Source organism: Crocodylus siamensis, chromosome 3, assembly GCF_052110815.1.
Source record: "Crocodylus siamensis isolate JL-2025a chromosome 3, ASM5211081v1, whole genome shotgun sequence".
Taxonomy (NCBI): Eukaryota; Metazoa; Chordata; order Crocodylia; family Crocodylidae; genus Crocodylus; species Crocodylus siamensis.
The window spans coordinates 1,231,531-1,300,872 of record NC_143397.1 but is presented as its reverse complement, the minus strand read 5'-3'; the positions used below and the strand labels follow the sequence as shown (position 1 = coordinate 1,300,872).

General features: G+C 53.8%; 3 protein-coding genes and 1 long non-coding RNA gene across 6 annotated transcripts in view; 2 read left to right on the top strand and 2 right to left on the bottom strand.

Moving 5' to 3' along the window:
* The window catches only part of LOC149867886 (uncharacterized), a 17,838-nt gene extending 12,536 nt beyond the window's left edge, over positions 1-5,302 (bottom strand). For all 3 annotated transcript variants that reach the window (XM_090037488.1, XM_090037490.1, XM_090037489.1), the window contains exon 1: positions 5,144-5,302. In XM_090037488.1, coding sequence (XP_089893614.1) covers positions 5,144-5,255 — 112 coding nt within the window. In that variant the 5' untranslated portion in view covers positions 5,256-5,302. The remainder of the gene's footprint in view (positions 1-5,143) is intronic.
* Positions 5,303-11,884: 6,582 nt separating this feature from the next.
* Positions 11,885-16,554, bottom strand: LOC149867885 (uncharacterized). Its single transcript, XR_016440929.1, has 3 exons — positions 16,448-16,554; positions 13,024-13,070; positions 11,885-12,761 (listed from the first exon to the last, which is right to left on the bottom strand). It is a non-coding gene; the product is annotated as an uncharacterized LOC149867885 (long non-coding RNA).
* A 22,796-nt stretch (positions 16,555-39,350) lies between these two features.
* Positions 39,351-45,096, top strand: LOC149867884 (uncharacterized). Its single transcript, XM_090037487.1, has 7 exons — positions 39,351-39,489; positions 40,673-40,762; positions 41,036-41,125; positions 41,370-41,726; positions 42,181-42,329; positions 42,793-42,884; positions 44,210-45,096. Exons 1-7 carry the CDS (start codon positions 39,405-39,407, stop codon positions 44,409-44,411), a joined length of 1,065 nt encoding a protein of 354 aa, XP_089893613.1. The 5' UTR covers positions 39,351-39,404; the 3' UTR covers positions 44,412-45,096.
* A 3,973-nt stretch (positions 45,097-49,069) lies between these two features.
* On the top strand, positions 49,070-54,360 carry LOC149867883 (B-cell differentiation antigen CD72-like). Its single transcript, XM_090037484.1, has 8 exons — positions 49,070-49,180; positions 49,253-49,342; positions 50,132-50,221; positions 50,492-50,646; positions 50,719-50,911; positions 51,329-51,477; positions 51,929-52,011; positions 53,441-54,360. The coding sequence occupies exons 1-8, from the start codon at positions 49,096-49,098 to the stop codon at positions 53,559-53,561; spliced, it is 966 nt and encodes a 321-aa protein (XP_089893610.1). The 5' UTR covers positions 49,070-49,095; the 3' UTR covers positions 53,562-54,360.
* The last annotated feature ends 14,982 nt before the right edge of the window (positions 54,361-69,342 follow it).

Here is a 69,342-nt window from a genome sequence, read left to right as displayed (position 1 = left end):
TGGCCAGTTTATAGACAGCCACCAGATCCCCCCTCAGGCTTCTCTTGTGGAGGCTGAACAGGTTCAGGTCCCGTCGCCTCTCCTCGTAGGGCCTGCCCTGCTGCCCCTGGTCATGCGAGTGGCCTCCTCTGGACCCTCTCCATGTTGTCCACATCCCTCTTGAAGTGCAATGCCCAGAACTGGACGCAGTACTCCAGCTGCGGCCTGACCAGTGCCGCATAGAGGGGGAGGATCACCTCCCTGGACCTGCTCGAGATGCATCTGTGGATGCATGACGAGGTGTGGTTAGCTTTCCTGACCATGTCCTCACATTGGCGGCCCATGTTCATCTTGGCATCAGTGAGGACTCCAAGATCCTTTTCCGCCTCTGCACTGACGAGAAGGGAGTTCCCCAGCCTGTAGGTAGGGTGCTGGTTCTTCCCCCCCAGGTGTCAGTATTGAAATCCATCCTATTCTCATCTGCCCACCCCTGTAACATGTCCAGATCTAGTTGTAGCCTGTCCCTCTCTTCTAGCATGCCCACTTCTTCCCACATTTTGGTGTCATCCGTGAATTTGAACAGGGTGCTTTTCACCCCCTTGTCCAAGTCGCTGATGAAGATGTTGAACAGTGCGGGCCTGAGGACCAAGCCCTGGGGGACCCACATCCCTCCAGGTTGAAAATGACCTGTCCACCACCACTCTCTGGGTGCGGCCCTCCAACCAATTTGTTACCCATCTGACTGTGTAGGCATCGACACCACAGTCGTCTAATTTTTTAATGAGAATGGGTTGAGAAACAGTGTCAAAACCCTTCCTGAAGTCCAGAAAGACTACATCCACCACGACACCCGTGTCCAAGGATTTTGTTACCTGTCCACCACCACTCTCTGGATGCGACCCTTAAGCCAATTTGCCAGCCACATGACTGTGTAACTGTCTATGGCACAGTTGTTCAATTTGTTTATAAGAATAGGCTGGGATCCCATGTCAAAAGCCTCGTTAAAGTCCAAGTAGATGACATCTACCTTGACTCCTGCATCTAAGCATTTAGTGACCTGGTCACAGAAAGAAACACGCTTAGTCAGGCAGGCTCTACCTGCTATGTACCCGTGCTGGCTGCCCTTCAACATTATATTACCTGCTGGACTCCTACAAACATGGTCCTTGATAATTTTTTCACGGGTTTTCCCAAGGGGAGAGGTGAGACTCACCGGCCTATTATTACCCAAATCCTCCTTCCTTCCTGTCATGGAAAAGTCTTAAGTGTATGCTGACAACACAGAAGAGGTGAACCTGACACGCGCGGTTTGACTCTGTGAGTGGACAGTGCCAAGGCTCACGCAGCGCGTGCCCCCTGTGTGACCTGCGGGCCTGTCAGTCATTGCTGACCTACTTTCCCCACAGACGCACGCTCAGCCTGTGTCAGCTTCTGACTGGGAGCATGCTCAGTCAGAACCTGACATGAGGTAATCTGACCAGAAATTTCTCTGTGGAGAGCGTTCTGATTGGCCACTACATTCAGATAAAAGACTGGAGACCCCCTCCCCGGTGAGGGTTGTTGGTGGAGTGTGTGGGTGTCTGGAGGTAGTAGTGTTCGTCGGTGTGAGAGTCTTGGAGAGACCGCGCTCGGTCTGCAAGCAGAGGCTGCCTAGGCAGGGACTGTGAGGCAGATTGGGAGGCTGGGATCCGATCCCCTCGGTTCTTCCATACTTCACACAGCGAGCTACTCCTTCGTTTCCTCGGACTGATTCCTTTCGTTACTGGACTGTTTACGGCTTTCACCTTGACTTCGGTTCCGGATCATCCTTGTTGCTACAACTTCGACTTCGGCTTCCTTGTTTGACCGGCTTTTCGACTTCGGCTTCTACCTTCGACCATCCGTTTGTCCGTTTGACTGGCATCACGACCCCGTTCTTCCCGACGAGTTACAGTTTTGTTTCGTCCGTTTACTCCCGTTTATGAGCTGTTGACCAGCCCTGGGACTAACAACGGGCGGCCGCTCATTGTGAACCTCGTGGGCCAACAGACCCCTTTGCTGTTAATTGGTTGTGTTTCTGCAACTGTAACTGAAGAAAGCAGCTCTTGTGCCTCTGCTTCAACGCGTGAGTAAATAAATCATTCTTAGATAAAACCATACGCTTGGGGGCCTCAGACTCCGCAGCCGCTAGTCCCACCTGTTCACGTTCCGATCGCCACCCCGGCCCACCGTGACCTTGGGGCCCGATTCATTCGGCTCGGTGATCCCCAACACTTCCCTTCTTGAAATAGGGACCACATTGGCCTTTTTCCAGTCCTCTGGGACCTCATCTGAGCACCAGGAATGCTCAAACGGTCATGTCAGTGGCTTTGCTATGACACTGGCCAATTCTTTCAGCACCTTTGAGTGAATAGAGCTCATCTGGTACTGCATAAGCACATCCAACCCCTGCAAGTGTCTCTTTACTAGGTCGGGGCTGACAGTTGTTGGGCTGGTGTTCCTCCTGCTTTTGTCAGTAATGCATTCGAGAGATTTGTCTAGATCCGAGTTCAAGAATACAGTGGCAAAAAACTCATTGAAGATCTCAGCTTTGTCCCCCGCCCCTGTCTGTTACCAACTGCCCTAGTCTATACTGTGGGGGTCCTATGCTGCCCTGTGCCTTCCTTATGTTCCAAATATACCTGAAGAAGGACTTTGTTGTTGTCCTTAATTTTTGTCACCAACTTAAGTTCTACACCTGTGTCCCATATCAACCCCTCTGCATTCTCTGTACACAGACCTCAGCAGTGCAGCTCACGGGGATCGTGTCCCACTTGGCATGCTCAGACTGCTCCACTCACTGCATCAGGAATGAGCCCTCCTGAAACTTATTGTGGAGACAGGTCACCTGCCCCGCTCGCCCACTTCAAACTTCATCTGTGAGGAGGCAGCTGAGACAGATGGGGCCCAGTTCCCAGCTCTTGTACAAACCCCCGGAAGGAAAGGGGGAAGATCCCCTCTGAGCAACACAGCTACCTAAGGACACCTGCCACCCCCAGGCTGAGTAACCTACCCCATGGGTTACAACAGCCCTTCTAAACGGACCAAGCTCCTCATCCCTTAGGGCAGAGGATGGACATCAACTTCATCCTTCATCCCTTCATGACAGGGTAGAAGCTGCCAGTGCTAAGATCCTTCTCAAAAGGCAGAAGGCTTCAGGGGAAGTAGAGCTGGCTCATGGCAGCTACCCTACAACTGGGGCTAGAGAGGCAGCCTGGGTCTACGCAGGCACCCAGAGGCTTCAGGGAATGAAGTTGGTGCTGCCTCCAGGGAAATATGAACTTTCATTTCTACCTAGGATAACTTTTACAATCTTTTCTCCTGTGCCTGAAGAAGGGTGCTTGTGCCTGAAAGCTTGCAATAAAGGATTTTTTTTTTTTTTGCAAAAATCTAGTTGGTGTAATAAAATATATCACTTCTACCATGAGTTCTGATTCTTTTTGCCTCTAGACCAATACAGCTACAACCTTCCTAAGTAGGGACCAGTTCAGCCACCTCCCTGCTGGGCCCCCCTCGGGCCCCGAGAGAGACACGCCTGGGCCAAGGGTTAGCGAGGAGTTAGTTAGGGTACTTCTGGAGAAGCTGGACGTGTTCAAGTCCGCTGGTCCGGACGATCTTCACCCTAGGGTTCTACAGGAACTGGCTGAGGTCATTGCGGGACCCCTGGCACGGCTCTATGAGCACTCGTGGTGCTCTGGCGAGGTGCCGGAGGACTGGAAGAGGGCCAATGTGGTCCCTATCTTCAAAAAGGGAAAAAAAGAGGACCCGGGAAATTACAGGCCAGTTAGTCTGACCTCAATCCCGGGTAAGCTCTTTGAAAAAATTATCCTGGCACACATCCAGGAGGGCCTTGCGGGGGAATGCATGCTCAGGGGCAACCAACATGGGTTTATCAGTGGCAGGTCTTGTCAGACCAACCTGGTGGCCTTTTACGATCAGGTCACCAAATCATTAGACGCAGGGGTTGCTAGATACCTTGCGCTTGCCCTGGCATACACCAACAAGGCATTCCTTGGGCAGCAGTTCCACATCAGCTGCTGCCTGGTCTTGCCCAACAATCAGCTTGAATTGTAGACAGAGCTTTAGCATGCCCCACAGAGAACAGGAATCCTTTTGCAAGAATGTGAAGTGAAAGAGGAACAGGCTGAACAGGGGTGGGAATGGGGACTGTGCTAGACAAGCAGGGCATGGTAGAGCAGCTGGGCTGGCAGGGCCCTCCTGAAGTCGCCTCCCATCCAGCCCCAGGTCTAGGCAGGATCTGTCCCATCCAGACACATCTGCTTCTAGCCCAATGCAGCAGCACAGCTGCACAGTGCCAGGATCCACTGACCAGAGACACCAAAAGCCCAAAACCTGCCCCAGGGGAGCCCCAGGGGAGCTGGGGAAGATGCCTGTCAGGGCCATGCTGCTGCAAGGGCTGTTTCCTTGGGTGTTTTCTTGGCACTGCAGAAAGCCAAGGAAAGGGCGAAGAACATCCATCTGCAGGCACCCTCCAGGATACCCAGGGTTGCTGAGGGCAAGTCATGGCCACTGCAACCCTAAGTCTGGGCCCCACAGGGCAGTGACTGTTCTGTCCCCCCATGCCCAGGAGAGCTGGATCATCACCTTTCCCGCAGGACTTGGAGAAGGGGCTGGCTCCTGCCTGGGAAGATTTAGGAACACAGGAGCCTGATACTCGGAGTATACTTGAGCTGGATGGTTCTCAAAGCCATGAGCTGCCATGGGACTGCCAGCACAGGGAGTCAGTAGCCCCTGGACACAGAGGCTTTGGCTCTTGGCTCAGCTGAGGGCAGGTGCAGCACAGGGCTGTTGGCTCAGCTGTACTCACTGCTGTCAGCAGGTAGCTGGGATGGGCCACTGGGCCATCCACAGGTGGGGTGAGGCTCAGGTGTGGAAGCTCATGGAGCTTGTCTTAGGTGTGCTTGTGCATCTTGGTCCCCAGAAACACACATGGCCCTGGTATTCCTGTGGCTGCATGAGGAAGCCCAGCCCCCTGCCTTCTCTTGGCTCTCTGTCTGGAGCCTAAGTCCCCCAGGCTCTGGCATGGATTAGAGTGCAGCCCCCTCCTGGGACCACTGCACCCAGCCAGACTGGTGGGCAGAGCCCAGCAGCCACTTCCCAGGGGAGCAACAAACCCGAGTCCTACCTGGACTCCTGTCTCCTTCCTGACTGCTGGGACTGGATTGTGCTGGTTCCCATGCACACATGAGGGGTGGAAGAGCCAGGAGCATGGCCAGAGCTGGTGCCTGCAGGGCCATGTCACCGCAAAGTCCCAGGACTGACTTCAGCCTTGCACTGCCTCTGAGCCCTTGTAATCATTTCTGCAGTACTCAGCAGAAATGAACACAGGAAGGATCTAAATATATATAATCACTGTATGTGGTGCAAGAGGCTTCCTTATTGGAGATGGAAACCCCTGGCTGTGTCAGAGCCACTCTTGTTTCCTTCTCGGGTGCTGTGTCACAGGGGCAGAGGGAGTCCAGTCTCCTTGTATGGGGGGGCCCAGTGTTGGCCACAGCCACAAGGGTACAAACTCCATGAGGGTTTAGATACTGAATCCAAGCATAGTTTCATTTTATAGTTAGGAAAAAGCCATGGTCAGAGAGCTGGGGAAGAACTGGGCTCAGGCAGGCTGGCTGGCACTCCTACCGTCAGCATTTAAAGAGCCAGAGCTCTCAGGAAAGGGAGAAGTCATGCAGAAGGCAGAGTGCAAGTCATTGACCACCCAATTGTTCCAAGCAATCGTCATGCCTGGGAGGGGGCTAGAGACCCTGCCAGTCTACCCAGAAACCAGTGATGCATTTCAAATTGGTTGGCTGGAAGCTAACAACTGCTGGCCTTCATTGGACCAGGTAAGTGAGGTCATAAGGGCTATGTAAGTTAAAGACTGCCCAGAAGGAGGAGCAGCAGCCCTGATGAGGACTTTCAGAGAAGCTGGACCATCTGAAACTCTTTCTCTTGAAACTCATGGTCAATGAACTGCTTGCCTCCAGAGGGAAGCTCTATCAGCCTGGAGGCTGGAACCATGGGGGCAGGGGCTAGAGCTGGGGGGGCTGGAGCCTGGGGGGCTGGAGCCTGGGGGATGGGGTTTGGAGGGCTGGAGCCTGGAGGGGATGGGGCCTAGGCCTGGAGCCTTCCTGCCCTGAGTGAGGCTCCGCTGGGGGCTGGAGGCTGGTGCGGGCTCTGAGGGCTCCCGGAAACTGCTCCATTCCCCTGCATTGCCTCGGGGAGTGAGGAGGCATGTGGCATCAGGGCCAAGGAGCAGAGCACTTCCCGGTGCCCATGGATCAGTTCCCTGGGGCCACTGGAGCCCGTGCCAGCCCCTGCCCCAGCCTCCATCCCTGCTTTGCCTCACCTCAGGGAGGAGCTGCTGCTTACCCCGAGTGAGGCTCCTCTGGCTCCAAGGAACTGCTCTGTGGGCTCTGCCGGCTCCGGGAAATGCTGCACTGCGTTCTCACTCCCCTAGGCAATGTGGGGGAGTGGAGCAGCTCCCCAGAGCCGGTGGAGCCTGTGGCTAAACTTTACTCGTGTGTGCCCATGTGTGCGCACACCTTAGAGGGAACCTTGTTTGTGAGTAAGCTACTTGAGATCTAACTAGATATATAGCTTGCAGTAACTCACATGTGTGATCAAAGGCATTTCTCTGATATTGCTCTACCCTGTACCTTATTCCAAACCTACTCCTTGTAATCAGTAAAGTTCTCCTCTGTACCTAGCATGGGAGACTTATTGGGAGTGTGTCTAGATTATGTCTGGGGGTCCCCTTGGTCCCGCTGACTAAGGGAGGCCACTATTTGTGCTTCAGACTAAGGGATGCACCCCAAGTTCTTGCAGTGGGTCGAGGCCCCTCTCAGACTACAAGGTCTGTGTTTCCCAGGGGGACAGGGCCAAGAACAGTCCAGACCCTGGGTGGTTGTAGCATTACCTCCAGGGTTGCGGATGTTCTCCAGGAAGGGGGTTGGCCAGATGTGAGGTGTCCCGACAGAGGCACTCAGAGCCTGGATGGTGGTTTGGCACAGTGAGGTGGGTGGCTCAGTGTCAAAGCAGCCCCTACTTCCCCATCAAACTGACCGTGAACTGAGCAAGTGCTTACCAGCACAAATGAGAATAACATTGAAACCATCATACTTAGCCTTAAGGACATCACTATGACATCTGTATGCAAACCACCATCTAGTATTTTCCAGTGGAACAATGTGCCAGTAGCACATGCAAGTACAGCCTTGTGATCAGTGACTTTAACTCCCAGAACAGAGCATGGGGATATGACAACAACAATGGCATCCTAGCTGAACAGTGGGCAGAGACCAGTATTCTGATGCTAGTACATGGTGCTGAACAATGCAAATCATTTAATAGCTTCATGAGCAGTGAAATCAGCCAGATGTTCAAGCAGGCAGTACTGGAGCCCATACCTCACACTGAACGTCACTCTAGAAGTATCAAAATAGGGTCCCCAGTAATGGTGCAAAACACTCCCTTCTGTAGACATTTCAATCTGAAGAAAGCCAATTAGGCATCCTTCACAGAGGAAATGGAGTAATCAGTCAGGGATATTACACTGACCCATGAGAATTATAACAATTTTGTGAGGGTTGTGAAGAGAAGTGCACATTACTTCGGCCCAATGGGCTGCTGCACAAGATATATCCCAGGTATGTTGAGCTCAACATCAGATCTGTACACTCTCTCTAAGAAAGATTACCACCTTGACCCCTTCTCAGAATCCACCATTGCACTGGGTGAAAACCTAATAGATACCATAGGAGTAAAGAGATGCAATGCCTGGAAAGGGGTGATTAAGGACACCAATCTGGCACATAACAGTAAGAAAGCTTTGGTGACTATAAGAAAACTAGGAGGTGACAACATTATACCTCTGGCCATAGACAGTTGAAAATCAGGGCTAATGAGGTTTGGCCCCCCAAACATGAGGCAGCAGTGGCAGTGCAGAGGGTCACAGGGCAGCCCAGACACAGGCTCCAGATGGCTGCAGCAGGGAACACGTACAGACACAGACACTTAGTCTCTGCCTGCACAAAGCCAGGAGCACGGCCCACCACAGCAGGCAAGTCTTTGAAGGGTCAGGAGCGTGGTGTGGGAGGTTTGGGGGGACAGATCAAAGTCCCCACAGTAAGGGAGGGAGTGGGGCAGAGGCAGAGTAAGGGGCTGGGGTGAATGGGCCTCTGGGGTGGGTCATGGGATGGTCAGAGCCTAGGTGGCTTGTCCATGAGCACGGGGTGGAGGCCCCAGCTGCTGTGTGTATCCTGGGAGAGGCACATGTCCCCCGGATTTCTGCATGGGGAGGAGGCAGGCTGCTGCTGTGGGCTGGGTTCTGCACCCTGCTGCCTTTGCGTTGGGATCTGCAAAATGCCATGTGCCTGCTGTCGCTGGGCAGGCAGGGAACAGCTCATCCCTGTAGCCATGGGCACATGGTATTGTGTGGCTCCTGGGACAGTGGAAGTAGGGCAGAGAGCCCAGTTCACAGTGGCAGCTTCTTTCAGACATTGTGCCCAAAAACTTGCGAAGTACATTTTTCCAACTTTTTGTTTGGTCTAATAAAAGATATCACATCCACCCAAAGAACCTTGCCTGTCTTTCAGACAGCAGAAGTCAAACATAAGGAGGAAAATGAGAAAGGGCAGATAGTCCAGGCAATCAAGTCTCAGACTGTAATGAGACAAAGCCAGAAAGAAGTGGAGGAGAAATGTGCTAGAGGCACAGAAGGTGACAGGAAACATTCCTGAAGCCCACGGGAAGACAAAGCCCTGCCAGGGAGACAGTTGGGCCTGTGGATGGTCAGGGTGTCCAAGGGGTATAAAAAGATGACAGAGCATGTTCCAGGAACTCAAAGGCATCCTCTGCATGGGTCTTTGCTGCAGGAGATACCAGGGAGATTCTATCCCCAGGCCCACTCCTCTCTAGGAACAGGTCAGTGGATCTGACCCCAAATGAGGCTTCAGTAGACGAGGTCATAGAGGAGACTGAGAAACTCATGTCACCTTTCTGCCAGATGGCAGCAAGCAGGGCCACTTTCACCTGAGGGCTCTACATAAATTGATTACCGTACCTCAAGCCCCCACTCACAACATAGTTTCATAGTTTCTAGGGTCAGAAGGGACCTGAGCAGATCATCTAGTCCGACCCCCTGCCATGGCAGGAAAGAGTACTGGGGTCAAATGACCCCAGCAAGGTGTTCATCCAACCTCCTCTTAAAGCCCCCCAGGGTAGGAGGCAGCACGACTTCTCTTGGAAACTGGTCCCAGACCCTAGCCGCCCTGACCGTGAAGTCGCGCCTCCTGATGTCTAGCCTGAATCTCCCCTCCGCCAGCTTGTGACCGTTATTCCTGGTCACTCCTGGCGGTGCTCGGGGGAACAGGGACTCCCCCAATGCCTGCTGGTCCCCCCGACCAGTTTGTAATGGGCCCCTAGATCCCCCCTCAGCCTTCTTTTGTGGAGGCTGAACAGGTTCAGGTCCCGTCGCCTCTCCTCGTAGGGCCTGCCCTGCTGACCCCGATCATGTGAGTGGCCTCCTCTGGACCTCTCCGTGTTGTCCACATCCCTCCTGAAGTGCGGCACCCAGAACTGGACGCAGTACTCCAGCTGCGGCCTGACCAGTGCTGCATAGAGGGGGAGGGTCACCTCCCTGGACCTGCTCGAGATGCGTCTGCGGATGCACGACAGGGTGCGGTTGGCCTTCCTGACCGCGTCCCCACACTGCCGGCCCATGTTCATCTTGGAGTCAGTGATGACTCCAAGATCCTTTTCTGCCTCTGTACTGACAAGAAGGGAGTTCCCCAGCCTGTAGTTATGGTGCTGGTTCTTCCTCCCCAGGTGCAGCACCTTGCACTTGTCAGTGTTGAATCCCATCCTGTTCTCATCGGCCCACCCTTGTAACCTGTCCAGGTCCGATTGCAGCCTATTCCTCCTGTCTAGTGTGCCCACGTCCCCCTACATCTTAGTGTCATCAGCAAATTTGAACAGGGTGCTTTTTACCCCCTTGTCCAAGTCGCTGATGAAGATGTTGAACAGTGTGGGCCCAAGGACCAAGCCCTGGGGGCCCCCACTGCCCACGTCCCTCCAGGTCGAACATAACCCGTCCACCACTGCTCTCTGGGTGCGGCCCTCCAGCCAGTTGGTGACACATCTGACTGTGTGGGTGTCGACACCACAGCCCCCCAGTTTCTTAATTAGAACAGGGTGAGTCTACATGGGAAAATCATTTCTCTCTTGGTGTTCCAATGGGAACATTTTTCCCTGCTCTCAAGCAGCTTCAACTCTAACAGGGTCAGAGCACCATCAGGGCTGATCATATCACCCAAAAGGAAAGGGTGAAGCATGGGGGGCAGGGAGCCACACAAAAGGCATGCCAATAAAGTCACCCCTAAGCCCTAAGGGAACCACTGATTACCACCTTCAGGAGTACACCTAATGTGAACAACAAGTTGCGGTGGGTGGACAGACCCAGGTATGATGCAGCCCAACATGACAGGCCGTGCCTATCAGCAAGTATGGTAGGTGTGAACCTTTCAAAGCCATCAACAGACTCTTTAAAAACCCTTTACTTAACCAGTGGGAGTGATCATCCTGGACTGTGAGGGATATCAGCCAAGAGAAAGGGAGGTGGGCTGACAGAGAGCATTATAAGCATTTTAGTAATCAATCAGAAGTCCACCCTACACCCAACTGCTACCAGTTCAGTACAGGCCATATGTTTAAAGCTCTCACTCACTCCAATGCTGGTGGGGCAGTCTAGCCAGCAGAGGCCATGCAGCTCCTAAACCAAGGTAGCCCTTATCTCACCACTGCTGGGGCACTGCTGCACCATGACTCCTCTTATGGTGGCAGAGGGAACCCTGCTCTCATAGGTGCAGGCTCAACTCTCTGAGGATCTGGCAAACAGGATTCTGCCTGAACTGCAAATACCCTATGGACTTCAGCCCTTTTACACCCAGGGATAACAGGTTCCAGCTGAACCCACTAAAGGGATTTGCACCTCACCAATGCGCATTCCTTTCTGGGTGGAGGTTGAGATGCAATGCCACCCCCAGACAACTCCAGTCTGGGGCCTCTTCACCCACCCAGACCATGGTGAGAGGACTCAGGAGGCCGCACCTAGGGAAGAGAACCTGGAATCTGCATAGGAAACAAGCTAAGTCCCCTAGAAGCTTTCTTTTGTATTTTACTTTCTACTTGGAGTCTGGTCCCAAGGGATGCAGTGAGCCCCATATGAGACACTCCTTTGAGATGGGACTGGTGCTTGTATTGTATGGTTCACATTTTCCCCCAGCGTGCTGGGTTGTGACTGTAGGGGAGGCAGAGACCATGGAAAGGAGGTGACTGAGGACACCCCAAACTTGATATTCGACTGAGTGGATGGAGTAGAGCAGGTTCTGTGGCTGAATGAGACTGAGGTTGCCCAGACTGGAAGGGAGGAGGTGGCAGGGGAAAAAAAATAGTGCAGGGTTGGAGGACTCTGGGCATGCAGGGTGGCAGGCCAATAGGGGGCACTCCTGCATTGAGCTGCCCACCTCCCTGCACCCGACCACCTTCCAGGCTCTGAATGGCTCCCTAGGGGCGCCCGATGCTCGGCCGACCCCTCTCCTGGAGCACACCCGCTAGCCTGGGGGTAACATCGCCCCCACCACCCTGAGAAGGGACTGTCTCGGCCCTGTGTCCTCGGGTAAACACAGGCCTAATAGTCTGAGGGGTACTCGACCCAGTACAGGCACTTGGGGCACTTCCCCAAGTCAAGGGGGCAAAAAGTAAAGTCTCCCTTAGTCTGCAGACCTAAGGGGTCTCTTAGGCATAATTTAGACCCACCCCTCAGTAAGTCTCCCACACCAGTCAAAAAGGAAAACTTTATTGATTACAAGGGGTAGGGTAAACTAGGGTACAGGACTGAGCAATATCTTAGAAATCCTAAAGAGCAAACAGTGTGGCTGAGGTAGCCTTTTGATCACGCATCTGTGTTACTGCCAGCTAGATATCTAATCTGATCGAGTAGCTTACTCACACGCATCTTCCAGAGGTCTCCAGTTTCCCCTCGGGAGTCTGGGGGTGAGAGAGAGAGCTAGGTCCTGATAGCAAGGCTTCTCTGTCTCCCCTGCTTGGCTGCTGCTTCACCTCATGGCCGAAGAGAGAGAGCCTCCTTCCCCCCCCCCCCCCGCCACTAACCTATATAGCCCCTGTGACCTCATGCACCTGGTCCAATGGAAGCCAGCCCTGGTTGGCTCTCAGCCAACCAATTTGAAATACATCACCTGTTACCAGGGAGATTTCAGCTCCCCAGGTAGATGCCCCTCACCCAGGTGGCTGATGCCAGTCCCGTGGGCAGAGGGAGCAGGTTCCCCTCCCCCAGGACTGCAGCCAGCTCAGGTCACCTGAAGAGACAGGCTGAGGTGTGACTCCTCTGTGCTGGCCCCTCTAATCACATAGTCACAGGGCAGAGATTTTGGGGAGAAACCAAGGTGACTTTTTGCCACATGAAGCACAAATGGGACCCACTTTGCTGCACCCCCAAGTCCCACAACTGGTCCATATGTGTATGTTAATCCCCCGATGCCTGGGGATCTCAGGAGCTGTCCCTGCAGCTCAGGCACCTTGGCTTGCAGAGGGAACAGGGTTAATTTGCACAGCCAGCTCGGCCATGACTCAGGCCTGCAGGGAGGAGTCTGGGATGCCCCTCCTGGCAACTCCTGGCACTGCTGGCAGAGGGGTCTGCATCTGGCTGTAGATGTCCAATGAGCCCTGGGGCTGCAGCTCTGTGGTGGCAGAAGAAGGAAAGCGTCATTGTCCCAGCAGAGTCATTGTCCTGGGTTGGGCTCCACAGGGTGCTCAGCCCATCCTGCTTCCCCCCAGAAATAGGATGCTTGTGTGGCATGGGGTCCTGGAGAAACCAGGATCCACCCTGTTCTTGGGACCCCACCTCACTTCTCTCACATGGCCCCCAAGATCACAGCCCTCAAAAGCTGGCACCAGCCAGCGTTACATGCATGCTGGGGCGTGGGAACACCGGGCTCCTACCTTCATAGTGCTCCTGCCCTGTGCTGCTTCTTGCAACCTGGCACCGCCTGGAAGAGAAAAGAGAGCCCTGAACTTGGGCAAGAGGCCACAGAGAAAGCTAGTGCTCAACTGCACCTCTGAGCCACACCCTGGGCCTAGCACAGCTCCCAAAAGGGACTGCGACAGGGGCATGGTGGCTGTATGTCCCCACAGGGTCTGTGCTTTGGTCACCTGAGAGACACCTTACATGGGATGACCCCCTGATCCAGCACAACAGAGGCCAAGGGTGTCAGGTAGGCACAGCCCCAGCTCAAGCTCAGCCCAAATAAGCCTAGGAGACAAGGTGCCAGCCTGTAAGAGAGAACCAACGGCTCTTGTTATTTTAAGGATGAAGCAGCAGCACAGAGAGCATCAGGTGGGGAAAACAGATTATTTTGAGCTTCCAGGGAACAGGTCTTGGAGGAATTACCTGATGCCAGCCCTTAACACAGGGCAGTCCAGGTGAGGGAGATCCCCTGCCCTCCATCAATGCTGACCTTGTGAAGGAACAGCTTGAGAAGCTGGATACCTTCAAGTCAGCTGGCCCTGACAATCTACACCCCAGGATACTCAAGGAGCTGGCGAGTGTCATAGCCCAGCCCCTGGCACGGGTCTTTGAAAACTCCTGGCGCTCTGGTGTAGTGCCTGAAGACTGGAAGAAGGCCAATGTGGTGCTGATCTTCCAGAAAGGGAGGAAAGTGGATGCAGCTAACTACAGGCACATCAGCCTGACTTCTAATATGGGGAAGCTCTTAGAAAAGTTTATTAAAGGAGCCATCCTTAACGGACTGGCCAATGCCAACATCCTAAGGGATAGCCAGCATGGGTTTGTTGCGGGTAGGTCTTGCTTGACCAATCTCATTTCCTTCTACGACCAGGTGACCTATCACCTGGACAAGGGAGAAGAGATGGATGTCATATATCTTGACTTCAAAAAAGCCTTCGATCTGGTATCCCATGATCACTTCTTGACAAAACTGGCCAATTGTGGCCTTGGGTCCACCACAATCGGCTGGCTGGGAAATTGGCTCCATGGTTGGACCCAGAGGGTAGTAATTGATGGAAGTCACTCATCATGATGTCCTGTGACCAGTGGGGTCCCTCAAGGCTCTGTCCTGGGACCCATACTGTTCAACATCTTCATTAACGATGTGGACATTGGAGTCAGGAGTGGACTGGCCAAGTTCGCCGATGACACCAAACTTTGGGGCAAAGCATCCACGCCAGAAGACAGGCAGGTGATCCAGGCTGACCTGGACAGGCTCAGCAAATGGACGGACAAGATCCTGATGATGTTTAATACTGAAAAATGCAAGGTTCTCCACCTTGGGAAGAAAAACCTGCAGCATCCTTATAGGCTTGGCAGTGTTACAGTGCCTAGCACTATGGAAGAAAGAGACTTGGGGCTCGTCATTGACCACAAGATGAACATGAGCCTGCAATGCGATGCTGCAGCTAGTAAAGAGACCAAAACACTGGCTTGCATCCATAGATGCTTCTCAAGCAAATCCCGGGATGTCATTCTCCCCTTGTCCTTGGCCTTTGCGAGGCCGCGGCTGGAGAACTGCATCCAGGTTTGGGCTCCACAATTCAAAAAGGATGTGGAGAAGCTTGAGAGAGTCCAGAGGAGAGCCATGTGCATGATCAGAGGTCAGGAAAACAGATCTTACGATGACAGGCTGAGAGCCATGGGGCTCTTCAGCCTGGAAAAGCGTAGGCTCAGGGGTGATCTGCTGGCCACCTATAAGTTTATCGGGGTGACCACCAGGATCTGGGGGAACGTCTGTTCACCACAGCGCCCCAGGGGATGACGAGGTCAAATGGTTATAAACTACTACAAGACCGTTTCAGGCTGGACATAAGGAAGTATTTCTTTCCTGTCCGAGCCCCCAAGGCCTGGAACAGCCTGCCAGCAGAGGTGGTTCAAGCACCTACATTGAACACCTTCAAGAGCAAATTGGATGCTTATCTTGCTGGGATCCTATGACTGACTTCCAGCTGACTTCCTGCCCTTCAGGTGGGGGGCTGGACTCAATGATCTTTTGAGGTCCCTTCCAGCCCAAATGTCTATGAAGTCTATGAAACACAGAACTGGATGTACTACTGCAGCACATAGGCTAGAGCCCTGCACAGATAGGAACACAGCAGAGATCAGCAGCAGGGAGTCACCCTATGGCTGAGCCAAGAAGGTGGAATAGGAAACACATGTTGCCACCCAGGGAGGTACCTACCTTACTGGGGCAGGGCCTGAGAGATGTATGAACACAGGCCCTGAGCCCAGAGGGGCAGTGTGGCACTCAAGGCTGCTGGGACAAGAGCTGCAGGGCAATGGGAATGCAGGTGCTCTGCTAGCTGGCACTGGGACTGTCATGAAGGAAGGCCAACAGAGTGCAGGTGCCCACAGGGGAATAGCCCTGGCGCCAAGGGGAGTCTTTGTCATGCAGGCAGTTAGCTGTGGTTTGTGTTTGGACTCAGAAGGGGTTTAATTTGTGTTTGCTAAAAGAATTACTCCTGCATTACAGCATCAACTGGTGGCTTGAGAGTGATTGAATGGGGAGTGCAGACCATGGTGGAGTCCCTGAGTAGTGCCTGGGGGTTTAATCCATGGCATAGCACCACAGGCTTGCCAGTGTTTACAGCTCATCTAGGGGCCTTGATTTAGGGCATAGCATAGGCCCCGTCTGGAGGCATGGAGGAGCTGTGCTTGGGCAAGAGCGGGGCAAGGGCCAGAGGCAGGGCCAGGGGATCTGGGCAAGAAAATTCCAGAAAAAAGGGCCAATGGGCCTGGGAGGCAAAACAGGCTCTGCAAGTATATTGCCTAGCACAAGGCAAAGGGAAAGCCAGATTAGGCAGTCAGGACCAGAACCCAGGGCCTAGGATATGGGAACCCCAGAGAAAAAAGTGGCTGCAGCTGGGAAGGCCAAGATCCTGACAAGGTTATAGAGGCCTGAGGTGGCCTGCTACTGGATTGGGGCCAAGTGCTCTCTGAAGTCATTGACTGGTAAGAGCTGTGAGGCATGGGCATGGCTGTAAGGGATTTTGGGGGCTATGATTAGCCCTTAAGGCTACAGGTGCCTTGGCAGAACTAGCTGGCATCTAAAGCTCACTGAAGGACCTATTAGGCAGACTTCCCTCTAATCAAGCAATGACACTGAGGCACAACAGTTCCTGTTACTGAGTTCAAGGGGGGGCAGCTAGGGCTGGAGCTGGGTAAGAGTTGTGTGGCCACCAGGGGTATTGTAGTCCCCTTGGAGCCATAACCTGACTACACCATGCCCTTTCTGCACATGCATGGGGCAGGGAGCAGCCCCACAGGGAGCTGTCTGGACCACATCCAACCTTCCCCTGCCCCTGCCCCAACCATTGGGTCTGGATAGAGCAAGCCTCATATGCACCCGTGACTGACCTGGACAGCACAACCCACATCACAAGGGCCCCAGCAGACAGCAGCAGTCCCACGGCTACAGCCATGGCCGCGTACCATGGCATAATCCCTGCCTGCCTGGACTCCGGCTTTCCTGCAAGACAGAAACGGATGCTGTTGTCTGCCAGAGAGAGAGGAACAGGGAAAAGTCCTGGTCAGACACAGGTCACTTTCCCTTCCAAACTCCACTCCCTACCACCATGTGACACAGCAGATGGGCAAGATGGACCTGGGGTCTGACCCAGGACACAGCAGCTTTTCTGTCCTTATGATGCATCAAGTTGGCAGGGCCTGATGAAATTCACCCTGGAGAACATGGAGGTGAACCATCTTATGGGCCTGCTTGGGACAGACCAAGTCCAGAGGCCTGGGGAAGGGCAAGCACAGAGGTTGGCTGGAAGAATCACTCCCTGCTCTTAAACAGGTCCATTAATCTGGTTCTCTGACTTCAGGAGCATCACGCAATTCATCTCTGGAAGATGAAAGGCTGAATAACACAACCCCATGCTCTGGATTGCACTGAAGTGTGGGGTCGTTCCACAGCTGGATTTGGCACACGAGGTCGGGCTGGTTCACAGGATTGGGCCTCAGGCAGATGCAGTGTACAGGGTCCAACTGGCATGTGGCAGACAGAAGGCCTGGCTGTTGGGTGTTGGTGAGGGATGTGCCCTGGCCTGGCCGGGAGAGGTCTGAGACTGTGGGATGATTGCCAAGGAGTGCTGAGAGCCCTTGGCCTGAGGCAGCTCTACCAGGGGTGGAGCACTGCATGGGGACTGGTCCTGCATGGATCCCCGTCCAGCCAAAGGGACAGGGGTATCAGGGGCTCCCCAGCCCCCCGTGAAGACTGGTTGCACCTAGCCACATGGGGAAGTCATAGGGACCCTGAGCCCCTGCAGGAGCCTAGCCTTGGACCTAGTGTTGATCCAGGAACATCTCAGAGGAACGGCAGATGCAAGATTTGGCTATAGGGTGGCATGGAGGAATCAACCTCTGCCTGCTTGTCTCACTGCTGTAGAGCTACAGCCCCCACCCCGCCTATCTGGCTGTTGGATGCTCCTGGTCTCCGTGGTAACAGGGATACAAATTCCTGAGGGAGGAGGAGGAACTTGCTTGTCCTCTGTCCTGTGTAACCCTAACCTCTCACCTGAGGGTACTGGCGTTTTTTAAATTGACCAACCAGCATCAGCCGTGCTCTGAGAATAATAGTTCATGGCTGGTCCAAGGGATGAAGTCAGAAAGGTTATTTAAGTGTCCCTCCATCTTGGGGGAGGGAGGAGAGACATCTTGAAACTCATTGACACACAATGAATGGCCAGCCTCCAAAGGAGGCTCAATCAGCCTCTAGATGTTACTTGTGAGTAACTTACCTGGAACTTATCTAGAAATATAGCTTACTGTAATGTAGAAGCATAACAACAGGCTACCAAACAATACATTTTGTTCTGGGCTGTTCTGTGTACTTTTCTAACCTGTACCCTTCCCCCAACCTACCCTCTTTAACCAATAAAGCATACTCCAACAGGAAAATCCTTAGTGCAAGGGAAAAAAAATGTGTGGCATGAAACACCTGCCACTTTAAAAAAAGAACACTGCTGTAAAAGCAGCCTCTGCAAAGTGCAAGGAGGAGAAATTTTTAAATAAGTGCCAATCTAGCTATAAACCAAGCAAAGCCAGCCACAAGTGTATGAACTTAAAAATAAAGTGACCAAAAGGGGTGAGCCCCTCTCTTTTTGTTCTTGTATACGGGATGAAGTCATCACTAAAGAAGTTTGCTAAGTACAAGAAGAAATCAAGCTTAACTGTGTTATGTATAATAATTGTGTTTTATTAAATCTGTAACATGCTATTACTATAAGTAATTGTGATGTCAACTATGTTAAACTATAAAATGTAAAGCAAAACTTCTTGATAAGCTATGAAATACCTGAATAGTAGCTACTAAAATGATACATCATGCAGAGCATCACCTCCATGACCTCGTGGAGTTCAGTCATGCCAAACATCAAGAAGGCAACTGAATTTTTTGTTTTATTGTCATCATTTGTTTCCTTTTGCCCTCTTGTATTTGTTTGTGTTAAAATTAATGTATTTCAGTTTGTAGAGTAGAAATAGTAATATAATGTGGTTTTATTAATTCCCTAAATTTATGCAAAGATTAGGAACACAAGGTAAAATGATAGAATCCTAAGAAAAACCAAGGCCTTCCTATGCAAACAGTATACCTCATTTCCATAGTAAGTTAAAAAGAAAAGTCCCAACCCTTCACATTTATCCAGACTTTTACAGAATGGAAAGGCACTAGTAGTACTACAGTAACACCAAGCACCCAGCAAATCAGTTCAGCTGCATATTCATGCCAATGACAAAGCACAAAAAAACCCTATGGTGCCATCATCCCAGTTCCTGGCTGAGTCCCAGGCTGGAAAATAAGCAACCTAAGCACTCTCTCACTCATTGCCAACGATGGGCAAAAGGTCAGTCCTCTGTCCAAGCAACACAAAAACACCATCTACCTTGCCAGGCCCAAGGGGTGTATTGTGTAGAAAGAGTGATATTTTCTGGAGAATTGGCTGGGTTTCTCTTTTGCTGCCTATACTAATTCTGTGAGGGTGTGTTAGGGTAACAATAATTTGGAGTATTGAGGAGCACTGAATCTGCAGCTGAAACAAAGCTTGAACCTGTGTCTCAGCAGAGCTGCTAGTCACAAGGCAAGATGATATATTAAGACTAACTTTGCAAAGGCTTAGGCAAGCAGTTTCTTTAACAATGGAATAGTGTGCAGGATACATGATTCCTTGTATCAGAAGAACAAGATGCAGCCCACCAGCTATCGTCAGGAGATAAGACAGAAGCCAGATCCTGGAGATGGTCTGAAATCAGCAAAGAACAAGAAAGAACCAGCAAGTGACTGAGAGTACATGAGTTCATGGCCTTACGCACGCGCTCTTAGCAGAGAGGCATGTAAATGAATGAAATGCATAGGCAATCATATGCTAATGAAGTTAACAGTAAACAAAGGAGGAGCTTGAAATAGGAGAAATGGGTGGAACAGGAGGAGGGATGAAGGCAGAAGAATGTTAATGAGTATGAACCAAGGTGTATAAAATGTGAAAAGAACTGTTGTTCAGGGCGTCTCCCCCATTTGTTGGTTTTTGGGACCTTTGTCTGAAGCTGTCTCCATTCTGAATAAAGCTGTTGTGAGCAATGTGTGCTGGTGTTTGCTCCCTGTCTGCTCTGGCTAATGAGAACCAGGATCCATGGGCAATTGGACCATTGTCTTCCTAGCTGTTAGGCGCTGCATGGAGTCAGGGTCTAACATAAATAAGCCCAGATCACCAGTCTTTATTCATAAATCATGCCTCCCACTTCCCTCTTCATTTTTGTCACCCTCTGCTAGACTCTTTCCAATTTTACCACATCCTTTTGGTAATGGGGGCTCCGAAACTGAACACAGTACTCCAGATGTGGCCTCACCAGTGCTAAACAGAGGGGAAGAACCACTGCCCTTGACCTACTTGCAACTCTCCTGCCAATGCAGACCAGGATGCTATCAGCCTTCTTTGCAACAAGGGCACACTGCTGGCTCATATTCAGCTTCTTGTCCACTGTTACTCCTAGGCCATTTTCTGAAGAGCTTCTGCCCAGCCAGTCAGCCACCAGCCTGTATGGTGCATGCGACTGTTCTCTCCTTACTGCAGGACTTTGCACTTGTCCTTGTTGAACCTCATGAGATTCCTTTTGGTTCAATCCTCCAATTTGTCAAGGCCTCTCTGAATCCTAGCCCTGCCCTCCTGCATATCTACTACTCCCACCAGCTTGGTGTCATCTGCAGACTTGCTGAGGGTGCACTCTATGCCATCTTCTAGGTTGTTGATGAAGGCATTGAAAAAAGCGGCCCCAGAATTGACCCCTGAGGCATTCCACTTGATACCGGTTGCCAATTAGACATTGAGCTATTCATTATTATTCTCTGAGCCTTATGCTTCAGCCAGTTTTCTATCCACATTCCAGTCCATCCATCCAGCCCATACTTCCTTCCTCAGCTTGCCTGAGAAATCCTGTGGGAGACTGTATCAAAAGCCTTGCTAAAATCAAAGTATGCCACATTCATCAGTCTTCTCACATACACAGAGCCAGTCATCTCATCATAGAAGGCAATCAGACTGGTCAGGCATGACTTTCCCATGATGAATCCATGCTGACTGCTCCTAATCACTGCCTTCTCTTCCCAGTGTTTAGAAATGGATTCCTTGAGGATCTGCTCCATGATTTTTCCAGGGACTGGGGTGAGGCTGATGGGTCGTGTCGCAGTGCACTCAGGTGCCCTGCGCCTGAGAGCGGAGACTGCTCTGGAGAGACCCCTAGTGGCAGGAAGGGGGAGGCTCAGCTGCCAGTCACCAGGGCTGCACAGGTGCTGGTTGCTGGGGCAACTGGTAAAACCAGCTGACAGGAAGGGGCAGGGCTTATCTCTTCTTAAGCCCAGGTAGGAGGCCAGAAGGGCAGTCCCTCTCCAGCAGTTGTGGGAGTAGGGACTTGGCTCGGACAGACAGAGTGGAGGACTCTGGCAGTGAGAGCATCCCCCGGTTGCTGCTGGGGTAGGGGAGCCCTCCTTCCCACCCTCCCCTGCTCCCTCACTCTCTAGTAGGGAGGAGATTTTGTTTGACTGGATGGTCTACTTTTTATGTTGTAGCCCAGGGGCTTTATGTTTTCAGTTTACTGTTTTGACCGGAGGACCAGGTGAAGCTGTTAAGGGTTGGAGGAGGCCTTATAGGGACTCCCCAGTAGCGTGGGGTTTCCTGGCGCCGGAGAGGGTGCAGCATTTGCGGGCTGCAGTGGCCCTAGCCCCAGAGCGAGAGAGGGGGCAATGAGGAGCCCCAGAGTGAGAGAGAAGGGCCAGAACACAACAGGGACGAGGTCAAACCACGTCAACTCCATCTGCGAGGCTTGGGCTGTGGTGTAGGGGAGGAAAAGGAGCCGCAGGTAGTGCCCCCTGTCACCGGGGTGCGGAAAAATGGGCAGCCTCCCACTGATTACAACCATCTTCTAATCAAGTAAGATCAAGGCATGGCAGATGAGTAAGCAAGCAGTTGGCCCATTACAGAAGGGCACAGCCACCCCGGAAAAGCTCCGATAGTGATACTCCTGTTACAGGTCTATAATTCCTTGGATCCTCCTTTTTCCCTTTCTTAAATATGGGGACTATGTTTGCCCTTTTCTAATCATTTGGTACCTCTCCTGCTTGCCATGAGTTTTCAGTGATAATGGCCAATGGCTCTGCAATCATCTAGCTCAATGGACTTGTACACATCCAGCCTTACTAAGTAGTCCCTAACCTGTTCTTTCACCACTGAGGGCTGCTCACCTTCTCTCCAAACTCTGCTGCCTGGTGCAGTAGTCTGGGAGCTCTGTTGCCAGTGAAGACAGAGGCACAAAAGGCATTGAGCACTTCAGCCTTTTCTGCATCCTGTCACAAGGTTGCTGTGGCAGGCCAGTAGGAGGTGCTCCTGCACTAAGCCACCCACCTGACTGCACCAGACCAGAAACCATGCTTCAGGTGTCTCCCCTGGGGCACCTACATCCGGCCAACCCCTTCCTGGAGCACACCTGCAAGCCTGGGGTAACCACTGCCATGAACCAGGGTCTGGCCTTTGCTAGGACTCTATGCCATCTGAGATGACCCTGTAGACCTTGGGGTTGCTTAACCCACTGTGGTATACTTTAGGGTGCTTCTCTTCAACTGAAGCATTCATAAATAGCCTCCCTTAGCCAGCCAAGCAAAAGGGAGCTGAAAAGCTTTGCCTCATCCTTCTCAAGCAGGCACAGCAAGACTTGCTATAATGGATAACTTTATTGATTGGAGAAGGTAGGCATGGGGAGGGGTATAGATCAGAGAAGTATCAAAAGAAAAACTTTGAGCAAACAGAAACAGCTTGGTAGCCTTTTGATAAGCTTCTATATCACTTCATCCTAAGTTACTAGCTAAAATCCAAGTAACATACATATATATCTAGAGTCTGACCAAGCTCTCTATGGAGGCTCCATTGCTTGTTTGCTGTGTCTCAAAACATGTTGGCCCCCCTTCCTCATCGAGGGAGACTCTTTAATACCTGTCATGACCTCATGACTAAGTTTCCAACAGAAGCAGACCCATTGACCGGTGCTTCCAAAAGACAATCAGCCTTACAGGTAAGATGACTAGTCATAGTATCATACTACTTAGCGTTGGAAAGGACCTAAACAGATCATCAGGTCTGACCCCCTGCTCCGGGCAGTAAGAGGTTCTGGGATGATACCACCCCTGTGGCAGGCCAGTAGGGGGCGCTCCTGCATTCAGCCACCCACTTCCCTGTGCCCGACCTCCTTCCCAGCTCCAAGTGCCTCCCTGGGGGCGCCTTGCGTCTGGCTGACCCCCTTCCTGGAGCACACTTGCTAGCCTGGGGGAAACGTAAGATGCCACCACCCCGAGAGGGGACTCTCTCGGCCCTGTGTCCTTGGGGAAACACAGGCCTTATAGTCCTATGGGTACTCGACCCAGTACAGGCACTTGGAGCACTTCCCCAAGTCGGGGGCCAAAAAGGAAAGTCTCCCTTAGTCCGCAGACCTAAGGGGCCTCTTAGGCATAATTTAGACCCACCCATCAATAGGTTTCCTATGCCGGTCACAAAGGAGAATGTTATTGATTACAGGGGTAGGGTGAAACTAGGGTACAAGATAGAGCAATATCATAGCATTCCCATAGAGCATAACCATCTGGCTGAGGTAGTCTTTTGATCATGCATCTGAGTTACTGCCAGCTAGTTATCTAACCAGATCTCAAGTAGCTTACTCACAAGCATCATCCCCAGGCTTTTGGAGATTCCCTCTGGAGGCAGGCCGTTCCTTGCTCATGAGTTATGGGGGAGAGAGCCTGTTTCAGACGGTAAAGCTCCTCTCTAAGTCTGAGTCCCCTGAATGGCTGCTGCCCCCTCCTCCTGGGCAGTCTCAACTCATATAGCCCCTGTGACTTCATTCACCTGGTCCAGTGGAGGCCAGCACCTGTTGGCTGTCAGCCAACCAATTTGAAATACATCACTAGTTGCTGGGCAGACTCTAGCCCACCAGGTAGAAGCCCCTCACCCAGGTAGCTGATACCAGTCACATAAGCAAAGGGAGCAGGTTTCCCCCCTCCCTCAGAAATGTAGCCAAGTCAGGTTACCTAAAAAGATAGGGTAGAGGTATATTTCCTCTGCTGGGCCCATCCTAATCAAATTGTCACAGGGCAGAGATTTTGGGGAGAAACAAAGGTGGCTTTCTGCCACAACCGCAGCCAAATATCTTTCCAGCCTCCTCTTGAAACATCTGTCCAGCCTCCTCTAGTCATATGACCTGCATTGGCAGGAACCTGAGACACTGGAGGAGCAGTAAATCTGTCTCTGGAGCCTGAGGCACTGGAAGAACATACATACAGGCTCAGTGGTGACAGCTTGACAAGCACCAGGACCGAAAGGGACCTAGGGGTAATGATTGACCACTGCATGAATATGAGCCATCAGTGTGAGGTAGTGGTCAGCAGGGCAAACAACACACTGGCACACATCAACTGATGCATGTCATGTAAATCTAAGGAAGTGATACTCCTGCTGTACTCAGCACCGGTAAGACCACAATTGGAGTACTGCATCCACTTCTGCACTTCAATAAGGATGTGGAAAAACTTGAGAGGGCACAGAAAAGAGCCACCCATATGATCAGGGACTTGGAAGGCAAACCATATGAGGAAAGGCTGAGGGACCTGGACCTCTTTAGCTTAAAGAAGAGAAGGTTGAGAGGGGACTTGATAGCATCTTACCACTATATCAAAGGAGTGAATCAGGAGCTCAGTGAACAACTGTTCACTAAGGCACCCCTGGGGAAGACCAGGACCAATGGGTACAAACTCCTGGAAGGCTGCTTTAGGCTCAATACTAGGAAAAATTTCTTCACAGTCAGGGTGTCTAAACTGTGGAATAAACTCTCTCCAGAGGTGGTGCAGTCACCTACCCTGGAAGTTTTCAAGAGAAGACTGGACAGTCACTGCACTGGGGTCACCTAAACCCAGTTGTCTTCCTGCCTGTACCTCAGATGGCCGAGACCCCACCCCTTGAATGGTAAGGGTCTTCCCTGGGATTATATCTGCAGGTGAAACAAGGTTGGCATGGATTAATGTCACTCAATGGATTAATGTTCCCCAATAAGGGTTTGCCCATTTACTGTTATTTTGGTCTGGTGCGGGGCCATCACATCCTCTGGGTTTGTGATCCTGTAGCAACAGGCACGCCCCTCAGAGGGGCTTGGGTCTTCCCCTTCACTGCTTACAGCTGTTGCATGTCTGATGGGTTTGAGTCTGCTGCTTAACTTTGGGCAGTTGGGCTTGATGTGGCCCAGCTCCCCACAGTTACAGCACCCCCTCTTTTCTGAATTGGGTGGTTTGCTCGAATCAGGGGCCTCCTTACACTCAGCCTGGGACGGTCCCTTTTCCCTTTTTGGACCTGGCCTGAGCTTCCCCCCTCTTTGGACCCCTGAAAAGGATGGAGCTAGCGGAGAAGACAGCACTGCGTGAGGCGGAGGCCCAACAGGCAGAGGTCAAGCACAAGCACAAACTAGAGGTACTCAGTCTGCAGCCCAATGGGGTAGATATGGGGCTTCCACTAGTGCCCAGGAGACTCCCCAAACTGAACTCCCCAGCCTTTTCTCACTACCAAGTCGGAGACAATCCTGACATATTCCTCAGCAACTTCAAAAGGCAAGCCCAACGGTGGAAGGTGCCCAAGAAGGAGTTCATGATGCACATGGCTGCTCTGGTAGAAGGCGACATGCTGCTGCTCTGCTACCTTGACCTGCAGAGTAGAGAGGCTCACCATGTGTGGCTCAGGCATTCATGGCTAAAGCAGAGACAACATTTCTGGCAGCTTTGGGCACTGCTGGCAGGAGTGTCTGGCAACAGATGTCCAATCAGTCCTGGGGCTAAAGCTCTGTGGTGGGGGGAAGCAGGAAAGCATCACTGTCCTGACCTGGGTTCCACAGGGTCATTGGCCCATCCTGCCTCCCCCCGCAGCCAACATCTCCTTAATGACCCCCTCAGACCACAGCCCCTGGGAGCCAGGGGGTTGTGTGTATGGGGGGGACATCAGGCTCCTACCTGCCTATTGCTGCTCACTGAGGCCTGGCTCCAGCTGCAAGTTATGGGAATGGGAGCACGATTTTTAGATGCCATTTGCAGGGCATGGGGCACAGTGTAGGGATGGTATGGAACCATGTATTAGTCCCTTGGCAGTACAGCAATAAATGGGCAACCTCCTGCCTACAAACAACAACTTGATTCCAACAAAAGCTTGACAGGTGAGAGGACTGCCCAAGATAGGTAGGTGAGCTGATGATGAGACTGGCCTGCGGATGGCCTCCTGTCACAGTCCACAACTGAGCTGCAGCTCTCCTGGCATGGTGGAAACTCCTGTCTGATGCCCTGACCTAGAACCTGTGAGTGGTATCAGTTGTGGATGCTGGCAGGAGCTTCTGCTGCACTGGGCACGCAGGATCCTCTCTCTGTTTCTCTCCCCCTCCTGCTCTTCCTCCCTCTGGGACCTATCCAAAGCACACACACACAGCTCAGCACTATGGGGGCAGCTAAAGGGTTTGTGGCTGCACCCTGCCCTTACCCCAGGGAAACATTGGCTGTGGGGGGAGCAGGAGTTGGGAGCTCATACAACTCCTTCCTGGTAACAATGGCAGTAGAGGAACTGCCTTGCCTCTGTCTTTACCCCTGCCCCTGGGAAAGGTGCAGGCACATGGGACAGGCACCAGGTTGTGGCATCCCCAAACTCTGCTGCTCTCCCTCCTCCAGCTCTGCACCCAACCCACAGTGTCCACCCACAGCTTGTGATTCACCCCCCACCACTTACCTGTCTCCCGTCTTGACCAGCTCTGTGTAGAGGACAATGCTGTTGGAGGCTTTGGCAGCCCCATAGCTTGTGGAGATGGTGACATTATAGAGAGTGAAGGGCTGCAGTGCACTGCAGGTAAGTGATACCTTCCAGCCTCTGCTGGCTGCTGCCCTCTGGCCTCTAGCAGGGGTTGGCCTGGGGTCCAGCAGGAAGGCACTTGGCCCATATGCTCCATGTGCCCAGGCAGAACTTGGTGGATGTGCAAGCCCAGCTGAGCCTAATGCTGGTGGGTGAAATCACTAGTGTCCCAGGGATGATCTGGGGGAGGCCTGTGGAACAAATATCACACAAGGGTTATTTACCCACCCTCCCAATATCAGAGCTCTTTGGGTGCAGCAGTTAGACTGGCCCAGATGCCTGTTGGGGGTGGCGAGTGAGAGATAAGGATCATTGATGACAGCCCCTGGGGACAAGACACAGAGGACAGACAACAACTGACCCTCTGGGGTGGTTCTCATCTGAACACACTCAGTCTACAGTTTCATAGCTTCATAGTTAGTAGGGTCGGAAGGGACCTGAGCAGATCATCAAGTCCAATCCCCTGCCATGGCAGGAAAGAGTACTGGGGTCAAACAACCCCAGCAAGGAGATTGTCTAGCCTTGTCTTAATGACCCCCAAGGTAGGAGCCAGCACCAGTGCAGGAGCAGCTCTTCCCTCACCCACCTGGACATGTAACATTAGATTTAATTTGCTTCTGTCTGATCCAGCCATCCTGAAATGCGTCATGGAGTGGGGTCCCGGGGTGGCCGTGATCTCCCCTAGCACCCCCTACTGTGCCAAGTTTACTTCAAGCATCCTCAAATCTCGCCCACCATGTCTTGATCTTAAATATTAAAGGAAGGCTGCCTTTCATCCTCTTGGACACTGGTTTCTCCTGCTGTCACTTGTCTTGTTCTTATAATGGGGGTTTCCATGCACCCTGGCCTTATGGGCAATGTGTGGCTCCAACCACCCCTGTACCACGCCCCAAGCCTCACTGATGTACTAGACATTGTGTGGTCTGTTTTGCTCTCTGCACCCTCTCTGGTGCTCGGGCTCTCTGCAGCCCCTTGCCTCTCACCCTGCGCCCCACAGGCACTCTAGCTTGTCTCGCAACTGTGCACCACAGGTGCGCTGGCTCTCCGCCATCTCGTCTCACAACTGCGCCCTCTGGCACTCGTCAGTTGCTGCCCCCTTTGTTCTGGGGCTTCCACAGCCTTGGGGCTCAGGTGGCCGTAGCTATGCCTGGCCCCAACTCTTCTCCTTGGGGGTCTTGAACCCCTGCAGGGCTCAAGCAGGCTCAGCCTTACCTGGCCTCCTATTCTCCACTCCCCTTCTTGGGGCTGGGGCCAGTGCACCCTGAATGCTAGGCCCTCTCTGGCACCAGGGTCCCCACACTACCATGGAGCCCCTATGAGGCCTCCTCCAACTCCTAATAGCCTCACCCAAACCACTAGTGGTAAACAGTAAATAGAAAGCTCAAGCCCCTAGGCTACAACATAAAAGTCAAGCTGCTTGGTTATAACATTAGTCCCACCACATCAGGGGTGCTTTATCCTTCCCCCAGTCTCAAAGCAGTACCTGCAATTTGGCAAAGCTCCTTCCTCTATGGCTGCTGGCAGGGACCTGGGTGACTAGCCTCAGCCTGGGTTTAAATGGGAGCCAGGCCCCGCCCCTTCCAGTCAGCTGACTCTCAGTGGTTACCCTGGCAACCTGCAGCTGGGCTCCTTATTTGCTTCTCCACAAGTAGCAGGCACCTCAGTGCCCTGCTACAAAATGTGCAGATATTCTTTTGTTTTTGGCTTTCACAGTAGATCACTGAGTGTGATGGTGCCACCCCCCAGCAGCTGAGCACCACCTTCTCTTTCCGGCCATAAGACTGCTGGCCTGGCACACACTGGAGTCTCAGGTCCCACTTTGGCCTGTGGCATTTCTCTGCAGAGAGACCAGGCCCAGGAACTGGAGAGGGACATACCCTTATCTGGACTAGCCAGGAGGGGTCTGGAGCTGTGGCATAATTGCCAAGGAGCCCTGGAAGGAAAGGAAGTTCCCATCTGAGAAACACAGCCCCTAACAAGGATTCCCTCCCCTCTGTGGGCCATGCCAGCTGCACCCACTTCCCTGGGAGAGGTGGGTCACCCCTGAATGGGGCCTGTGGTAGAATGCAGGGGGCATTTCTGGTACCGGTAAGACCTCAGCTCACCCACTTGTTTTTTGGGCCAACCTCCCACCACACCTTGATGGAAAACTGATTCAGGAGTTACCCAGGTGGGAGGCTGCCCATACAGGCCCCTGATGTCTAGGGGTGGCATCTGTTCCACAGCTCCATACCTTCCCCAACACCGAGGACCATGTCTCGCATATGGCATCCCAGGCAGCTAAGCTCACCTGGAACCTCACACTTCCACTGCAAACCTGCAGCATCCTTGTAGGCTCGGCAGTGCTACGCTGGCTAGCACTACAGAAGAAAGGGACTTGGGGGCCATCACTGACCACAAGATGAACATGAGCCTGCAATGCAATGCTGCAGCTAGTAAAATGACCAAAATGCTGGCTTGCATCCAGAGGTGCTTCTCAAGCAAATCCTGGGACGTCATTCTCCCCTTGTACTCGGCCTTGGCGAGGCCGCAGCTGGAGTACTGCGTCCAGTTTTGGGCTCCACAATTCAAAAAGGATGCAGAGAAGCTTGAGAGAGTCCAGAGAGGAGCCACGTGCATGATCAGAGGTCAGGAAAGTAGACCTTACGATGACAGGCTGAGAGCCATGGGGCTCTTTAGCCTGGAAAAGCGCAGGCTCAGGGGTGATCTGATGGCCACCTATAAGTTTATCAGGGGTGACCACCAGGATCTGGGGGAACGTTTGTTCACCAGAGCGCCCCAAGGGATGACGAGGTCAAACTGTCATAAACTCCTGCAAGACCGTTTCAGGCTGGACATAAGGAAGAATTTCTTTACTGTCCAAGCCCCCAGTGTCTGGAACAGCCTGCCATAGGAGGTGGTTCAAGCACCTACACTGAACACCTTCAAGAGCAAATTGGATAGTTATCTTGTTGGGATCCTATGACCTCCTTTGGGCAGGAGGCTGGACTCAATGATCTTCTGAGGTTCCTTCCAGCCCAAATGTCTATGAAATCTATGAAACAGCAAGCCTCAGGCCTCTCAAAGATCTCATAGGTATGGACTTTCCCTAGCCAGGACTGTGGGTGTGGGTGTGGGTGGGTGGTGGCTGGAGGTTATAAGGTGCCTCCTACCTGCCTTTCAACAGGGAGGTTTTCAGTCCTGGCATTTCTTGGTTTTTTGCGGGGTTTTTTGTAAAGGAAAGGTGTGGATGGAGTGCACTCATTCTGTTTGAACATGAAGCTCGGGGAACCCCAGCAGTAGGAGGTTTACCTTGAGGAACACCAGCTGCTCCACTAAACCAGGACCCAAGGAGGTGTGGTGGGGTGTCACAACATCCCCAGCAATGCTGAACACCCTCTCACTTGGAACACTGGTCGGTGGACAGAACAGGTGTTTCCAGCCAATCGTGGCCAGATCCTGCCACATCTGGCTGTGGGTTGCCCAATAGGCCAAGGGGTAGGGGTCCAGTGGCTCCATCTCCTTGGTCAGATAGGTAGCCACCAAAGCCTTGGCACTACCTGTCACAGGCTGAGGTCTGGTGCCTCTGGATCCCAGCACTGAAGCCATGCCCTTGGCCCACATTGGCAGTGACTGGCATGGAGGAGACTGGCTGGTGCTGGGAGTTCTGGCACAGAAAAGTGGATCGCCCTCTTCTACATCCCCTCACCTCTGCCCTTCTGCCTCCCTGACTCTGTTCACCAGCACCTTCATCCAGTGATCAAGGGTTTTGATGCTATACATGCTCCCTTTCACCCTTGGGTTGCATATGCCTGCCAACACATGGACTGTATTGGACTGCGACAGATCCAGCTGTTTTTTGATGCCCTACTTTAGCCACTTCACCAGTGCCTGCATGTCTGGTGAAAGCAGCTTGCCCCAGCCAGAAACGATGATCCCCTGGAACTTTTCCATTTCTTTCTCAAGCTCCTTGACTATGGGGACCACCTGGCTAAGGAGGGCATTGCCAACACTGAGGGTCTCGGTGACCTTGAGGAATGGCTTGAGGACCACCAAGACCTGGGAGGTGGTATCCCACTCTGTTTTGTTAAGCTGGCCACTGATACCAATCTCCCTGAGCAAGGCCATCTAATGAATGGCCTTCTGTGGCTCCACCAGCCTTCCCAGCATCAGGTATGTGGAGTTCCAATGAGTCTCCACATCCTGCATGATTTTGTGCTGTGGGATGCTCAGCTCTGCCTGTTTGTCCAGCAGCATCTTTCCCCTCTTGATGCTTTTGTGAAAGTAGCCCTCCATCTTTGTGCATTTTGAAATCAGCTGGGTGGTAGTGATGGCTCCATAACCAGCAGCCCTGTCCCCCTCCACAGCATCTCTGACTATGAAGTGGAACTTTTGTGCCACACAGTGGATGCCAACAAAATTGGCATCATACATTTCCTTGACCATATTGATCCTGTCGGTGACTGTGAATTTACAGGTGAGCTTGCCCTGCCCACCGAGCCAGCCCTGCATCATATAGTTGATGGCCCCCATGATCTCTCCTGATGTGTGGGACTCATCCATCACCTCTGCTTGAAGGAGAGCCCACCAATGGCCTGACTGAGTGCACCAGTGCCCTGTGAGGAAGAGGTAGAAATAATCTTCACCCTGGCTGCTCCAGATATTGGAGGTGAAATGCAAGGTTACCTGCATCCCTGCCTTGTGCAGCTTCTTCCTCAAGTACTCCCTCCATGCCTCATACAGGCAGGGTGTGGCAGGAAGCCACCTTTTTTTCTCCCCAGAACATCTGTCCTGTGACAACGTGATTAGGATGGGCCCAGCAGAGGAGACACACCTTTACCCTATCTCTTTAGGTAACCTAAGCTGGAGACATTCCTGAGGGAGAGGGGAAACCTGCTCCCTCTGCCTACAGGACTGGTATCAGCTACCTGGGTGAGGGGCATCTACCTGGTGGGCTAGAGTCTGCCTGGCAACTGGTGATGTATTTCAAATTGGTTGGCCGACAGCCAACCGGGGCTGGCCTCCATTGGACCAGGTGAACAAGGTCACATGGGCTATACAAGTTAAGACTGCTCAGGAGGAGGGGGCAGCAGCCATGCGGGGGACTCAGACTTAGAGAGGAGCTTTACCATCTGAAACTGGCTCTCTCCCCCATAACTCATGAGCTAGGAACGGCCTGCCTCCAGCGGGAATCTCCAACAGCCTGGGGATGATGCTTGTGAGTAAGCTACTTGAGATCTGGTTAGATATCTAGCTGGCAGCAACTCAGATGCGTGATCAAAAGCCTACTTCAGCCAGACTATTTTGTTCGATGGGATTTCTAGGATATCGCTCTATCTTATACCCTACCTTCACCCTACCCCTGTAATCAATAAAGTTCTCCTTTGTGACCGGTGTGGAAGACTTATTGAGGGTGGGTCTAAATTATCCATAAGAAGCCTCTTAGGTCTGCAGACTAAGGGAGACTTTCCTTTTTGGTCCCAAGTGCCTGTACTGGGTTGTATACCCATAGGACTTTAGGCCTGTGTTTCTCCGAGGACACAGGGCCAAGAGAGTCCCTTCACAGGGTGGTGGCAGCTACGTTACCCCCAGGCTAGTGAGTGTGCTCCAGGAAGGGGGTTGGCCGGACGCGAGGCGCTCCAAGGAGGCGCTCGGAGCCTGGAAGGTGGTCGGGCACAGGGAGGTGGGTGGCTCAACACAGGAGTGCCCCCTACTGGCCTGCCACAGCCTAAACACCGAGCAGCTGTGAGGCAGAGCCAGGAGCACACTGCCCAACTCCTGAGGTAGGCCACTGCACAGCTGAGAGGGAAATAGCCATTGCTGGAAAGAGAGCAGTTGAGAGATGGGCTGATGGCAGCCCAATGAGGGGCTTTTATCTCTCCTGAAGAGAGCATGGCTTCCTGTATCTCCACACCTCTCAGGCCTGGTGCCTGTGCCCTGCTGACTCTGGCATGGCTGTGGAGTGCAACCCTCTCCTGGGATAGCCATGCCCAGACCAGGGAGGAAAAGCCCAGCACCTAACCTCAGTTGGATCCAAAACCTACCAGACGGTACTGGTTTCTGTGCACATAGGAGGCTGGGAAGAGCCAAGAGTAGGGGATGGCTCTTCCCATTCAGGGTCATGTCACTGCAAAGTCCCAGGGCAGTCTGCAGCCTCACGCTGTCTCTGAACAGCCTTCCGATGACTTCTGCATGAGTTCAGCATAAGCAAGAGCTGAGAAGAGACAGGAAATGGTCAGAGTCACAGTGGTGGCATGTAAAGGGAGGGGTTTCTTCATTGGCCAAGGAAACCAAGGTTGTTAATCCACAAAGAATTTCTCACTGGCACTTGTAAACTGTGAGCTGACAACAGAACTCTTGTCTGACACACGTGTTACTCTTCTGCCAGGGCCTGGCTAGGGCTGAGTTTAAATTAAGGGGTTTAACACCAGCTCTGAACAGTCTCACTTGCCTGCAGCAATGGTTTTACTCACCCCACAACCTCGTAGGCCTTACTGCACTCCACACTGCATCCCAGTTCCTCCATCCTGGCATGGACCACACCTGCCACCTCTCCCCCTTCTAGCTGCACCACCTTCCTTTCTGTAACTTTGAGGCAAGCAGCTCTTAGAGGCAAGAGGTGGTCGAATGGACAGAGCAGGAACACAAGGCTGGGGAGGGGAGAGAGCTAGGATGAGCCACAAAGCCCTGGCAGGAGCTCCTTGCAGGTGGTGAGCCGCGGCTCAGACACCAGGGGGTGCCAGTCTCCTTCATCCATCCGTCAAGCTCATAGATTTTTTACTGACAGCTCCATTTTATTTATAGACAAGCACCTTTCATCCCATCTCTCATAGACGGTTCATCAGCTAATGGTCACTTGGCAGCTCCAGGAAGGGGGTCAGCCAGACATGAGGCACCCCAGGAAGGCACTTGGAGCCTGGAAGATGGTTGGGTGTAGTGAGGTGGGTGGCTTAGTGCAGAAGCACCCTCTACTGGCCCGCCACTCGATCCACTCCTTATCTTTAATCTTAGTGCTCTGCACCTTAAGGGCTTATGACGCGACTCCCATGTGCCCCTTACACCACAGCCATGCTTCGCAGATGTCACTGCACCATCACTCCCTCAGTCTGCCCCTATTCTCCGCCTGAAAACCTCTAGCCATGGCCCGCTGATTCTGGTCTGGCTCAGCCTCAGCTCTTAGTCATAAGCATAACCCACAAGATGTACCAGCCGTTTTTTCACTGCAAATTGTTCTAGATTTTACATTGCTAAGTTTTTGTTTTGGTTTCAGGACAATTATGGATTATTTTTGCTTGTTCATGTGTAACAAGGCAGGGCCCTGTTGCTAGGAGTGAGGGGAGTCTGAGCAGCCCCACACCCTGGAAGCAGCTCCTCATGCCCACCTGAGGGCATGGAAGGACTCACCAAAGGCTGGAGAACCAGGTCCCGGGATTCAGTGAGTCTCCCAGCAAGGGAGCTGACACAGGTGTGGTGAATGAGGAAGAATCAGCCAAGTAGGTCAGCACCGGTAAGGTGACCCAGAACTCCCTTCTCATCAGAGCAGAGGCAGAAAAGGATCTTGGAGTCATCATTGATGCCAAGATGAACATGGGCTGGCAGTGTGGGGACGCGGTCAGGAAGGCCAACCGCACCTTGTCATGCATCCACAGATGCATCTCGAGCAGGTCCAGGGAGGTGATCCTCCCCCTCTGTGCGGCACTGGTCAGGCCACAGCTGGAGTACTGCGTCCAGGTCTGGGCGCTGCACTTCAGGAGGGACGTGGACAGCATGGAGAGGGTCCAGAGGAGGCCACTCGCATGGTCAGGGGGCAGCAGGGCAGGCCCTACGAGGAGAGGCGACGGGACCTGAACCTGTTCAGCCTCCACAAGAGAAGGCTGAGGGGGATCTAGTGGCCTGTTACAAACTAGTCAGGGGAGACCAGCAGGCACTGGGGGGTCCCTGTTCCCCCGAGCACTGCCAGGAGTGACCAGGAATACCGGTCACAAGCTGGCAGAGGGTAGGTTTAGGTTAGGTATCAGCAGGCGCTACTTCACGGTCAGGGTGGCTAAGGTCTGGGACCAACTTCCAGGAGAAGTGGTGCTGGCTTCTACCTTGGGGGTCTTTAAAAGGAAGTTGGATGAACACCTTGCTTTCCTGCCACGACAGGGGGTCAAAATTGGTGATCTGCTAAGGTCCCTTTTGACCCTACCAACTATGAAGCCTAGCAGTTTCTGGCCAGGGTTTAAGGCCTGGCACGGTTTTGAGCCAGGGTGAGACATGGCACGTTTGAGGCCAGAGTAAGGAGCCTGGCAAGTTTTATTATTTGATCCAGCCATTGGTGCAAAATTGCCTGACTGTCTTTTTGTGGTGTCTAGTCCAGGTCCTGCACAGAAAGGCCTGGCCCTTCTTTGATTTATCTTGCAGTTTTCTGCCCCAGCAGAGCTGAGATTGGGACTAGGGATTTTGGGGTGTGCTATACTGACAGGACCTATAGTTAACTGTTCAAAGCCACTGCATGGAAGTAGGAATCGGGGCCCTACAGCTTCACAGGGAGCAACAAGGGGCCCCTTGCACCACAGAAAGATCTACACGCTCAAGCAGCTCATGCAGTGAACCCGAGGACCAGCTCATAGAACTGTCTGGTGTAGGGCCCCTCTCCAGCCCATTACTGGAGGGTGCAAGGGTATCCAGGTGCAGGCCCCCAGGCCTACCCTTTGGGGAAGCCCCCCCAAAGTCCCAGACTGCCTGAGCATAGAGGAAGCTTCCCAAAAAGGGTGCAACCTATAGACTATTCCATGTAGCTGGCAGTGTTTTAAACTCCATTTGCTGTTTTCCGTTGTTTTCTGTAATGAGCCTGTCTTGTGTTCACACTGCTTGTGGGGATGGGGTTTCTTTATGTGGGACCCCTCAGCCAAATCCAGTGACCCCAGATTTCTGGGTAGTGGTTCAAGCCACACTGGAAACTTATTGGGTACCTGAAATTTGAACCTAGCTCTTGTGGCTGCCAAGCAGTGCCCAGCAGAAGGGCTACATAAGTATCCCTGGGCCCCTGGCCCTGGTCTCTGCCCCTCCTGGGCTTCTGGGTTCCTTGCCCCAGACTCTGTCCCTCCTGGGCAGCGATCTTGCTTTGGTGTCCAAAGCCCACTCCATGCCATGGGCCCATAGCCCCCAGTAGGCTTAGGACACCTGCATGCCCTCAGGCACTAGTGGGACCTCCACCAGCCCCTAATAGTCACAAACCCCTGGTATAAGCCACAATGCAATCAGAAAGCCCCTGGCTGCAGCTGAACTCCCCTTGCCCCCACCCCAAGATTCAGCATAACAGAAGCTCCCTGGAGGGAGCACCCAGCTCCATCCCCAGGCTGGGTACCACTTCCCTGTGGGCTGTAGGCATCCTGGCTGCGGAGCAAAGACCATCTCCAGGCAGGCTCCTTCCAGCTCCAGAGCTCTTAGTCCTTCAGCTGGCAAGGTCAGGCTGACCCCCTGCTCTGAGGCCCAGCCTTCATGTACCTCCTAAGCCCTGCCCATGCCTCACCTGGCTCTGCAGGTGTTCCCCTCCTGGGCCTGATGACCCTCCTGCTCTGGAGTTTCCTTTTAAAGTGACAGGAGCCTCCTGTTACAACAGCCTCTTTGCAATGCATAGCCCAGACCTGCAAACAGGATCCAGGTGAGACAGACCAGCACCGAGCAGAGTCACGGTCACCTCCTGTGTCTTGCACCTCATGCTCCTACTGATGCAGCCCAAATTGCATTGACCTGCTTGCAGAGATATCACTGTTTCAAGCCTTCCCTATTCTTCCTGGCTGTACCCAGGCCTCCTTGGAGAGGTCAGGCTGGGAGCCCGGCTGTGCAGCCCACGCTCAGCCAGTCGATCGCTCAGAGCAGCTCTGCAGGGGCAGCCCGGGCTTCCCTGCGTCGCCCTTCCAGGCCGGTCCAGCAAGGCCAGCACAAGCCTCTCTGCACTCTTCACACCCTCCTCATACCGGGTTCACTCCATCCCACCCCCCCACCTTCCTGCCACCCCACCCCACTCCCCTGTCCACCCCTTTCTCTTCTTTTCATGCAGCAAATCCCTGCCCAAGTCAAAGGGCAGCTCCCCCCGAACCTCCTTGCCCAGCTCCTTCAGCCTCTCCTCCTGACTTGCCTTCCAACCCCCTGAGCATCCTTGTCACCCACCTCTGGCCCCTCTCTAATGTCTCCACATCCATTTTAAAACATGGATCCCTGCACTGAGCTCTGTCCATTCTCCCCGACACCAGTTCCCTTATTCTTCTGTGAGAAAGAGGAAGGAATCAGTGCTCAAACTTGGGTTTTGGGCCTCCTGAGAGATAAGGCTGCAGCGTTTTGATCACTGCACGCTCCTTCTTGATGGCTAAACAGGCCGTCTCACGACTGTGGAGCATGCTGGGATCCTGCTGGGCATGGCTTTCTGGGTCCTACCCTGCAAAGGCAGGACGTACTCGCTGCCTGGGGCAGGAGCAGCGCTGGGGCCCGGGCCCTGCTCGGTGCGACTGGTTTGTAGAGCAGCTGGGCTGTGGGGGCTTCAGGGTGTTAGAAATATTATTAAAAATGCATTATCAATAAGTCTTGTTAAAACAGCGCAGCTGTCAGCCCTCCCTGGTGAGAAAACTGGGAGAGCTACTGAGAGCTCTTTGTATTAAGGTATCACTCCCTCTTTGTTTTGCAAAGTTACTATCTCTTTGTTACAGTAAAGCATATACTCCTCAGCTGTTCTCATGCAGATAAGAGTAAATTGCAGTTCTAGCCTTGAAGCAAGGAAAATTCAGACTTTTGTAACCTCAGGTACTGTCTGCCCATGCATAATGAATTAATACATATAAGCCTATCCGCCCCGCATACTTAAGTAGTTAATTATAATACACATGCGACGCATGATTTGACGTATTCACATACATGTTTGTATGAATCGGAAATGAGTTGTAAAAGTTCCTCCTTCTGCACACGTGGTCAGGAGAGAGGGGATAAAGCCAGCTGGGCAGTTTCCCTCAGGGGCAGCAGAGTGTTTGATCTTTTGTCTCTCTCTCTGACCCTATTTGCAAATATATACCTTTTGTGTTGCTAATAGAGTGTGTCTGTGGCTGAAGGTTTTTTTTCGCCTCCCGAGAAACGAACCGCGATTTTTACATCAAGGGGGTCACATCTAATCCGGTGCCTGCTGTGGGCAGCATCAGCCCCTTCTGGACCATCCCAGGCAAGGGTCTGCCATGCCTGCTCTCAAAAGCACCCAAAACTTGATGACAGGGGTCATTCCCCTGTTGTATCAGGCCCCAAATGCCCCCCAAGCACCCACCTGGGTGCCTGGTGCAACCCTCCACGGAGCCCTTCGTAAGGCTCAGGCATTGGCTGCTGTGCAGGGTCCCTCTTCTGCTCCCTGCCCCTGTGCTGACACAGCACAGTGCGGGTACCAGCCTGGGGGCCTTCGTTAAGGCCGGGCACGGTGCCCCCCCAGTCAACCTGGCCAGGCTCTCTGCAACCCAGGCTTGTGGCCCCTCTGTCAGCCTCCTGGTTCTAACTGTCCACACGCCTGCGCTCTCCAGACCCCTTCTCGACCCGCCACGGAGACAGCTGCCTCACCCCCTTCCCCTTCCCTTTCCCCTTTCCCATCCCCTTTATGGGGCGTTGGGTCTCGTCTACCAGGCCCTCGACTCTGGCAGCTCCCTCCTCTTCCTCTCTCTTCTGCCCTGAGCTCTCCACGAGGCCCCTCAGGCCCAGCCCATCCCTGTGCAGGCTGGGCCTCTCTAGCACACAGGTGTAGTCACCGTGGCCCCAGCCCCTGAATCAAGGCCACCGCCATGGGGCTGGTTCCGAGGGCCCAGTTGGCCCACAAGAGCTATCTGTCTACCCAGGATCTGTCTGTCCATCCAAGTCCTTGCGTGGACCCTGTCCCCACAGACATCAAAAAACAGGACTGGAGTGATCCGCCATCTCCCCTGTCTGCCAGCAGGGGACACTGTTGCCCCATGCATCCCTGCTTCCTTTCCACCCAGGGGGCTTCTATGTGGCACCTCCCTGTCTCTTTCCCGCTTTAACAAGCCTGTCTGGTCCCAAGCGCAGAGTCCTGTGCCACCGCGGCCCCGGCATTTCTCTGCTGAAAGAAACCCCAGTGTGGGGACGTGGGGAAAGGTGACATGGCAGCCGTGAGAGCCCGTGTGACAGCTCATGCCCTGTGTGCAACCACAGAGGAAAGCAGAGAGCAGCACACGCAGTTTGTAGGCACCCCTCGTGTGCACACAAGAAAGGAAAGAGAGAACAGAGTAACACTCCTCTCCCACCTTTCCAGCCCCACAAACATCCCAGGCACCTTCAAAATCCCCCCTCCCCAGCCTCTGCCCCCTCCTTGCCCCCCGCCACTCTGCCCCAGGGCTACATACCCCAATGCTCATCCACACACCCCTACAGACACACAACTTCCTGCCAGGACAAAATGCATGACTGGGCTGTGCTATTTCTAGGCTCATTGCACCTGCCACAATTTCCCCTGCATGGTTTGCATGCCATCACAGATCAGGGTTGAAAGGGTTATTTTCCACCACACTGTGGGGGAGAGGAGCAGGGAGCGTCCCTTCAGATGCATCTTGCCTCAGTACCTTCCTGGAGCTCCCACACTCCCCCAGGAGAGCCAGGAGCTGGTGAGACGAGCCTGGGCTGACCCCATGTGGCCTCCTGGCTTCCCTCAAGACTCAACCCCAGTCCCCAGGTACTCCCTGCCCAGTCTGTCCCCGGGGAAGGCAGGGCTGTGGCTGCTGGAGCCAATGGCAGGGCCAGGGACCCGTGTCCAGCCGTGCTTGGTCGCCCCCACCTGCAGCCGCTCACTCGAGGCAACTTCTGCTTCTTGCTGACACCCAGCATTTCCCACACCAGCCCCAGAGCCCTGCACAGCAGAGCTCTCTGTGCCAGGAGCCGCTCCCTGCCCTGCTGCCAGGATGGCCGAGAGCTTGATGTACGCTGAACTGCAGGTCACCAAGCCCTCCCCGGGACGGACCACGAGCCCCTGGGTGCAGGGGACAGGTAGGAGTTGGGGGCACAGGCAGGGTGCGGGCAGTCGGTGCGGACCCTGGAGAGTCGCAATGCCAGGGACCAGAAGCAAAGCAGGGCAGGGGGCAAGGGGCTGCTTAGCATCAGGGAAGAGCAGGGCTGGCAGGGCCTTCATGAGGTCCCATCTAATCCAGCCCCCTGCTCCAGGCAGGATCAGCCCTGTGCGAACCACTCTAGATTCGTGCCTGTCTGACCTGGTCCAAGCACTGCACAGTCAACCTGGCTGCATGATGACTGGCCACCCCAGCACTGAACCTGCTGGGGGTGAAGCCAGGGAGTGAGGGCTAGGCATGAAAAACCCCTTGCTCACCCCATGTAGCCACAAGCAAAGCCCCAAAGCCTGGGGCAGCCACATCCCCACTCTACCCTACAGCCTGGGCACAGGAAGGAGAGCCACCCCTCAGCCCTTGGCAGGATAGCCCCTCTGTCACCTGCCCTCTCCCTGTTACAGCCGGAGCTGCCTGTCTGTGCCCTCATGCACTTAGCAGCTTTCATCCCTTACATCCGTGCCAGGTGTGGAGCTCAGCTTCATTCTCCTGATGCTGGACATGGTCTAGAATCAGGAGCAGTGTGTTGGAGAACTGAGGTCTGTATGGGCCCAGGACTGAGGTCACCATATACCATGTGCCAGAAGCTCCATAGCAGCAGCAGGATCTGTCCCAGAGTCACTCACCAGGGCATCCAGGGCAGAAAACAGCAGTTGTAAGGGGATGGACATCCCCAGGCCAAGCTGGGAGCCTCAGTCAGCACCTGGAGCCAGAGCACTGGGCTCAGGAGCAACCAGGAGCAGGGGGCTGGGCTGGACCTGCCACCAGGAACCCAGGGGCAGAGACCAGAAGCTAGGAGGAGGAACCCAGATCCAGCAGCCACCCCCCCAGTACAGCTGCCTTCACTGCACCCACCAGGCCCCAGTTCCTTCCTCTGGGGCTGGTACTTCCCCTTCTCACTCTCACTTTGCTCATGATTTATTTCTGGCCAGTTTCCATTCAGTAAAATTACCCTGTGGCCCCAGGGGAGGGGAGCAGGAGCCAGGGGCTGCACTCATGTGTGGACAAGGCTCCCTTAGGACAGAGCCTGGCCCAGGCACAGGGGCAGGGAAGAAGCAGCAATACCTTGACCCCCCACCCCACACCCTGACCAGTTCCTGTGTCTGCAGCCCCACACCAGGCTGATGGCACCTGCAACAACTTCCAGCAGGGCCCGGTGGGCGAGGGCCCAGCCGGGCACAGAGCCCAGCAGCGTAGAGGTGAGTGTCAGGGATCCCGCAGAAACGCGGGGGATGTGGGGGGCGATAACCTCAGTGTGGCAGAGCCCTTGACGTCCTGGCCTCTCTGCAGGACCCTGCATCCAGGCACCCCACCTGTCAGCCCCTGCCCCCCACAGGAGGCGTTGGCCCTGGCTGGGAGTGGGGAGCAGGGCTCAAACGTGGGGGCTTCAGGCCTGGTGTCCCCTGCTTGATGTGGGGGCTGCAGGGGCAGTCGGTTTGGGAGCCAGTCCCACGGTGCCTCCTCTCTTGCAGAGCGCCGGTGGAGAGCACGGGCCCTACCCCTGATCCTGCTGGCAGCCTGTCTGGCCCTTCTGATCACCACCATTGCCCTGGGGGTCTGCTGTAAGTAGGGAGTCCTTCCAGGCTGGAAGGGGGTGTGGGTAGGAGGGAGATGGGCAGGGGTGTGGGCATGGGGGATGCAGGGAAGCCTTGGCTCTGTGCCCATGCCCATGCGCTGGTGCTGCCTTGGAAGGCTCCCACCAGGTGGTAGGTATGAGCACCGGTGGGTCTTGCCCCTGCTGCAGCCACAGAGCCCAGCTGGGAGTGCCAGGCCCTGCCCCTGGCACTGACTGCCCCATGCATGCAGACTGGCAGCAGGGGCAGCGGCTGCAGCAGACATCCCAGGCCCGCATGGTCGAGCGCGATGGCCTGTGGCAGCAGGTTGATGCCCGGGAGCAGCGGCTCAGGCAGGTGGGTGCAGTGCTGGGGAAAGCCCAGGAGGAGCTGGCACAGACCCGAGTGGAGCTGGCACAGGCAAGGCAGGAGGGGAACCGCAGCCAGGAGGAGCTGCACAGCCGGGACGTGGAGCTGCAGGGCACCAGGGTGCAGCTGAAGGAGACCAGGGCAGCACTGGAGCAGGAGCGGGAGCATGCCTGGGACCTGCAGCAGCAGCTGGACGAAGCTGCCATAACCCAGGCCAGAGCATGGACCTGCCAGGTCACAGGTAGCCCAGGGTGGGGCAGGGCTGGGGAGATGGCACTGGCCATGGGAGCAGGGCAGGGCGTGGAGGGCAGTGCCCAGCTTCATGCACCAGCCTTGGTGTGTTGGAGGGGCTGAGCCCCTGGGCATGGGGGTGCTGGGGGAGATGCTTAGGGGGATCAGGCACCAGGGATGGAGCAATTCCCAGTGACCTTGGGGAGCCCAGCCCAGGCTGCTGGGGGGACAGGTGTGAAGGGGCTGCTGGGCTGTCAGCCAGTGGGGGAGTTGGGCAGAGCAGGGGCGCCTAGGATTGCACAGATCCAGGCTCAAAGCCAAGCCCTGACCTCAGAGCTGGGCCTGCCTTGCCCCTGCACCTGGGACCCTCTTGCCCAGTGCTGAGCACCCAGGTCGGTGGGAGGGAGACCTGGGAGTGGGGGCACAGGACAGGGGCATGGGTATGAGTGGCTGCCTCTGTCCAGACTGCTGCCCGCAGACCTGGGTGCTGCACCACGGGAAGTGCCTGTATGTCACCAAGGAGGAGAAGAACTGGTGGGAAAGCAAACGCGAGTGTGAAGTTAAAGACTCCAAGCTCCTCACCTCCTGGGACTGGGACCCCACGACCATGCCGGTACGGGAGGCCCTGGAGGCTCAGTGGAAAGGTGGTGCCTGGTGGAGGTGGGGATTGAAAACCTGCCTGGGATTGAGATGCTGGGGGCAAGGCAGGGCAGACCAGCCTCTCCAAAGGCATTTCACTAGGACTGGGCACAGACAAAGTGTGCGGAGGGGGCGGTGCTGCACTGGCTACGCGGTTGACCCATCTGTGCCACCTCTGGCCCCCGGATGTAGTGGGTCCTGCAAAGGGTTGGGGCCGGGAGCAGCTGGAGTGGATGCTGGTACCCTTGATATGTGCAGCCGCCCAGGGGAAGGTGAGGGAGCTGGGGGGCGGCAGTGCCACCGAAGGCCCTGCTCCATCCTTCCCTAGTCCTATTCTGCTGCCCATCCATGGGAAGGTCCCATGGGCCCCACTGCCCCCTGTTCTCTGGCTCTGGGCCAGGCCTGGGGCTGTATCAGAGCAGTCCTTTCCTCCCCAGAGTTTCCTCACCAACACGGACACCTCGTTCTGGATCGGGCTCCGCCAAGACCAGGACCAGCGGACTTGGATCGATGGGACTTCTTCCGAAGAGTGAGCAGCGCTCCGGTTCCTTGACCTGGGAGCCCCATTGAGCTCCTGTCATGGCCCCTGCACAAGGATGTGCCATGGGAGCAGGGGGCTCTGGGCAGAGTCTGCCCTCGGTGGGAAGAGAGGTGCTGTTAGGGTCGGCACCCCCTGGACAGGGATGATCTAGGTGTAGCAATGCCTGTGCTCTACTATGGGGATTACCCAGGTTCCTGGGCTGTGCTGGTAGCCCTTCGCCTCCTTCTTGCTCCATGTGTCAGGGAGTTTTGAAGCCTCCCTCATCAGGCTCAGACCAATGCTGTTAGATGATGGATTTGTGTCTGGGAAAATTTGGACAGGGCTAATCCTGCCTTGGGGAGGGCTTGTACTAGCTGTGACCTCTGCAGGTCCCTTGCATCCCCATGGCTCTGGGATTTCATTGAGGGCCCTTGATCCCAGGCTGTGATGGTGCAGGGTAGCAGTGCTGAGAGCAGGGCTCTGAGTGGAGCTGAGAAGTGGACCAGAGCTGGGGCAGGGATGAGCCCAGTAGCCTTCATGAGCTACTGTGCCAAGAGCTCCCCGTATGGACTGGGCTTTGCTTGGGCAGTCCATTGCAGCCCCATTGCATCCCAGCCAGGAGTAAGGGGCTGCAGCTGGCTGTGTCGGCTGGAGGAGGGGAGTCTGGCCCTGGGGGTCTTTAAGAGGAGGCTGGATGTACACCTTGCTGGGGTTGTTTGACCCCAGTTCTCTTTCCTGCCATGGCAGGGGGTCAGACTCAATGATCTGCTCCGGTCCCTTCCGACCCTAGAAACTACGAAACTATTACAACAAGTGGGAAAGAGGGAGATGGAGGGGGCACACCTGAGGAGATGAGATGCGTGCAGGTTTGATAAGAAAAACTAAAGATGTGCTGGAAACAGCTGTGCCTAGCATGTGGGTCCCCCAGGTTGTTACACGGAGCTGAGAAATCAGCAGATGTTTAGGATGGAGCTGCCAGAGGCTTCATGGTCTGGAAAGCCAGGCTGCAGGGAAAGGCTGAGGAGGCTCTGGTCACAGAGGGGAGGGAAGGATGAGGCACTGACCACAGCCCCTGGGCCCGAGGGCAGGGCTCTCTAACAGCATATCTCGCTGGCCCAGGAACAAGTCTAGGGCTGGAGGCTGCTTCTGCATGATGTCAGGCAGGGATTGAATGAACACTGGGACCTTGCCTGGAGGGTGTAGGGGAGTCTCCTTACAGGGATCAGGGTGCCTGGCGGGGAAAGAAAGGTGGGGGAACAATGGTCAGTGCTTGGGGTGCTCAGGGGATGAAGAAAGGTGTAACAGGTGCTACAGCAGGGCCCTCTTCACTTCAGGGACTCCCGTCTTCATTCCAAGTCAAGGATCTTTGGGCGGCGGCAGGACTGTGGAGCAATGAGAGGGGGAAACGTGGAGGCTGCCCACTGCTATTATGTCAAGCACCTTGCAGTCTGTGAGAAGCCAGCTGAGCCCAGCCTGCCCCCATACCATTTTCCGTTCCACCCCTGGGAAATGAAGGAGATGGGCCCCTTCAACTGAGGCCAGGATGCTTCTCCATAGCCCCCTGGAAATCCCAGAGCCCAGGACTGCACAGAGGGCTCTGGGTGAGGCTTCATCACAGCCCAGTAGAGCATTGCCAGCCTCTCCCGCGTCTGACCCTAACATGGCTGTTGATGCAGCCCAGGACAGTGGTTACCCTTTCTGCATCTCCTCGTATGGCAGGTGCACCAGGTCCATGCTGCACCAAAGCCCCAGGTTCCTCTCCATTGTGCTGCCCCCAGGCACGTCTCTCTCACTCCATACCTGCGTTCGTGATCCTTCATCTCAAGGGCAGTGCCGTACGCTTGTCCACATTGAACTGCATCTCGCCAGCTACAGCCCGGCTTTCCAGTCTGTCAAGATTTGTCTGCCCTACAATGCTCAGAGCCCTTCCCAGAGTTGTGTGGTCCATAACTTGCTCCAGACGCTTTCTGTGCCAGCATCCAGACCATGAATGGACATACTAAGCAGCCCCAGGCCCAGGACCAATGCCTGATGGACTCCGTGCAAAGCCTCCTGCTGGCTGGACCCAGTCAGAATGTGCCCTGAAGGGCTCCCAGCCCTTATCCACTTTGCTTTGTTTGGACACTTGCTGCTTTAATTACTGACCGTGACTGGATGTATCTATCTTTTAGATAAAGGTAGGCTGACCCAGGGCTTCTCAAGCCTGATCTTTCTACCATGACCACACGTGTCCATGCTTATTGCCTTCAGGGCCAATTAGGTGGCTCCAACCTCCCACTTACACCAAGCCCATGCCTCAATGATGATAATCCTTCCTGGTGACAAGCCCCTTCCTGGGCAATGGGCTCTCATCCCCAGTCCTTGACCTGCTTGGGCTACATGTGCCTTGGCCCCCATGGTCCCCAGCTGACAGCCCCAGTCTTTGGCCCCTCTCTCCTAGGCCAGTTGAGACTCCTGGTCTCCCTGGGCCCTGCCAGTCTCCTGCTGTGTCCCTCCTCAGCCTTTACCACCTCTCTGGGCCCACTGCTGGGACAGTGAGACCTTCAGGATTCTTGGCTCTGCTGCAACTCACCCCTCTCTGGGATCCTTTGGCTTCACATGCCCTCTGGACCCCCTGGCCCTAGACTATGCCCTATTACCAGGCTCTGGCCTTGCTTCCAGGCCTCTGACCCTCTTCCAGGCCTGCTGGGATCACCTTATCTCCTCTTATCCCTGTCTCAGACCTCCAAGGCTGCTTGCCCAGGCTCAGGTGTTGCTGCAGCCCCACTGCCAGGAGCTCCTCTCTCTCTGGCTCCCAGGGCTAGACTGCCTGACCAGCTCTGGCTCAGGCTTATGTTGAATCAAGCCCCCTCCCCCTCATCAGGTGACTGTCTAATTAGCCTCCCCCTTCCCCACCTCCAGGTTGATGCTCAGGCTGCCTCTTCTCTCCTAAAGTGACAGGATCACACTAAGCCCCTGTCACAGGGACCTTGTCCAAAGCCTTGTTGAAGTGCAGACACACAACATCCTTGGTAGGCCTTTCATCCACCCTGCAGTCACTCTGTTGTAGCAGATCAAGTCATTGGACATGATTTGTTGGTAGAAAACCCATGCTGCCTGCTCAGGATGAACCTTTCCTCCTCCACGTGCTTGCAAATGTCCTTCCTTAGTGTCTGTACAGGTAATTTCCTGGGGATCCAAGTGAGGGTGACGGGTCCATAATTCCCCATGTCCCCTCTTGTGTTTTTCAAAGAGGGGCCCTATACTGTGCTTCTTCAGTCCTCTGGACCCTACCTGTGTCCCACGACTCCATCAGTATCATTGCCAAGGACCCCAAGGTCCCTGCCCTGGGGTGCAGTTCCTGAGTCCCTGCTGACCTGAGTTCACGCAGACCCATCAGACACTGCCTAGGAAGGGGCTTGGTGGGGTGAGCTCTGTGGCAGAATACCATCTCTGTCTCTCCCCAAACTGCTATCTGACAATTTGGGTACCATGGTCACTGCAGAGGGCAGGCACCCCTGCCCACATCTGCTTCAGGTGACCCTCAGTTGTAACCTGAGCTGGAGACATTCCTGAGGGAGGGAGAAACCTGCTCCCTCTGCCTATGTGACTGGCCTCACACACCTGGGTGGGGACTTAAACTCCCTCTTGTTCTAAGCAATGCCAACATGACTGGGAGGGGGGTAAAGACTCTGTGTTAGGGTTTGTTTGGTTTTTAAAATAGGGGTAGGTGAGTAACTTACAAGTTATACATTAGGTAAAATTTAAATGTTACTTTGTATTGTAAAGAAAAAATGAATAGTACACATAGAAAATATTATATTAAGCATTTGAGCTGCAAGTGCATCAGGCTGGAGGAAAGTTTTGAAGTCTCAGCTCAAAACTTAAGGCCGTGGAGACCAAATCATCTGCAGACCATGTGGCACATGGGGTATTTCCTCCTTTGCACCATGCCAACAGTGACCCAACCCTGCTACAAGGACTACCTGATCCTCCTGTTAGTGACTGTGTTCCCATCTCCTGTGCCCTGGGGGAGTGTGACCCAGAGCTCCTATCTCCCTGGGCCCTGTAACCTGCAAGAGCAAAGTCCCGTCAGACCTGAACCCGTTGCAGGGACCTGTTGTCCTTGGTGACCCTATAGACAGGGTGGAAGGCTGTGCCATGAGGGCCAAATCTTAGCACCCATGAGTTGTGGGGTCCCCTTGCCCAGAGCCAGTACTGGGAAGCTGTGAAGTGACTCCAGAAAGGTGGAAAGGTCCCAAGTCAGGCTCCTGCCTTGGTCCCTCCATAGCCCCAGCTATGTGCAGAAACTTGTGCATGCTTGGCTGCAGCAAGTATCCAGTGATGGAGCTGCCAGGGGAAGGAGAAGAGTTACAGTGCAGCAGCTTAGAAAGATGTCACTAGTGATGTGCAGTTCCTGTCCACCCACCTCATGTACATGATGCTTTTTGGTTATTGTCTGAGTATGCGTGTATGTGTGAAGGTGTGTTGTGTGAGTGTGGGGAGGGTACATGCACATGCGTACATGTACACTATTCTAAAAAAAAAAAAAAGCATTGTGAGGGTGTGGTGGAGGAACATGATGTCTGGGAATTGCCCATGGTACGTGGTGAAGTCTCTGTCAATGGTGCTGTGCCGGGTGCCTCACAAGAACAGAAGAGCTGCCCTGTGCAGGCTCAGACCCCAGGACCATCCTGCCCTGTCTCTGGTCTCAAACAGCCACAGAGGTAGGATGCCAGAAGAAAAAGTGATCAGGGCACAACCAGGGTTTTTCCCTGCTCCTCTCTCCCTTGCAGCCTCCAGCATTTGGGGTTAAGGCAGGTCTGATGCAGAGCCTGTGCACCTCATTCCCTGGTATATAGTGACCGATGCCCCTGTGGCAGAAAGCCACCTTGTTTCTCCCCAAAATCTCTGCCCTGTGACTCTGTGATTAGATGGACCAGCACAGAGGAGTCACACCTCAGCCTGTCTCTTTAGGGAACCTGAGCTGGCTGCAGTCCTGAGGGAGGGGGGAACCTGCTCCCTCTGCCTACGTGACTGCCATCCGCCACCTGGGTGAGGGGCATCTACCTGGTGGGCTGAGATCTGCCCGGTGACAGGTGATGTATTACAAATTGTTTGGCTGACAGCCACCTGGGGCTGACCTCCACTGGACCAGGTGAATGAGGTCACAGGGGCTATATAGGTTGGGAAGGGGAGGAGGCTCTCTCTCTTCGGCCATGAGGTGAAGCAGCAGCAAAGCAGGGGAGACAGAGGCGCCTTGCCATCTGAAACTAGCTCTCTCTCTCACCCCCAGACTCCTGAGGGGAAACTGGAGAACTCTGGAAGATGCTTGTGAGTAAGCTACTCGAGATCTGATTAGATATCTAGCTGGCAGTAACACAGATGCGTGATCAAAAGGCTACCTCAGCCACACTGTTTGCTCTTTAGGATTTCTAAGATATTGCTCAACCCTGTACCCTGGTTTCCCCTACCCCCTGTAATCAATAAAGTTCTCCTTTTTGACTGGTGTGGGAGACTTATTGAGGGGTGGGTCTAAATTATGCCTAAGAGACCCCTTATGTCTGTGGACTAAGGGAGACTTTACTTTTTGCCCCCTTGACTTGGAGAAGTGCCCCAAGTGCCTGTACTGGGTCAAGTACCTGTTGGACTATTAGGCCTGTGTTTCCCCAAGGACACAGGGGCGAGACAGTCCCTTCTCGGGGTGGTACGGGCGACGTTACCCCCAGACTAGCGAGTGTGCTCCAGGAGAGGGGTCGGCCAAGCATAAGGCACCCCCGGGGAGGCACTCGGAGCCTGGCAGGTGGTCGGGCGCAGGGAGGTGGGCGGCTCGATACAGGAGCGCCCCCTACTGGCCGGCCACAGCCCCTTTCCTCCAAGCACATGTTCAGTCCTTTTCTGCGATGCAGCAGTCAATGCAATGTCAGTGCAGACAACTGTGAGGCTCCTGGTGCCTCAGCTCCCAGGGATGGTGAAGGGGGATGAGGCTGGAAACAGTGTAGGGTGAGCCCAGTTCTGGCATCAGACTGTGACGTTCAAACCTGCACCGTCCTGGAGCCCCCACCAGCCCTGTCTGCAACAGGGGGAGGGAAGACCTTGGCTGTTGGAGCCAATCACAGAGCCATGGCCATGCTAGGCTGCACCCAACTGCTCTTGAGAGCATTTCTACTTTGGTCTGATGCCCCGGCACTTCCCTTCTGCTGGGACATGCTGCACTAGACTTTGGTGCCCCAACACCGGGATGGACGAAAGCGTGACATATGCCGATCTGCGGTTCTCCAAGGCCCCCCAAGGATGGAGCTCGACCCCCCGGGTGCAGGCATCAGGTAAGATCCAAGATCCCTCCACCACCCATCCCTTCCACAGCCCCACACCCTGACCAACCCCTGTGTCTGCAGCCCTGGACGAGGCTGATGACACCTATGAGAACCTCCAGCTGGGCCCAGTGGGTGAGAGACCAGCCGGGCATGGGATTCAGCAGCACAGAGGTGAGTGCAAGGGCATCCTCTGCCCTGCCCAGAGCTTCCCAGCAGGGTTGCAGAAAGCTCCCGGGGTGCACAGCTGGCTTGGGTGGGAAACAGGACTGCAGGGTCTGAGATCAGATGATGGAGGGAGCAGGGGATGGAGGGGCTGTCCTGCCCGGAGCTGAGGGTTGGGCTCTGCTTGTTGTGCCCAGGCTTCAGGGTAGAGCTGGGCGTGTGGCTGCCCCAGGCTCCAGGGCTTTGCTGGTGTCCACATGGGTCAGGAAGGAGTGTCTCCCCCTCCCCGGTGGCTGCAGGCATCAGTGTTTCCTTTTCTGCCCTCAGAGGTGCTGGGTGTTGGCTGCAGAGAGGCACTGGGCTGTGTAGGTATGAGTGCAGGCAGGGCTGGAGGCACTGTGCATATTCACTTGTTCAGACACACTCACATGCTTGTTCATAGATGACAGTTCCCTGTGTGTGATGCTGCCACCTTCCCTGCAGCCCATGCTGGGGCAGAGGACAGGGCTGTGCCAATGCTCCTGCTGGGACCAGCCCTGCAGGGTCCTTTCTGGAGGGTCTCACCCCTGTGCTTAGGCTCAGCCCGAGGATGCAGTGGGAGCAGGAAGGGCTGGAGTGGGTGTGGGGGGAGGATCTTGTTCCTCCCCAGACCCTTCCTGCCCTGGCAGAGCAGCTTGCTGGCAGTGGTGGGGCAAGAGAGGCTTTAGGCCTGCTGTCCTGTCCCTGGCATGGGGGGGCTGCAGGGGCTGAAGGTGCCTGGGTTGGTCCCACAGTGCCTCATCTCTTTATCTCTTGCAGAGCCCCTGTGGAGTGCACGGCCCCTGCCCCTGGGCCTGCTGGCAGCCTGCCTGGTCCTGCTGACTACCACCATTGCCCTGGGGGTCTGCTGTGAGTAGGGCCCTGCCAGGCTGGCAAGGAGCATGGGGGGTGGAGAGATGGGCAGAGGTGGGTACAGTGTGGGTGACACAGGAGACCCTTGCTCCAATGCCCGCGTTCATGTCTGTGACCTGATGCTGTCTTGGGAGGCTCCTGCCAGCTGCACGATCCCCGTGGCTCTGGGGGCTGGGTGGAGGTGTGAGCACGGTGGGCTCCTGCCCCTGCCGTGGCTGCAGCACCCAGCCAGGGGTGCCCTGGTTGCTGACTGCCCCGTGCCCACAGACTGGCAGGAGGGGCAGCAGCTGCAGCAGGCGTCCCGTGCCCACGCGGCCGAGCGTGAGGGCCTGCTGCAGCAGTCGGGTGCCCAGGTGCAGCGGCTGGGGCAGACGGGTGCAGCGCTGGTGCTGGCCCAGGAGCAGCTGAAGCAGGCCCAGGCGGCACTGAGGCAGATGCAGGAAGAGAGGGACCGCAGCCAGGAAGAGCTGCACAGCCAGGATGCGGAGCTGCAGGAAATGAGGGTGAGGCTGGCACAGGCACAACAGGAGACAAACCTCAGACAGGAGGAGCTGCAGAAGTCCAGGGCACATCTGCAGGAGACCAGGGAGGAGCTGGCGCAGGCACAGAAGCAGGCCCAGAAGCTGCAGCAGCAGCTGGACGAGGCTGCCAGAGCCCAGGCCAGCATGCAGCCCTGCTGTGTCAAAGGTAGCCCTTTGCGGGGCAGGGTGGGGGGAGAGCACTAGTCATGGCCCCAGGGGCAGGGCAGGGAGGGGAGGTCAGTGCCCAGCCCCATGCACCAGCGGGGTGTGACAGAGAGGCCAAGCCTCTGTGAGTGGGGGCAAAGGAGGAGGTGTCTGGCACAGCCCTGGGAATGGGGCAATACCCAGTGGCCCCAGCCCAAGCTGCTGGGGAGACAGGTGTGAGGGGGCAGCTGGGCTGGCAGCTGGTGGGGATATTGGGCAAGATGGGGGCTCCCATGATCACACAGAGCCAGGCTCAGAGTTGAGCCCTGACCTCAGAGCTGGGCCAGTGCTGAGCAGGCCCAAGGCACCGGGTGGGAGGGAGACCTGAGAGCCAGGGCACAGGGAAGGGACATGTGTGTGAGCGGCTGCCTGTGTCCAGACTGCTGCCCAGAGACCTGGGTGCTGCACCGCGGGAAGTGCCTGTTTGTCACCAAGGAGAAGAAGACCTGGGAGGAAAGCAAACGCGAGTGTGAAGATGGAGGCTCCAAGCTCCTCATCTCCCAGGACTGGAACCGCGAGACCATGCCGGTATGGGGTTATGAGGCCTGGGGGGCTGCAGGGAGGTGGTGCGTGGTGGAGCTGGGGATTGGCAAACCTACCTGGGAGTGAGATGGCAGGGGCAGGATAGGGCAAGGTAGGGCAGGGCAGCCTCCGGGGGTCGTTTCCCTGGGCACAGCCAAACCCTGCAGATGGGGTGGTGCTATGCCCATCTCCTATCTGTGGCCCCATCCCCCGTCTCCAGTAGTGGGTCCTGCAAGGGGCTGGGGCTGGGAGCAGCTGAAGCCCATGCAGGTGCGCTCGATGTATACAGCCACCCGTGGGGAGGTGCAGGGCCTGAGGGGTCTGGTGCCATCAGTGACCCTGCCCCCCTGGTCTCCTCCGGTTGCCCATCCATGAGGAGGTCCCATGGCCTCAGATGCCCCGTTCTCTGGCTCTGGGCCAGGACTGGGGCTGTTCCCAAGTGGTCCCTCCTCCCCAGAGCTTCCTCACCAACACGGACACTTCGTACTGGATCGATTTGCGGCAAGACAAAAGGAAGCGGACTCCGATTTTTTACAAAGGGTGAGCTGCTGCCTGGTTTCTTGGCTGGGAGCCCCGCTCAACTCCTGTCAGGGCCCCTGCACAAGGACATGCCATGGGGGTCGGGGGCTCAGGGTGGGGGCTGCACTCAGTGGGAGGACTGGCTCTGTGAGGGTGGGCAGCCACTGGGCAGGGATGCCTGTGCCCTGTGTGGGGATTTCCCAGGCTTCTGTGTACTGCTGGGTATGCCTTTCTCCCCTTTCTGCTCCACATGTCAGGGGGTTTTAAGCCTCCCCCAGAGGTGTTGGGTGCTGCAGCCCAGGCTGGGGATGGGGCTGGGCTGGGCCAATGCTCCTGCTGGCACCGACCCTGCAGGGTCCTGGCTGGAGGGTCTTGTGCTCAGGATTAGACCAATACTGCACTGGGGACAGGAAAGTATTTTCCCCCGGTCAGATTGGTTCAGACTGTGAAGTGGAGGCACAGCCAGGGCCTGAGCTCTGTGGATCATCCATGAACCCCCTTTGCAGCAGCAGGATGCTGGCCCTGCAGCCCCCACTCCTTTCCCAGGGGCAGGAGCCAGGGCAGGGGCAGGGGCAGGGGTGATGCCTCGGGTCTGGGTGACGGTGTTGTGCTACTCAGGATTTGTCTGAGCTGGTTTGGACAGGGCTAATCCTGCTTCAGGCAGGACCTGAACTAGCTGTTACCTCTGCAGCTCCCTTCCAGCCTCACAGCTCTGGGATTTTGATGAGGACCCTTGATCCCAGGCTGTGATGGTGCAGGGTCGCAGTGCTGAGGGCAGGGCTGTGAGTGGGGAAGAGAAGTGGAACCAGAGCTGAGGCAGGGATGAAGCACAGATGAATCCAGTAGTCTCCATGATGTCTCTGTGCCAGGAGCTTCCCATATGGACTGGGCTTTGCTCTGGCACCCCATTGCAACCCCATTGCATCCCAGCCAGGAGCAAAGGGCTGCAGCTAGCTGTGTGGGCGGGAGGAGGTGGTCTGCTCCAGGCGTTACATTACCTTATACAGCCGGTGGCAAAGGGGGAGATGGAGAGGCCATATCTGGGAGATGAGATGTAATCTGGCTTGATAAGTGAAGCTAAAGATATGTTGGAAATGGCTGTGGCTGGCAGGGAGAGTCCCAGGGGAGCAAGGGACCCCATGCTTCGAGAAGGGGCTGAGAAAACAGCAGGTGTTTACAACGCAGCTGCCAGGGGCTTCAGGATCTGCAAACCTGGCTGCAGGGAGAGGCTGAGGAAGGTCTGTCTGTAAAGGGGGTCTCTGACAGCATGTCTCACTGGCCTAGGAGTGAGCAGCTGGTGGCTGCTGCTGTGTGACATCGGGGGGGATTGAATGAACCCTGGGACCCTGACTTGGGGTGTGGGGGAGTCTCCTGGCAAGGGTCCAGGTGCCTGGGGGGACGGCTGCAGTGAGGTCCATTAGCAGCTCAGTGATGCCGATCTCCATTTCAGGGTACGGCAACCATGGCCTTGTGGAGCAATGAAAAGCGGAAGCATAGAGAGTGCTGGTTGCTCATTCAAGCACCTTGCAGTCTGCGAGAGGCCAGCTGATGAGCCTGGTCTGCTCCCATAGCCATTTCTATTCCACCACTGAGGAGTGAAGGAGTCGGGCCCCTTGGCCTGAGGCCAGGACATTTCTCCACATCCCACTTGAACCCTGGAGCCCAGGACTGTACAGACAGCTCTGAGTGAGGATGGACCAGGGCTGAGCAGTGTGCCACCAGCCTCTCCTATCTCTGACCTAACGCTGCTGCTGATGCAGCCCAGGACAGCATTTGCTCTTCTGCAGCTCCTCGCATGGCAGATGTGCTGGGTCCATGAGGCACCAAAGCCCCAAGTCCTTCTCCATACCACTGCTCCCAGCCACAAATCTCCCCTTCTGTCCTGGTATTCAAGGGCAGTGCCATGCATTGGTCAGCATTCAGCTGAATCCTGTTGTCTCCAGCACAGCTATCCTGTTTGTTGAGCGCAGTCTGCACTGCACTTGTGATCTCCAGTGTGTTCACAGTGCTTTCCAGCATTGTGTTGTCTGTAACATGCTCCAGAAGCTTTCTGTGCCAGTGTCAAGACCACAAATGGATATGTCGAGCAGCCCCAGGCCCAGGACAGACCCCTGTTGCACTCTGCCAAACCTTCCTGCCATCCTGACGTGACCAGCCAAAACGACCAACCCCTTTGCTGGCAGCGATGGAGCCAGTTGTCTGCACAGCATGCAATGGCTTTGTGCAGCCCACTCTTCTCCACTTGGTACATGAGGAGGTTGTGTGGGGCTGTAACAGTGTTCATCTCCCGCGATGGCTGTAGCACCTTGGAGTCCCCTCAGCCCTTATCCACTTCACTCTGTTGGGGCACTTGCCCTCTCATTCGCCTGCCGTGCCTAGAGGTATCTATCTTTTAGATAAAGGGAGGCAGCCCCAGGGTTTCCCTAGGCTGATCTTGTTCTTATTACCACACGTGTCCATGCTAATTGCCTTCAGGACCAATTTTGTGCCTCCAATCTCCCCTTTACAACACAGCCATGCCTCACAGATGAAACTCCTTCCTGGGCTACGGGCTCCCTGCCCCAGTACTCACCCCTCTTGGGCTATGGGCTTCTTGGCCCTCTTGGTGCCCAGCTGTGACCCCCTGTCCCCAGTCTTTGATCTCTCTCTCTGGCCCTTGGGCCCACTCCTAGGCCAGTCAAGGCTCCTGGGCTCCTCTGGCCATAGCGGTCTCCATCAGTGGCTCTTCTTGACCTTCTTCCCATCTCTGGACCCTGGGCCCATTCCTGGGCCAGTGAGACCTTTGGGCTCCCTTGGCCCTGTTGAGACTTACCCCTCTCTAGGACCCCTTGGCCCCACACACTCTGTGCCCCTTGGCTCCAGGCTATGCCCTATTCCTGGGCTCTAGCCTTGCTCCCAGGACTCTGATGCTCTCCTAGACCCACCCTCTCCTGGTCAGGTGACACTAATTAGCCCCTCCCCACTGTCTGCTTGCAGGGTGCTCCTCACTATTAAAGTGACAGGTGTGTGCTTTGCATCCTGCCACAAGGACCTTGTCCAAAGCCTTGCTGAAGTGCAGACACACAAGACCCACAGCAGGCCCTTCATCTACCCTGCAGTTACTCTGTCACATCAGGATATCGAGCTTGGCAGACATTTGTTCATAGTAAACCCACACTGGCTGCTCGGGACCGGCTTTTCCTCCTCCACATTCTTGCAAATGGCCTTCCTTAGCATCTGCCTCAGTAACTTCCTGGGGATCGAGATGAGGGTGATGACGGGGCTATAATTCCCCAGGTCCCTTGTCTTTTCCAGAGATGGGTCCCACATTGCCTTTTCCCCATCCTCTGGGACCCCACTTGTGTCCCACAACTCAGTGAGTGTCATTGCCAAGGGCCCTGAGGTCCCATCTGCCCAGGCCTTTGGCTCCCTGGGGTGCAGTTCCTGAGGCTCTGATGACCTGAGTTCATGCAGACCCATGAGATGCTGTCAGGGAAGGGGCTTGGTGCAGTGAGCTCTCATTGTGGACCAAGTTTCTGTCTGGGAGAGAGGCCAGGGTAACTTTTGAGACCAAAGGACCCTTTCTACCAGCTGGAGCTGTAGCAGCTGCAGCTTGAACTCAAAATGATGGAGACCAGATCATCCACAGGCTGTGGCACATGGGGTGTGTCCCACTTCCTCACCATGCCAACAGCATCCCAGCCCTGCTACAAGGTCTTCCTGACCCTCCCATTAGTGACCCAGAGCCCCCATCTCCCCAGGCCCTGTAGCCTGGAAGGACAAAGCCCCATCAGACCTGAATCAGCTGGAGGGACCTTGATGAACCTAGAGGCAGGATGGGGGCCTGTGTCCTGAGGGCTGAGTCTTAGTACCCAGGAGCTGTGGGGTCTCCTTGCCCAAAGCCACTACTGGGAAGCTGTGAGGAGACTCCAGAAAGGTGGGAATGTCCCAAGCAAGGCCCCTCCCTCGGTCCCTTCATGGCCTCAGGTGTCTGAGTTGCTTAAGCCTGCACACACCAGGCTTAAGCAATGATAGAGATGGAGCTGCTGGGGGAAGGAGAAGACTTATGGAGCAGCAGTTCAGAAGAATGTCATTTGTGATGTGCAGTTCCAGTCTGCTCAGCTCATGTGCATGATGCTTTTTGGTTATTGTCTGTGTGTGCATGTATGTGCAGGGGGGGTGTATGTGTGCATATGTGTGCATATGTATGCACAATTCTAAAAAGAAAAGAGCATTGTGAGGGTGTTGCCTGCACAAGGTGCCCAAGAGAGGCAACAATTGGGTTCGTTGCCCGGTGTGCGTCGCGCCAAATAAACACACTGGGGGGAGAAGTAGACAGAGTTTATTTGAGCTCAAGTAAAAGGCGCAGGGAGACTGTATTGTCTCAAATCCTGTGCCCCTAGCCCGGCAACAGTGTATTTTTATGCCCTGGTCAACTTTCTGCAGTGGTTTTCCAGCTGGGCCCCCTCTTCCTCCCCTTTCCCTCCTCCCTTCTCTCTCTGAGCGGTGCCCTTGCATTCCACAGATAACAGTTTTAGCTCGCCTGTTTTCCAGAAGGACAGGAGATTGCAGGCGCCATAGAAAGGGTTACAAAGGTTGGGCAAGGGGGGGTCCTGGCTCGTCTGAGCCCAGAGCAGAAGGACTTCATCGACACTCGTGGTCTTCCATCCCTCTGAGTTACCTAGGGTTATGCCCAGTGACACCAACAACTTCCCCCTTTGAGAATACTCAACAAAGTTTTGGCTGAGTTTTCTCATATTCTGAAGATAAAAGATGATTAAGTGTTTGGGAACTGGGATCTTCAATGCAGGGGTATAGTGAAGCGCTCGGGGAGGGGGATACACAGACTTTGCACAGGAGGTCATTACAGCATGCAAATAAGAGGACGGTAATTAAACACAACACAACACCGGTGACCAGGAGGTGAAGGATGCCCATTCCTAGGCCTCCAAGGTTGGGCAACCAGCTCCAGAGAGAATCGAAAACAGTGGGTTCACGTTCCGGAGTTTTCCACTGCTCAAAAGCCTGTTCGGCCGACAAAATGTGTTTGTTAATATCTTGGGAATTTTCTGGGATATAAGTACAACATTCGTTCCCAATTAGAGCACATACCTGCCCCTGAGATGCTAAAACATAATCTAGAGCCTGACGGTTTTGAAGAGATAATAAACGAAGTTGATAAATCTCGGAGTTAAGGCTCTTTTCAATAGCTAAAGTGTCATTGGCAAATTTTGTAAGAAACGCAGAAAGTTGATGATACAGCTTGGCTAACCAGCCCACTCCATACGACGGGAGAAAGATCATGCCAAATGTGTCTCGTGATGAATCCAGTTCTTGTGTCCGTCAACCTTTGCCGCTGTGTGGGAAACTAGTAGGACAGTGTGAGGTCCTTTCCACTTCTCTTGGAGGGGCTTATTCTTCCAGGTATGAACAAGCATGAAATCTCCCGGCTGTAACGAGTGGACTGGAGAATCCAGGAGAAGAGGCTGCAAGTTTTTAGTGTACCTATGGAGAGAAGAAAGAACAGCAGACAGAGAGCACATATACCCTGACAAAATATTACATCCTATTTCCCACTCCCCTGCTAGAACCGGCATCCCGTTCATAGGCCATGCCCTTCCAAACATAATCTCAAAGGGGCTAAGCCCTAATCTTCCCTTGGGGAGGGGGCACGGACACGAAGCAAAGCAAGGGGCAAAGCATTGGGCCATCGCAGAGAGGCCTCCTGGCAGATCTTTGATAGATGACACTTGAGGGTCTGATTTGTACGAGTACTGGGGATCCGGGAGCTCCCCCACTGATGGGGTGAGGGCATGCATGTGGGTGTCAGCAGGTCTCGGTGTCCTCAGGGTGGCAGCAGTTTTAGCTTCTCTGTCACCCGGGCGTTACCCCTGGCTAAGTCTTGATCCTCTTTCTGATGCGCCTTACAGTGCATTACTGCCACTGCCGAGGGAAGTTGAACAGCTTCCAGGAGTCGGAGAATTTGGGGTCCATACTTCACTGGGGAGCCTTGGGCTGTCAGCAGTCCCCTTTGTTTCCATAGGCCAGCATGGGCATGCAGTACTCCAAAAGCATACCTGGAGTCGGTATAGATGTTGACCCGTTTCCCTTTTGACAGTCCTAGCACCCGGGTCAGGGCTACCAGTTCAGCAAGTTGAGCAGATGCTCCGGCGGGCAAACCCTTGGCCTCAACAACATCATAGAGGGTCACAACAGCATAACCTGCCCTCCTTTGCCCTTCTACAACAATGCTACTGCCATCAGTGTACCACTCACAGTCAGCATTCAGAAGTGGCTGATCCTGTAGGTCTGGACGGCTGGAGTACTGTGCATCTATGATGTCTAAACAATCATGCTCTTGTTCTCCCGTTTCAGGTGAGACAGTAGCTGGGTTGAGGGAGGGGCAGGGCTGCAGAGTCACTTCAGGGTTCTCCCACAGCTTAGCTTGGTACCGAGCCCCCCGAGCCTGGGTGAGCCAGAGACCCCCCTTCGCATCTAGCAGAGCCTGGACCATATGAGGGGTATACACTTGCATGACTCCTCCCAGCGTTAACTTTTCAGCTTCCTCAAGTACTGGGGCAGTTGCCACAACTGCTTGTAAACACGCTGGCCATCCCTTGGCAACTGGATCAAGCTGTTTGGAGAAATAAGCAACGGGACGTTTCCACGCCCCCAACAATTGAGTAAGCACTCCCAGAGCCATCCCTTTTCATTCATGCACATACAATTGGAAAGGTTTAGAAAGGTCCGGTAAACCCAGGGCAGGGGCTTCCATTAGTTTCCTTTTTAGAATTTTAAATGCCTTGTCGGCTTCTGGAGTCCAATAAAAGGGGTCGTGGTCTGCCCCTTTTACACAGTCATATAGTAGTTTTGCCCATAGTCCAAATTCAGGGATCCATATTCTGCAAAAACCTGCCATGCCAAGAAACGCCCTGAGCCGCTTACGGTTGCTTGGTGTGGGAACCTGGCATATAGCCTCCTTTTGCTCACTTGAAAGCTGGCGCTCCCCCTGCCTTATGTGAAATCCCAGGTATCGTACTTCGGGGAGAGCAATTTGAGCTTTATTTCGAGTCACCCGATATTCTCCAAGTCCAATAAAGTTCAGGAGGCTTACAGTGGCGTTAAGGCAAGAGTTTAAATCTACGGCAGCAATTAATAAATCATCCACATATTGTAACAAGAGAACTTCATGCTCATTATTCCACTCCTCCAAGTCTTTAGCTAAGGACTGGCCAAAAAGGGTGGGAGAGTTCTTAAATCCCTGGGCTAATACTGTCCAACTAAGTTGTTTCTTAACCCTTTTTCTGTCCTCCCATTCAAAAGAGAATATCTCCTGAGAGGCAGGGTCAACTGGAATCGTAAAGAAAGGGTCTTACAAATCAAGAACTGAGAAATGAGTATACTGCCCCCCCTATGGAGGCCAGCAAGGTATACGGGTTTGGGACGAGGGGTTGAATAGTTTTAACCCGTTCATTAACCGCCCTTGGGTCCTGCACCAGTCGATGTGTGCCATCAGGCTTTAGTACAGGCAAGAGAGGAGTGTTCCAGGCCGACTGACACTCTCGCAGTATGCCGTACTTCAGGAAACGGTCTATAGTCTCCTGCAGTCCCTCTCTGGCTTCCCTTTTGCTTGGGTACTGCTTGATTCGTACTGGACCTTTTCCTGGTAGTAGTTGGATATTAATGGGGGGTTTGATGTGTAGCCTTTCCGGGAACCCCCTTTGCCCACACCAAAAGGTATACCTGGTCTTCCCACTGGTTCCACTCCTGGGGAGCGTTCATAGCTGAGTGTTCAACCACGAGGGTCATTATCCATACATTTTCAGGGGGCAATGTGAGGGTTATTTCATCCTGGGTAAAATGCAGTGATGCACCTAATCGACAAAGCAGGTCTTGTCCCAGCAGGGGTGTTGGGCAATCTGGAAGGTAGACCAATTTGTGAGAAAGAGCCCTGTCTCCCAGAGCACATTCTGCAGGAGCACTGCTCAGACTGGGCACTGAGTCTTTTTTTCCCGTGGCACTCACCACGGTGAGAGAGTCCGCTACGGGAAGTTGAAAAGGTTGATTTACAGCGGTCCGTGCTGCCCCAGAGTCTACCAAAAAATCAATTTGTGATTTCCCCACCCGCATTTTTACTCGGGGTTCCGGGGGTGGGGTGATCCGTTACTCCTGACACCCCTACTCCTGTCCTTCCCCTGCCATTACAGGAGTGCAGGCTCTCCCTTTCTCTGGGCATTCATGCTCCCAGTGTCCCTCTCGCTGGCATAAGGCACACTGGTTCCGTCCCAGGCGTCTTTCTTGTGGGCCAGGGTGCCCGCACCCACGACCCCTTATACCTCTGCCTCTCTCACCTTCTTGTGGCCTTTCTCTGACTCCAGCCTGTACTGCTGCTACTAGCATTCTAACTTGTCTCTTGTCTTTTTCTCCTTCTCTGAGAGTATACGCCCTGTTTGCAGTCTCCAGGATTTGTGCTACAGTCATACCCATTAAGTCTTCCCTTTTTTGTAAGAGGTAAGACGGGTATGATCCACAGGGTTGTTAGGGTCCCATCTAGGGTCTGCTAGGGGAACCACATCTGCCGGACTGGGAACATTGACGGGATCCCTTTCATGCCTCCGCCGTGCTTCCTCCCTTGCTTTGGAAATAACTTGATTCCACTCTACTTCAGATAATAAGGTTTGCATAAGGATATTACAATTGTCCCAATCAGGCTTGTGACTAGCTAAACATCCCTCAAAGACAGAGATAAACTTACTCGGGCTAGTTGAAAATTCTCCAGCCTGTGCCTTAAAAGCCGCCAGGTCCACTGGATTAAAAGGTACATGGGTGTATACTTGCATGGTCTGGGCTTCACGCCCATCTGCCCCAGGCCGGGCTATTACAGTTTCAGTAAGTAAAGGATAAAATCCCACTGAGGGATGAATCTCTGGAACGGGGGGCATCTGACCTTTATATGGTGGAGGTGTTAAAGCCAAAGGGGACGCCGACTCTGGCATTACAGTGGTTGGGGGGGAATGCTGAGACTCAACACTGACAACTACCGATCCTGTCTGAGTCAAATTACACTTCTGCAAAATATGTGTCTCATTTCATAAAGCCATAAACAATTGTTCTTACAAATGTTCATTCCACTTACCCGTCCGCTGACAAAACAGGAGTAATTGGAGGATTGTATTGTAGTTAATTGACCCTTCCGGAGGCCACCTTTCCTGACCCTCCAGTTGATATTGAGGCCATTCCACTGTACAAAACCTTTTAAAATTATTTTTAGTCATTAAATCTGACTTAAACAGTTTCCAATTAGTCAGAATGCATTCTAAGGGTGTACACCGTGCCCTGCCAACCGTACTCTGTCCCTGCCCCATACTCCAGGGAGACACTGGGCGTCCCCAGGTTTTAACAGGCAATGCTCAGACTGCTGAGCTTATCCTACCTTGTCCGAGGGACCGGTTCCACACCGTCGCCCATGATCGCTTCTCCACTATTTGAGCGCGTTGCACTGTTGTGCCCTCCGGGGTCAATAAACCACATCTCTGCCGAGGCCCCCGATGAAACCACCGGTGCGCGCTGGGCGTCGGTTGTTGCCGCAAGTCGTCGACCCCAGGAGGGATCCGGGCAAGGCGAAATGTTAGCCTCAAGCCCCACATTGGGCGCCAAAAACTGTTGCCGTCACAAGGTGCCCGAGGGAGGCAATAATTGGGTTCGTTGCCCGGTGTGCATTGCGCCAAATAAGCACACTGGGGGGAGAAGTAGACAGAGTTTATTTGAGCTCAAGTAAAAGGCGCAGGGAGACTGTATAGTCTCAAATCCTGCGCACTTAGCCCTGCAACAGTGTATTTTTATGCCCTGGTCAATTTTCCATCAGTGGTTTTCCACCAGCTGGCCTCCCTCTTCCTCCCCTTTCCCTCCTTCCTTCTCTCTCCGAGCGGTGCCCTTGCATTCCACAGATAACAGTTTTAGCTCGCCTGTTTTCCAGAAGGACAGGAGATTGCAGGCGCCATAGAAAGGGTTACAAAGGTTGGGCAAGGGGGGGTCCTGGCTCGTCTGAGCCCAGAGCAGAAGGACTTCATCGACACTCGTGGTCTTCCATCCCTCTGAGTTACCTAGGTTTATGCCCAGTGACACCAACAGATTCATATTTGTTTGTACTACCCTGTATTTAATTACGTTCTTGGCTTCAATTAGTTAATTGTGTGTTCCTTAGTAAGTTCTCTGGTGCAATAAAGATGCATTTTCCCCTGTCTGTCTGTCTTCTTCATTAGGAAGGAGCAAAAATGCCTGCATATGAATGGTTGGGGGTGGGAGGAAGGAATGGAGGGAGGTAAGAAAGAAAAGCCAAGCATTTCCTGGCTAGACTCAGATATAGTGTGAGGGGTTGGAGGGGGAGAAGAAATGTGGAGGGCCACCTCACTGAGCCCAACCACCTACCAGACTCCAGGTACCTCCCTTATTCAACATGACCAAGGGGGCACAAAGGCATGCCTCTGCCAACAAGTCCACCACACTTAGTACAGTGAAGAATTTTATTGACTAAAAAGGGAAAGCTTGGGGAATGGTACAGGATAGAGAAGTATTACAGAATAATCTAAGAGTGAACAGTGGCATGGTAGACACACATGTGTGTTACTGCGAGCAATATATCTAGTTAGATTCCAAGTGGTTTACTCACAGGTATCATCCAGAAGCTGATAAAGCTTTCCTCTGGAGGCAGGAAGTTGGTGGTGTGTCCATGTGTTTCAAGATAGAGGCACATGTTTCTCTGCTCTCTGTGCCTTCATCATGGCTGCCCCCCTCCTCCTGGGCAGTCTTGCCTTATATAGACCTTATGACCTCTTTTACCTGATTCAGTGAAGGCCAGCAGAGATTGACTGCCAGCCAGTCAATTTGAAATGCATCACTGGTTATCAGGCAGAGGGACAGTGGCCTTTGCGTCCCCTCCCAGTCATGAGGTCATTGCTGGAACAATAGAGGGCTGAAGCCCCCACCCTGTTACCTGTCCCCAGGCACATAGCCAGGTTGATTGATAGGTGAAGAGACAATAGCAAGGAAAGAAAGGGGAAAAAATAGCAAAAGGGGAACAGGAAGGAGGCTGTGATAGAAATCCTTCACAGGGAAAACCCGGGATAAAGTGTTAACAAGCCCCTCTCAGCTGCTCCTGTTTCTGCAGTGGGAGAACAAAGAGAGGGGGATCACCCTACATGGATGATAATTGCATTCTTTGAAATGTGAAAAGTGGCTGGGTAATATCCTTCTTTGAAAAGGAAAGGCCTAGCCCTGAAAGCATTGGCAACTGACAATACTTTGACAGACCAGTAGACAAAGACAATTTTTCTACTATATATTTTCTTAGTTAAGCATAATTTCTATATGCAGTAGCATGCAAGGAAAACCTTGAGGTGTTCTGTATCTGAAGCTGTACTCTTTTCCTCATGCAGATGTTGGCTCTGGAGAGCCAAGAGACAGAAACATTTTGTGAAACTTTGCAACATTTCACACTTTGTGAAACATTGTGACACTTCTCAGATAAGATGTTCACCAACCACTGCAGCCCCCTGCCTTTCCTCAGATCATGGCTTGGCTGTGCATGGTGGATCACAGTGGCAATGGTAAGTCAAGTGGTCATAGAATCATAGAATCATAGAAGTCGGGTCGGAAGGGACCTTGTAGATCTTCAAGTCCGACCTCCTGCCTGGGCAGAAATGATTCCAGCTAGGTAGGCATCAAACCTCCTCTTAAAGACCCCCAGGGTAGGAGCCAGCACCACTTCCCTTGGAAGATGGTTCCAGATCCTAGCTGCCCTGACCGTGAAGTCGTTCTTATGGATGTCTAATCTAAACCTCCTCTCCAAAAACTTGTGGCTGTTATTCCTTGTTATGCCAGGGGGGCTCGGGGAAACAAGGTCTCTCCCAAACCCTTCTGATCCCCCCTACTGAGTTTATAGACTGCCACTGGGTCCCCCCCTCAGCCTTCTCTTGTGAAGACTGAACAGGTTCAGGTCCTTCAGTCTCTCATTGTAGGGTCTGCCCTGTTGTCCCCAGATCATGTGGGTGGCCCTCCTTTGGACACTCTCAATGTTGTCCACATCCCTCCTGAAGTGGGGCGCACAGAACTGGTCATAAGCAGTGGCCAGGAGACTGCTGCAGGTCACTAAACAAACTCTGCTGCCTCACCCCTACTATGTCCACTGTGGGCAGCCTCACAATGGCTGATGGTGGGCCACAGGTAACTGCAGCCACCACCTCAAACACTTTCCTTTCCCCCACTATCCCCCCATCTGCCCATACAGGACAACCACTATGATGTGCAGCTGCACAGCCCTTGGTGTTCTGGATCAAATTCCGTGGGGCTGTGCCAGTCCACCTACAAGGCTCTGAGTGCCTCCCTGGGGCACTTCATGTCTGACTGATCCCCTTCCTGGAGCACACCCATAAGCCTGAGGTCACTGTTGCCATCACCCAGGGGATCTGGTCTGTCTTGAGCCCTGTGCTCCTAGGTTACACAGGCCTTGTAGACATTGATGGTGCTTGACCAACTGCAAAAGCTTGGGGTATTTCCTGTAGCCTGAAGTACAAAAAGTAACCTCCTTTAGTCAGCAGGACCAAAGGGGTCACAAGGGCATGCCTCTCCCAACAAATCCACCACAATTGGTACAGTGAAGAACTTTATTGGTTACAGATTGAAGGCTTGGGGAAAATTTCATAGATTCATAGATTGTTAGGGCCTGGAAAGGCCCTCACAGATAATCAGGTCTGGTTCTCCCAGAAGGAGTTTTTCATAGATTTCATAGGTTTCATAGACATTAGGGCTTGAAGGGACCTTGGAAGATCATCAAGTCCAGCCCCCCATCCAAAGGGCAGGAAGTCAGCTGGGGTCATAGGATCCCAGCAAGATAAGCATCCAATTTGCTTTTGAAGGTATAAAGCCTGAAGTGGCCTTCTAGGAGTTTATATCCATTGTTTCTGGTCTTCCCCAGGGGTGCCCTAGTGAACAGTTGTTCACTGAGTTCCTGATGCACTCCTTTGATATAGTGGTAAGCCATTATTAAGTCCCCTTTCAACTTTCTCTTCTTTAGGCGAAAGAGGCCTAGGTCCCTCAGCCTTTCCTCATATGGCTTGCCTTGCAAGTCCCTGATCATACAGGTGGCTCTTTTCTAGACCCTCTAAAGTTTTTCCACATCCTTATTGAAGTGTGGCACCCAGAAATGGATGCAGTACTTCAACTGTGGTCTCACCAGTGGTGAGTCTAGAAGGACTATCACTTCCTTAGTTTTACATGAGATGCATTGGTTGATGCATGTCAGTGTATTATTTGCCCTGCTAGCTAGGATAGAGAAGTGTTACCAAATTGTTGGCTACAAAGGACCAACTCAGAGGATCATCATAAAATTCTAGTTTATTGGACGGATGCAAAAGTCAGACCATAAACCTTGGTGCTGATCCCCTCAAACATACAGGCCCACAGCCTGGCACTCCTGGCAGGGGCAGGGCCAGGGCCAGTTCCGGGCAGGGGCGTGATGCAGCCTCCCAAGACACCTGGTTCTTGGCTGCAGGCAGAGCAGGGAGGGAATCCCGGCATCCTGCCCCCAGCCGGGGAGGGGGCTAGCCCTAGACTTTAGGAGGGCCAACTTCAACAAGTTGAGGAGCCTAGTGGGTGAGGTGCTGGGGTCCTTGAGGGCAGGGGAACTCAGTGTCCAGGACAAGTGGTCGTTCCTTAAGGAAATGATACTCAGGGCCCAAGAGGAGTCCATCCCAACAAGAATCAAGAGGGGCAAGAGTGCCCGAAAGTCCCCCTGGCTCATCAAGGGTGTCTGGGAATGCCTGCTTACCAAAAAGGCAGCGTACACCCAGTGGAAGGGGGGTGCTATCTCCAAAGAGGAGTATACCTCCTCTGCTTGGGCCTGTAGGGGGGCTGTCAGGAAAGCTAAAGCGGACATAGAGCTAGGACTAGCGTCCAAGATCAAGGATAATAAAAAGTCCTTTTGCAAATACATAGGGAGGATGAAGAAGGCACCGGATAATGTGGGACCCCTTCAAAGTACACTGGGCAATCTGGTGGTTGCACCAGAGGAGAAAGCGGAACACTTTAGCCAATTCTTCACCTCCGTTTTCTTGTGCAGGGCCTGGGACTTCCCCACTGTGATGCCAGATGGACTCGAGGGAAACGCCTCCAGACCTCAGGTTGGGGAGGACTGGGTAGAGTGCTTCTGGAGGGGCTGGACGTGTTCAAGTCAGTCGGGTCCAGATGCTCTCCACCCCAAGGTGTTGAGGGAGCTAGCAGGGGTTATTGCAGGGCCCTTGGCACAGCTTTACGAGCACTTGTGGTGCTCGGGCCAAGCGCCAGATGACTGGAAGATAGCTAACATGGTCCCCATCCTCAAAAAAGGGAAGAGAGAGGACCCGGGCAACTGTCGGCTCATCAGTCTTACCTCTATCCTTGGGAAACTCTTTGAGAAGATCCTCAAGGAGCACATCTGTGATGGGCCGGCTTCAAGGGATGATGCTTAAGGGCAACCAGCACGGTTTCATTAGGGTCAGGTCATAGTTTCATAGTTTCTAGGGTCGGAAGGGACCTGAGCAGAACATCTAGTCCGACCCCCTGTCATGTCAGACCAACCTGATTGCCTTTTATGATCAGGTCACAAAGGCAATGGATGCGGGTGTTGCCATGGACGTAGTCTTTTTAGACTTCAGCAAGGCCTTTGACACCGTCTCCCACCCCATCCTCATTAAACTAGGTGACTGTGGCATTGATGTCTACACAGTCAGATGGATTGCAGATTGGCTCAGGGGTTGTACTCAGAGGGTGGTGGTGGATGGGTCATATTCAACCTGGGGGGAAGTGGGCAGTGGAGTCCCCCAGGGCTCGGTCCTGGGGCCCGCGCTGTTCAATTTCTTCATCAGCGATTTGGACAACGGAGTGAAATGCAACCTGTTTAAATTCACTGATGATACCAAAATTTGGGGTGAGGTGAGCATGCTAGTAGGGAGGGAAAGACTGCAGCAAGACCTGGATAGGTTACAGGAGTGGGCTAACATAGATTTCATAGATTTCACAGACATTAGGGCTGGAAGGGACCTCAGGAGATCATCGAGTCCAGCCCCCTGCCCAAAGGGCAGGAAGTTAGCTGGGGTCATAGGATCCCAGCAAGATAAGCATCCAATTTACTCTTGAAGGTGTTCAATGTAGGTGCTTGAACCACCTCCGCTGGCAGACTGTTCCAGACCTTGGGGGCTCAGACAGGAAAGAAATTCTTCCTTATGTCCAGCCTGAAACGGTCTTGCAGGAGTTTGTGACCGTTCGACCTCGTCATCCCTTGGGGCGCTCTGGTGAACAGACGTTCCCCCAGATCCTGGTGGTCACCCTTGATAAATTTATAGGTGGCCATCAGATCACCCCTGAGCCTACGCTTTTCCAGGCTAGAGAGTCCCATGGCTCTCAGCCTGTCATCGTAAGATCTGCTTTCCTGACCTCTGATCATGCGCGTGGCTCTCCTCTGGACTCTCTCCAGCTTCTCCACTTCCTTTTTGAATTGTGGAGCCCAAAACAGGATGCGTTTCAATACTGACAAGTGCAGGGTGCTGCACTTAGGCAGTATAAACCAGCAGCACACTTATAGAATGGGAAACTCCCTTCTTGAGAGCACGGAGGCAGAAAGGGATCTTGGAGTCATTATTGACATGGGCCGACAATGCGAGGTCACAGTTGGCAGGGCTAACGGGACCTTCTTGTGCATCCACAGGTGCATCTCAAGTAAAGCCAGGGAGGTGATCCTCCCTGTCTATGTGACGCTGGTCAGGCCACAGCTGGAGTACTGCGTCCAGTTCTGTGCGCCCCATTTCAGGAGGGACATGGACAACATTGAAAGGGTCCAGAGGAGGCCACCCACATGATCCGGGGACTACAGGGCAGACCCTACATTGAAAGACTGCCGGACCTAAACCTGTTCAGCCTTCACAAGAGAAGGCTGAGGGGGGACCTGGTGACTGTCTATAAACTCACTAGGGGAACCAGAAGAGTTTAGGGGACACACTGTTTCCCTGAGCTCCCCCTGGCATGACAAGGAATAATGGACACAAATTATTAGAGAGTAGATTTAGATTAGACATCCACAAGAACTACTTCACAGTCAGGGCGGCTAGGAGCTGGAATCATCTTCCTTGGGAAGTGGTGCTGGCTCCTACCCTGGGGATCTTTAAGAAGAGGCTTGGTGACTACCTGGCTGGACTCATTTGAGTCCAGTCTTTTCTCCTGCCCAGGCAGGGGGTCGGACTTGAAGATCTACAAGGTCCCGTCCAAACCTACTTCTATGATTCTAAGATTCTATGATTCTATGCTACACACATTCACGCACACACACACACTCGCAGTAGCTAGCTAGGAACACTAAGCACCAGTGTCAAGATATACCTATTCCCAAGCATTGGAATCTGATGTCTATGGCCAGTTGAGGCTTCTTTCAGTGTGATGTTGCTTCAGAAGGGGTCACCGGCTACTCCTTCTGGCTGGGCAAGCAGGGTGCTGGTCAGGTCAAAAAGGGTGCCATTGGGGGGTCATTCTTTGCTGCCTTTTATCCCTCTCTGGCAGACTTTGGTGACTCCCCAATTCTTGGGCTTACCTAATCCAGGGGCCACTGACCTCGAGGGATGTCTGTCTTGGCAGCTGCTGGATGGCAGCTGTCAGCCCCAGGGGTCACATCTGCAGGGATCACATCTGTATGTGCAGTCTCGGGAGTTCATTGATGAATTTTGATTGATTCACTGCCATGATGAATAGAGCTCTGGAAGTGGTTGATCAGGGGGTATTTCAGCCCCAAGGGTCTGTTTCCAGCATTGAATAGTTCAAAATGGAGCTTCTGTACCTTTAACAGTGAAGTTTCAAGAAGTTCCTGGCTCTGTATTGATTCTTTTCTCTCCTTAGTCTGTGGTAAGTAGGTATTAAATTGCTGCTCATTAACTTGCTTATTCAGACTAGCTACTGTGTTACACAATCAACCATGATTCATTCAGGGACCCGCTCCATACAGAGATTCCTGCCCTTGCTAACATTGTTACATGGTGCAACTTACTTTTAAACTTAAAGTACATTTGTAAAAGCATCTACAAGCTCTATTTTCACTACAAGTATACCTTATATAAAATAATAATAATACAATAAAAGAAAAAGAGAGAGTGAAGGAAGAAAAGGTAGAAAAGTGAAAGCATCCTGAAAAGGGGGCAACTACTGCAAAAGGGGATTTTGCCAGATGGAGGAGCTTCACGTTGGAGGGGTGAGGGGGCAGGAAAAAAGGTTTCTTGCTACAAAATAGCCCTACAGCAAACAGTGTGGCTAGTAGCCTTTGATCATGAATGTACTTTAAAGCAAGGTATATATCTA

What these genes read in the sequence shown, in the direction of transcription:
- LOC149867884 (XM_090037487.1), top strand. Translation starts at nt 39,405, where the DNA reads ATGGCCGAGAGCTTGATGTACGCTGAACTGCAGGTCACCAAGCCCTCC. An exon ending in CATTGCCCTGGGGGTCTGCT is followed by an intron (nt 41,126 to 41,369) that starts GTAAGTAGGGAG and finishes CCATGCATGCAG; the next exon opens with ACTGGCAGCAGGGGCAGCGG. An exon ending in GATGGGACTTCTTCCGAAGA is followed by an intron (nt 42,885 to 44,209) that starts GTGAGCAGCGCT and finishes TCTTCACTTCAG; the next exon opens with GGACTCCCGTCTTCATTCCA.
- LOC149867883 (XM_090037484.1), top strand. Translation starts at nt 49,096, where the DNA reads ATGGACGAAAGCGTGACATATGCCGATCTGCGGTTCTCCAAGGCCCCC. An exon ending in AGCTGAAGCAGGCCCAGGCG is followed by an intron (nt 50,647 to 50,718) that starts GCACTGAGGCAG and finishes GCGGAGCTGCAG; the next exon opens with GAAATGAGGGTGAGGCTGGC. An exon ending in GGAACCGCGAGACCATGCCG is followed by an intron (nt 51,478 to 51,928) that starts GTATGGGGTTAT and finishes CCTCCTCCCCAG; the next exon opens with AGCTTCCTCACCAACACGGA.